We start from the raw sequence: 72,089 nt of genomic DNA on the forward strand, positions 1-72,089 counted from the left end.
GGCCCCTAGACCCCCACCGCATGGCCAGGCCCTGCCTGTACCAGTCCTCAAAATGGCCCCAACCCACATGGCCATGCCCCACCAACACCCCAAAAAATCAAAAAATACACACAAATCACCACAATCCAATGCCATCCATGCCCTCCATGATGTTTACATTAAAGAGACCCCACAGAAAGACTCAGTCCATGCACCACTGAGTACCCCTGGGCAAAAGGCCCCAACAGCAGCCCAAAATTCGAAAAACACACAAAAATCACCACAATCCAATGCCATCCATGCCCTCCATGATGTTTACATTAAAGAGACCCCACAGAAAGACTCAGTCCATGCACCACTGAGTACCCCTGGGCAAAAGGCCCCAACAACAGCCAAAAAATCGAAAAACACACACAAATCACCACAATCCAATGCCATCCATGCCCTAAATGATGTTGAAATTCAACAAAACAGTTGTATCATGCACCCATAACTAACCCTGGTCCTACTGGATACTGTGGCTATCCACAATATATTTTATTTAATGTTCTGAAAAAGTTCCAAAATTGTAGTTGCAGCAACTGTAATGCCCCAAACAAACTTACTTGTGAAATTTCTAATCCAAAAGGGATCCAAAGAAAGTCAAAAAGGCCTCAAATCCAAATATCCAGCAGCATCCACAAAAAGTAATCCTTCCAGGTCAAAATCCAAATCAAAGTGACCAGGACATGAACAAAGCACTGGGAGGAGCCTGCTGGACAGGAACAGGAAGTTGGACACTGTGGGGCACTTCCTTCCTCCCACCCCCCAAAATGGACTCCTTGCAAAAAAAGTGCAGGCAAATGTCAACCTGACGAGTTATTCTGATAAAAAATCATTTTCAGAAGGTTTATGCTGACTGCTGGTGGATTTCTTGTGCGAAATTGTAAATTTTGCAATTTCGCAATTGCGAGATTGTCGCTGCCCGCCGCATCTACGTGTTCGCAAGTGTTTACTCCTGCGATGCGTGATCACGGGCCTTTATGACATACTCGCGTTGACAAACTCTCGCTGTGCAAGGTGTAAAGCCGCGATGACGTAATCGCGGTCGACAAACTTCCGCGGGATCCCGCAGCAAGATCCAAAATGGCGCAGCACACGCAAACATGGAGAAAAACAACACTTCAAACGCTGAATGACGGTAAGTGAACGCCGCGCGCCGCAAAATTGTATAGCATTCTATTTGGCAAGTGCGACCAAGCAAAAAAATCCGTTTCGTGCGAACTTGCGAATTTTCGGGAAATTCGCGAGAGTTCGCGGATTGGGAATTTGCCGAAAATCCGCAAAATCCGCGAGTGGAACGGATTTTACGCCCCACGCTTAATTAATCGTCACGTCAGCCAGAGACGCACTACAGAGCACCCCCGCCTCGTTTTGGGCCCGGACTTCACTGGCTTTGAACTGCTGCAGTTTCTTTACTTTCCAATGATGTTTGACGGTCTGGAGTCCGCCTCGGACATCGGGATGAGAGATGGTGGTAGTGAGGTTATTAACCTCACGTTGGGCGATGGGCATTGTCATAACAGCCCCCGCCGCAAATACTACTGGTCTCTGGGGCTGAGGTGGTATAGGGGACCTGAGGAGGCGCATTAAATTGGACTATAAAGCAGAAAATCACAACTTTGGTTTTTTTGGCATTTGCTTTTCCCTGCACCCCCGCACAACCATTCTGTATTTATTTCTCACCCACGCACCATCTTCCAGGATCCATAACCTTCAATTCTGGGACATGTAGTTTGCCTTCACCTACAGGACTCCACATCGGTGGGCAACCAATTAGCAGGGGGCGGAGCGGGCTTGTTACATCAATGTAAAGGAGGCAGGACTTACCATCAGCTTGCTGCAAAACCTCCTGGATGCTTGGGCGCTGAAGAAAGCTGTTGTTATGCCGAAATGCATTCGCCACTTCCAAAATAAAAGTGCTTCCAATGGTTTCCCCTCGGGTCTCTGCTCTTTTGTCAGAAGGAGTTTTCGTGAATTAATCGTCGCGTCAGCCAGAGACGCACTACAGAGTAGCCCCGCCTCGTTTTGGGCCCGGACTTCACTGGCTTTGAACTGCTGCACTTCCTTTACTTTCCAATGATGTTGGACAGTCTGGAGTCCGCCTCGGACATCGGGATGAGAGATGGTGGTAGTGAGGTTATTAACCTCACGTTGGGCGATGTGCATTGTCATAATAGCCCCCGCCGCAACGACTCCTGGTCTCTGGGGCTGAGGAGGTATAGGGGACCTGAGGAGGCGCTTTGAATTGGACTATAAAGCAGAAAATCACAACTTTGTTTTTTTTGGCACTTGCTTTTCCCTGCACCCCCGCTCAACCATTCGGAATTTATTTCTCCACCGCGCAGCATCTTCCAGGATCCATAACCTTGAATTATGGAACATGTAGTTTTCCTTCACCTACGGGACTCCACATTGGTGGGCAACCAATTAGCAGGGGGGTGGAGCGGGCTTGTTACATCAATGTAAAGGAGGTAGGACTTACCATCAGCTTGCTTTAAAACCTCCTGGATGCTTGGGCGCTGAAGAAGGCTGTAGTTATGCCGAAATGCATTTGCCACTTCCAAAATAAAAGTGCTTCCAATGGTTTCCCCTCCCGTCTCTGCTCTTTTGTCAGAAGGAGTTTGCGTGAATTAATCGTTGCGTCAGCCAGAGACGCACTACAGAGTACCCCCGCCTCGTTTTGGGCCCGGACTTCACTGACTTTGAACTGCTGCAGTTCCTTTACTTTCCAATGATGTTGGACGGTCTGCAGTCCGCCTTGGACATCGGGATGAGAGATGGTGGTAGTGAGGTTATTAACCTCACGTTGGGCGATGTGCATTGTCATAACAGCCCCCGTCGCAACGACTCCTTGGGCCCGATTCACAGAATGAACTTAAGACTAAATCCTAAACTTACTACAATTTGGTATCACAGAATGCACTTACTACTATTTGGTATTCACAGAATGCACTTACTACTTTCGGGATTCACAGAATGAACTTACTACTTTCGGGATTCACAGAATGAACTTACTACTTTCGGGATTCACAGAATAGACTTACGACTACTAACTTTACGCCCGCCGCCGGGCCATAATTTACGCCACCGGGCCGTATTTTACGGCACTTTGGCGGAATTAACGGCGTACTATCGTAAAATGCGATTACGGGCCGTAATTTACGATTACGGGCCGTAATTTACGATTACGGCCCGCATTTTATGATCACGGGCCGTAATTTACAATTGCTGGCCGTTGGTCATGTTAGCCAAGGGGAAACACCTGGCCAAGGTCCACCCATCCCCCAACATGGATCAGCTGACACACACCAGCCAATCCCAGCCCTGCAGCATGTATGAATGCAGAGCAGACACAAATAATCCCTTTTCAGGATGACACTGAACGTGTTTGTAGCACTACCCCTTGCCATGCGGCAAAACTACATGAGGAGGAGGAGGAGGAGAGCAGAGAGGATCTACAGGCAGAGGATCAACCTATTTGGAATGTCCAGCCAGGATGTAAGGGCCAGGTACCGTTTCCCACCTGAAGTCATCTTGGATATGGTATGTGAGTGGGAGCAGGAACTTGACTTTGTGACCTGCTGCTCACATGCAATACCAGCATACCTCAAGATCCTTTCTGCCCTCCACTTCTTTGCTACTGGGTCCTTCCAAAGGGTCACCAGTGACCATGTGGGCATTTCCCAGGCGAGCCAGTCGCGGTGCCTGCATCAGGTACTGAGATGCATCACTGATAGAGCCCCCAACTACATCAAAATGCCATATACTTTGGCCATGAGACAAAGGGCAGCAAGAGATTTTTATCTCCTTGCACAATTCCCACGTGTGCTGGGTGCAATTGATTGCACCCATGTGGCCCTTCAGCCACCCCGCCACCTTGCACACATCTTCTGCAACAGACACAGATGGTATTCCATCAATGTTCAAGCAGTCTGTGATGCCAGTGGAAGGTTCATCAATGTGCATGCAGTGTTCCCAGGCAGTACACATGACAGCTTCATATTCCGCATGTCACCTCTTGCTCGGCGTATGGCTGCTGGAGAATTTGGTAACATGTGGCTACTGGGTAAGTACCAAGCACTGAAAATGAGTGATATGCGTCATTGAAATGTCTGAATGCCACCAATAGTAACGATTGTACAATAAGAAACATAGCCCAACAGACACTGCATGTATGAACGTATAGATCATGTTCTGTGAAAGTCAAAGAGTGAAATGTTAACAACTGCCCTTTCTTACCTCATCAGGCGACGCTGGGTATGCACTCTCTCCACATCTCCTCACCCCTTACAGGCGTGCTAACACTGTACCTCAGCGTAGGTACAATAGGGCGAACATACGTACTCGAGCCATCATCGAGCGCACTTTTGGTCTGTTGAAGTCGCGATTCAGATGTCTCGACCGTACAGGGGGTGTGCTTCTGTACTCCGCAGTAGTCGAGTGCAAGATCATACTAGCCTGTTGTGTTTTGCACAACATTGCTCTAATGCATGGCTTACACATGCCTCTCGAACCTCGACTAGCTCTGAATGTGGGAGACCGGTGATCCAGCGGCCTATAGAAAATATATCATAAACAACGCTACCCAACTTCATAACCTATAAACAAAATTCTATACTAAATATGGACCCATTTATAAAACTGACATATTTTGGGCCTACTGAATCAGGTGGTCAGATTAAATCTATATACACATTATCTACAAACTATATACATTTTTATACATCTGCGAAAGGAATATTGTCATTAAAATAAAACTTATCCATTTAAATGACCACCATTGGCGACGTGATCTAGCTAATAGTAACCTACACTCCTGAATAACCAAGACCAGCTTGTTTGTCAAAAGTAAGATTTTATTTACTAAATTATGGTATATAAGTTGATAGTTTTATAAATGAATTTTATTAGCAATAAAGCAAGCATGATTGTAAAGAAATGTGAGAAAATACAATTTAAGTAAGTGAATCAAATTTAAAGTAAATATATAAAGTTTAACATTTCTAAAACCTAATTCCCTAACTGAGCTAAATAGATAGAATTTAAAGTAAAGTTCTTTGAGGATTCTTACGTGCTCCACGCAAAGTCCGTCAGCACTTCACCCTCATCGGAAAGTCAGAAAACAGCAGCCAGCCCATCCCTAGGGGCATGACTTTTTATACCTTTCTACGCTAACTAAACTACACAAAGGAAAGTTTTCAGAAATCTTCGACGTCCCATTGGCTGAGAGTGACAAGTGACATGTCACCCACTTTTCAAAACTTCCATTAAGTCACATTTCTTAGAGACCATTGTCCCTTCTGAGTGCAACCAGGAGCTTCCTTGTATTGCAACAATTGTATAAAGTCATTCTCGCAGCGTCCATTGACTTCCAATTGATTTCCGCGGATGCCAAGTTAAGGACTGACAAAATGTTCTTTTTCGACCTTGGCCATGTCCGACAGAATGACGATAGCACGTTAGTTTTTGCTTTGTGAACGCAGCTTTTGACGAATAATTTATTTCAGAATGGGCGTCTCAGCACTTTTGCAGAAGTAAAATTCAGCATATTGTAGTTCGGGCAGACAAGGCCCAAAAGCAGACAACTTAAGTTTTCTAATATAAAACAAACACAAGAAAAGTATTAATGTAAGAAATAATGTAGATTCTGTATCCACCCCAGGATTTACTAATTAATTAGCCCACCCGATTAATCAAAATGTTACCTAGCCATTGCAAACAAATAAAGCAGCGTTTATATCTACCAGTCTCCGTTATTCCATGAGACTTATATGCACCTAGAATAGTAGAAATGACATCACACAGACAAGGAAAAGCAAAACAAGCACATGCTTCTTTTAAGTTTGCAGCAGTTAGTAATGACAAAAACGAAAACAATAAATTATTTCATTATTTTGCACGAACAAAAAGATGCAACAATTATGCACGTTTATGAGCACACATGTTATTCCCCCCATGTGTAAAGTTTAATCTAAGTTGTATTAGCATAACAAATCACAAATCATTAATATTATTATTCATGTTATGGAAATGTGACTTCACGAGTTTAAACAAAATTTTGTTTTCTATCTCGCTCCATCAACTCCCTCATCTGGTGATTAACAAATCACCACACCAGCACTCAAAATTTTGATAATTTAAATTTCTAAGAAATCGATTCAAATTCATTTGTATCAGTAAACCTAAAAGTCTGTTTCTGCATAATCTTTGGAATTAGCATAACGCTCTCTATGTAACTCCTGTAATTCGATCTCTCTTTCTTCTTCTTTTCTGAGTTTATAGATCCTTTTCTTCTCTTTCAACTGTTTCTTTCTTTTATGTAACAAACAACCTATTTTGGTCAAAATAAAAATGAATACTATTATAATCAAAGGTGCCAGAATCTTGCCAAGAATTGAACTTCCAATATCATGAAACCAGTTTTTAATTGCTTGAAACCTTTTTGAAAGTTTCCCTGTAAAATCATCTTCTTCTAAAGGAATTATCTCTGAATGCATTTGTGTAATATTTTTAATATACATTTCAATATTCTTACTTTCATCAGGTATATATGTACAACAATGTTGTACATGTAAAATGCCACAGACTCCTCCCTCTTTTGCTAGGAGTATGTCTAATGCAAGGCGGTCTTGAATTACCATAGATCTAATTGCAATAACTTCAACATTCACTAATTGAAATCCATCAGCTGTGTCAGTTGATAATCTATCAACTATAGTGGACAATTTTCTGATTCTCCCTGCATTTAAGGTTATACCAACAAAAGGTATTACAGCTTGAAAAATATCTCCCAGAACTTCAGTAAAAGTTTCTCTTTTAACTCTATTTACATAATTATGAATTTTAAACAATCCTTCTGAATCTCTGTCAACATGAAACACTTTAGGAAAAACAATTCCCACATAACAAGTTCCATACCAGTGGTCTGGAAGGTTGTAGTAGGCTTTGTCACCACAAACAAAATAAATCCCAGGAAAGATAGGATCTTTTCCACCTTTAAATCCCCAACCTCCCAAAATCTGATAAGTATCTTCACAGTTACTTGCACCTACAAAATAATTATCAAAAAGTGTATTATCTCTTCTAATGCAAAGTTTTCCACTAACTGGTTTGTCTATGTGAATTGCAATATTTTCAAGCATTTTGCCATTTAATTTCTCATCCTCTTTCTGCCAGAAACTTGACTTAGTCTGCTTGACTAATTCATTCCTCTTATAAATTGCTCTTCTCTCCTCAACCATGTTCAAAAATTTCTTTCCTTCAGCACTTAATTTACATGTTAGATTATTCTTGTAAGCATACTCGTAAGTGAGTTCGTTAGTAACAAGGAAAAATTCTCTCATTTGTTTTGCTTTCTTATGCTTATTTAAAGCATTATCAATCTTAATATTTGCAAAAATTTCATCATAATTTGAATAGTAATATTCTAAACGTCCAGTTTGATAAAATAAACTAGTTAATACACTACATGTTACAGCATAAGTGAGAGGAAGCATATTATATGTTACTCCCTCAGAAACAGAAGCAGGTAACTTAACGCAGACGTAGCAGTCTTTTGCATCCATTACCTTAACATATTCACTCAATAGCTTTGTGAATGTATTACTTGAGAAATCACCAATTGATTTATCTTGATGAATGTTAGGCTGATGATCAATAACTTTTGTAGACGCACTATGTTTAGTTTGGCTAACCAGAGCTTTGCTTGTTATGTTAACTTTGTGTAATTCTCTATTCATTTCCAAAGGGATAATCACAGCTAGAACCAACCAGAGCAGAACTAAAATGAGCAGACACACCAGAGTCATCTTACAGCATCTTTTAAAAACAGAACACTTTGAAGTGCTCTCCTTAACATAAGGCATTCTTGGTTAATTTTAGCCTTAAAAAAATAAAAAATAAATTTTAAAATTCTAAATTTATATTTACACCCCCCTTTTAAAATATTTATTTATTTTTTTTTTTTTAAAACCCTAAACAAGATTTCTTCGACCTTATGTCATACATAAGTTTTCTTCAACTAAACAGTTTTTCTTCGACCTTGTGTCAACTAACAAATTTTCTTCAGCCTTTTGCCAATTTAATATTTCTGTACCTCAATCATTGTCACTAATTTCTTGGATTTCGTTTTCTTCTTCACTACTATCATATATGTCAATAACAGGTGGAATTACTAAGTAAGTCCACTCAGGAGACTTGTATTTTTGGTTTGGTCTTATTATTCTCTTCCCTTTTCTCGATATCACTTCAATTTTTCTTCCAACTCCAACTTCTTTTCCAGGACTCTTTTGACTACTGATTTCTTCAACTTGTTCTTTTGGCTTTTTGATCAATCTGACTCTCAATCTTCCACCTGGCCAGTAGTCTGCTTTTCTCACGTACTTCTTCTTTGGTTCAGAATTATTTGATTCTGACTTCCAAGTCCTTTTCTTTCTGTTTTCACTTTCACCTTCCACGTCACTTTCTTCAGTTTCGTAGTCTGAAATCTCAATTGACTCAGGAACTTCTCTATTCGGCAATTTCACTCCTTCAGGAACTTCACTTTGTCTTCCATCACTGGTACTCGGTAATTCGTCTTCCTCCTCTTCCTCAATTACCCCCAACTTCCCAGATTTCGGATTTCTGTTCCTTACTTCAGAGTTTGTTCTCTGCCTTTCGATACTCTCCTGGTCTGAAACTTCTTTTTGTTCTGCTTCTTTGTTTTCAATGGAGACAACCGAATCTTCAGTTATCTTTCCTTTTAACAGATTCTCTTCACCTTCAGAATCTATTTCAATTATTTCCAAGTCTTTTCTTGTCAAACTTCCATTCACTGGCACAGTTTCCAGATGTCGACTTTCTTGTCGATCTTCAGAATCTGGAATTATTTCACCTTCTGTTTCGCCTTCTGCCTCAGAATCAGAATCGTCTGTGGTATCACTTTCAACATCAGAACTCTCAGGAGTTGGTACTGGAATAGTATGACTAGGATGAATCCAACGTTTCAATCCTCTGCACTTTACAGCATTAGTAGTGATCAAAATTATCTGCCTAGGTTTCTGCCATCTAGGAGCTAGACAATTCCTTCTCCGATGTACTTTCGTTCTGACCCAATCGCCAGGTCTCAGATCATGTGTCAAAACCTTTTCATCTGATTGAGCTTCAGTTCCCACCTGATTAGACACAGAAGTTACCATATCAGATAACCTTTTACAGTAATCCAAAATAGCACTGTCATTTATGCTCAACAGTTTACCTACAGGTACAAAAGCTTGCCTCATAACTCTTCCCATTAAAATTTCATGAGGACTCAAACCTGTCTTTTTATCTGGTGTACTTCTTAATGACATCAAAACAAGTGGAAGAGCATCAGTCCATTTTATACCTGTTTCAAGACACATTTTTCCAATTCTGTTTTTAAATGTTCCATTTATTTGTTCAACCACTCCTGATGCCTCTGGTCTGTATGCACAGTGTATTTTCTGCTCAATGCTCAAAGCTTCGCAAATTAACTTCATCAGTTTGTTATCAAAATGGCTTCCTCCATCACTCTCAATAGTGACTGGAAAACCGTACCTTGGGATGATTTCTCTGAGCATTAGTTTTGCTACTGTAATTGAATCACAATGTCGTGTAGGGAAAGCCTCTACCCATCTTGAAAATAAGCACACAATTACAAGTACATATTTCAAACAATTGTGTAAGGGCATTTCAATGAAATCCATTTGTAATCTGGTAAAGGGACCACCCTCTCGACCAATTATTCCTGTCCCCACCACTGATTTTCTGTTTGGATTCATTTGTTGGCATGACAAACACCTTTGACAAAAAGATTCAGCAATAGTTCTAAACTTGGTATTGAACCATGTTTCTCTGAAAAGTCTAACCATAGAATCTCTTCCCAGATGTGCTGGACCATGATATAATCTGGCCATGTCAGCAATCAAGCAATTTGGTAAGACTACTCTGCCATCTTTGTAAACCCACACTCCATCTTCTTCACGTGGTCTACAGTCTGATCTTAACCATAAGTCTTTTTCTTCATCTTCTGCTTCATTTTGTAAATCTCTAATCTCATGCCATGTTTCTACAACAGTTGTTAGCATTAATGAATTTGAATCAGTTTCTTTACTCCTCTCCCGATTGTATGAATAATTTTTCCTTGCGCAGTATTTAGCTGTTTCATCTGCGAAGGCATTTCCCTTGGAAATATAATCAGTTCCTCTAGTGTGCGCTGCACACTTAACAATGGCGATTTCTTTTGGCAATTGTATTGCTTCAATTAATCTCCTAATGAAAACTGCATTTTTAATTGGTGATCCTGCTGATGTCATGTATCCTCTCTGTGACCAGAGTTGTCCATAATCATGCACAACTCCGTACCCATACTGACTATCAGTAATGATGGTAACTCTTATATCCTTTGATATTTCACATGCACGAATTAAAGCAATCAATTCAGCCACTTGTGCTGAACGAACTCCTTCAAGACATGATGCTTCTTCAACATCTACGACTGTACAAACTGAATATGAAGCTTTTAAGACACCTCCTTCGGATCTTAAGCATGACCCATCTACAAAGTAGACAAAATCCGATTCAGACAAAGGTCTGTCTTTGATGTCTTTTCTTGGTTTAGTGCAGAATTCCATGACATCTAAACATTCATGTTCTGTTTCAATGTCATCAACAATTTCAGAATCAGGCAATAATGTAGAAGGATTCAGATTTAAACATCTTGAAATCGAAACATTATCTGCTCCTAATATGATTTTCTCATACTTTGTCAATCTACTACTTGTTAGATGTTGAGTCTTACCTCTTGTCAGTAATATTTCAACTGAATGAGGCACAAAAACTTTCACAGGAAATCCCATAATGATCCCCTCACTTTGTTCGAGGCTGATACTTGTAGCTGCAACTGCTTTCAAACAACCTGGTAATGCTTTAGCAATTGGATCAAGAACTGCAGAGAAGTATGCAATAGGTTTCTTTAAATTTCCATGTCTCTGAATTAACACAGATAATGCACATCCTTCTCTCTCACTGCAATACAGTTCGAAATCTTTCTCATAATTTGGCATACCTAAAGCAGGAGCTTGGCATAAGCTCTTTTTCAGGTTCTCAAAAGAGTCCATCTCAGCATCATTGAGAATAATTGGATCTTTTACATCTGACTTTGTCAGTCTTTGTAGTGGTTTTGCAATTACTGAAAATCCACTTATCCATTGTCGACAGTAACCAACCATTCCCAAGAACATTCTTACCTGTCTTTGTGTTCTTGGTGGTAACATTGCTTGAATCATTTTTATTCTTTCTATTGTTACTTGTCTTTTTCCTTTTGCAATTCTGTGACCAAGATATTTTACTTCTTGTTTGCAAAACTGTAGTTTTGTTGGGGACACTTTATGTCCTTCTTCTGCAAGGCGATTTAACAGAATTATTGTGTCTGTTACACAATTTTCTCTTGTCTTTGCAGCTATTAACAAATCATCAATATACTGCACTAGCGTAGACCTACCAGGTAAGTCTAGATCTTCTAATGATCTTTTTAACAGTTCGTTAAAAATTGAAGGACTTTCTGTATAGCCCTGAGGGATTCTTGACCATCCGAGGGTCTTACCTTGGAATCTGAAAGCAAAGATTTCATAACTGTCTGGATGTAAGGGAACAGTAAAGAATGCATTGCAAAGGTCAATGACTGTATACCATTCAGCATCATGTGGAATCTGAAATAGAATTACTGCTGGATTTGGAACCACAGGACAACATGGAACGACTATTTGATTAATCTTTCTCAAATCTTGTACGATTCTAAATGTTCCGTTAGACTTTTTAACTCCCATAATTGGTGAATTACAAGAGCTACTCTCCATTTCTTTTAATACACCTTGCTTGATTAATTTTTCAATTATAGGTGTAATACCTTCAATTGTTTCTGTTTTCATTTTATATTGTGGAGTGTTTGGAAATTCTATTCCCTGTTTCAAGGTAATTTTTACTGGATCTACGTTTTTCATTAGACCCATCTCATTTCCAGTAAAATCCCATATTTCAGATTTCACTGTTTCTTTGAGTTCTTCAGGTAAATCTTTTTCTTCAAATGCAGGAAACAATTTTGTTTCTTCTGCTTCCATCATCATCATTGTCATTCTGTATAAACCATCTTCCTCCATTGTTTGTAATTCAACTCCATCAGGAGAACAATATATTCTACAATTCATTTTACATAGGATGTCTCTGCCCAATAGATTTACTGGACTACTATTACAAACCACAAATCTGTGTTTATCTCTGTAGTTTCCAATTTCAACTGGTACTGGATCAGTTAAGTCAGTTTTAATTTGTTGATTACTTACTCCGACAACTTGGATGGTATCCCCAGAGAGAGGTAGGTTTTCAATTTCCACTGATCTAACAGTAGAACGGGTAGCACCAGTGTCCACTAGAAAAGTGATGTCTACATCATTAACTTTCCCGTTTACAAAAGGACCAGACTGGTCAACCTCAAGAGTGGCTCCAACAACACACTCTTCCTCCTCTCTCGGGCACCGTCAACAATAATCATCAGAATCGCTATCTTGACTTTCTGCTAATAAAAATTGTTGTGAAGCATTTTGCATTTGAACCCTTTGCTGCTTTTGCTGTTTTTGTGGTTTTATTACCTGTTCACTTCCCTGAAATCCCACGTTTGGATTATATTTTTGAACTCCCCCACAATTCGGAAAAGGTGGTTGTGGCAATTGGTCTTGACGATTATTCACCTGTTGTTGTTGCTGTTGCTGTAACTGTCGTTGAATATTTAATTCGTTTAACCCCTGTTGCATCTGTAGCTGTCGCTGCAGGTCAACACCATTCTGCATCTGTGGATTCAATAAGGTATTCTTTAAGTTTTTAGGAGGATGAGGACACTCGTCTCTCCAATGTCCAATTTCGCCACAATTAAAACAAGGTAATCTTTGTTTCAACTCCTCAATCTTTGGGCTAAATTTCTTTGGGAAATTATTACTTTTAAACTTTCCTTGTATCTGGTTTGTATTTCCAGTTTGAACAAAATTAGTGTTCTTATTTCCCATGCTGGCAATCTGTTGCTCAGCCACCTTTACCTGAGCCCACATGGCTTTCTCCTTCAGCTTCTTCTGTTTTACTTCTATTTCATCACTGCAATACTTAGCCTTTCTTAGAATATCATCTACAGATAGTGATTGCCATCCGACAATACTATTTCTGATCATTTCTCCAATTTCAGGTTTTAGTCCATAAACAAATCTATAGACAAAATGGCTCATGTCTTTTTCATCTAATTTTTCATAACCACTGTATTGTTTAAAAATTAACAGTAGTCTTTCATAAAAAGAATGAACTGATTCTTTTGTTTCCTGTTCTGTTCTTTCTATTTTAACCCAATCGACTTCTTTGGGTGGAATTTTGTTTTTCATCCAAACAATTACTTTTTCATAAAAATCCATTACAAGTGGATTTGGAGCACCTGTTTCTTTGATTCGCTCAGGTTCTGTTTTTGGCCAACTAATCGATATTTTACATTCTGTCCAAAGATCAGATGGAACGACAATATCAAAAAATCCATCTAAATCAATCCACAGAACTTTTGACACTTTGATAAATCTATCGACTTGCCTGTACCACTCAACTGGTTTCTCCCTCAATTTTGGAAAGTCATTTGTAAATAACAGAATGTCCTGTCTTGACCAAGGGACATGAACATATCCTCCACCTGCAATTTCTCTCATTGGAAATTGTTTTGACAATTTTTCCAATCTTTCATCTTCCTTCTTTTTCGTCCATTTTACTCTCCATTTGTTCAGTTCTCCTAGCTTTTTGATATAGACAATCAAATCTTTAATATGAACTATTCTTCCCATTGAGTTTAAACTCTCGATGTCACTTTCTGAAAAGTCTAATCTGTAATGTTTCGCAAAATTCTTTTGTTTACTCACATCGATTTCAAGTTCTGCTGCTAGATCCTCTAGTTGATCATATTTGTTTTTCGTTTTCCACTGTATGCTTTTACAAATGAACAGTAGTTCATCATCTCGATAGTAATTTAAACTATCTGGACCAATTGTTCCAATTATTAATTCTTCGATATTCGCTTTTAATTTGGCCACATCTAGTTTTGGTGTGGTTACCCTGACTTCAGGACTCCCTATATCTGATATAGCACCCATTGGTGTTTTTGGAGATAAATCCTCATTAAATGTTAAATCAGGCATTCTCGATTTAGAAGAGTTTATTTCAGATAAGTCTGAATAAAATTTTTCAGCAGCCTTTTGAATTTCTGTATTTAAAGGAATAGTTAATCCAGTTTTGTTTGTTTCCTTTTGATCAAATACGGGCTGAACAGGACCAATTGTTACTGGAACTGTCACAGCTTCCATGCCTTTTGTCATTCTTTTTATTAATTCTTCTTTAGATCTTAAATATTCATTATAATCAACATCTTCAACATTTCTTGCCTCTCTTGTATAATCTTTTGGAGGTTCTCTTGCTCTTGGAGCCATTGTAAAATGTCTACCTTCATTTCGAGCATTCTCGAATTCTGGTCTTCTAGGAGTTTCAATGATTTCACAATTATTAGGATAAAGTTTAGGAGCTTCATTAATTGGAGGTGCACTCGGTGAAGTTTCAGTAGAAACCACCGGAGTAGACCATGATCTAGGAGGTCTCAAAGGCTGATTCTTTCTAGCAGTTGTATATATTTCTTCCATAACTGCATCCTCAGATTCACTTTCCATAGATTTCCCTGTAGGAGTACCCATTACCATTTCATGAATTAAATATAATCCTTCACTCATGTTTCCCTGTCTCCACATTCGCAATCTATCTTCATGAGTTTCTCTTCTCCAAGGTGGATTTTTAGAAGGTCTTTTAATTCCACTAGCTTCTCTTTGTAACTGATACATTTCGTCTTCCCACTCAACTAAAGCTTCAAATTGAGTTGGTCTCGGTTTCGGAACAAGAGCATTCATTTTCTCTCGTAAATTTCTTAAGACTTTTACATTAAATGAACCATCATCAGGCCAAGTTAAAACACCGTCGTTTTTAGTATAGCGTTTCCAACTATCGAACCATAAGACAGTATGATATCCATATTCACCTTCCATATACGCTGCAGGTGTTTTATACTTATGAAGTAGTTTACCACCTCGCGTTTCGATTTTCTTGTCAGGTGAAAATAAATTCTTAAACTTCTGAAATAATGTTGGCTTTTTCTCAACATGTTTAAAATGATAACTCATTTTTAGGAGTTAAATCTAATTCACAAAATCGTTCGTAAAATATTTCCGGGATGTTCCGAAAAACAACCAATCCGTGCGCGAAACACACCAACAAGCCAATGACAGTTGAGCTACGTCACTTTTCTGCTCAACCAATAAATTTGGAGTTTTTCCGAAGGACCAATCAGCTCACAGGCCGTCAGAGACTCAAGAGCCAATCAGAATATAGCTTGTGACGTAGGTCGTCCAATCCCAGCGCGGCTCTGTGACGTACACAGCAGCTGCGGTTTCTCGTTTCTCACTCCTGGAGCTTACCCCTCCTTCACAAAATCTTTTCACAGCGCCATTTTAAGAACACTTTTCAGTGTTAATTAATTCTTAACAATGACTATAAAGACAACATCTGTTCGTTTCACTATTTAGGATAGTTTACATACATTCAAGTATCCACACTTCGGAATAGACGGCGCTATTCACACTAAGGATAATATTCAATTGTTAGTAGAGTAACTTTACCCCACCCTTCTAACACGTATAATTATGAACTCGCTTTGCTCTGAACCCACCGCGAAGTGAAAGTTCTAAGAGTTCCACTTGAACATAAAATACAATTCAAACTCGCACTTTCACACTGAAATTTCCCTAATTTCAAACACACATGAAATCCATACAGGACTCTCACCTGTTTATAGAAATCATGCACCGTTAGCAAAATAACGACGTTATCCGTACAGGGCTCTCACCTGTTTATAGATATGAAACATGTACCCGTACAGGACTCTAACCTGTTTATAGATAATCATGCACCGACGCTAATTTACCCTTCACTCAAGCTCGGATATAACTAATACTCTCATCACAGTGAGTTTTATGGAAGGCGCTTTGTCCCTATTCTCATGCTGTTTTAATTTCTTAGAAAACCCTCACTATACAAGATTCACACCTAGCCCTAAAACTGTGTTGCTCGGCGACAACACTATGGTACACGGCGATACCTCTTGTGATACTCGGCGATATCACTACAAACAGAACAGATGGCTTGCGTGACTAATTTCTCGCCACACAATCTATACCGGTATAGCTTACAGATAGCACGAAAAACGAACTCAACATGTGTTAAAACATCGATCCTATTTCCATACCATAATATTTTAGTAACCCTTAGCAATCACCATATTACCTTGGTTACTCTTAGCAACCATCAATTTCTGCTACCAGAGAATTGATCCAGCGGCCTATAGAAAATATATCATAAACAACGCTACCCAACTTCATAACCTATAAACAAAATTCTATACTAAATATGGACCCATTTATAAAACTGACATATTTTGGGCCTACTGAATCAGGTGGTCAGATTAAATCTATATACACATTATCTACAAACTATATACATTTTTATACATCTGCGAAAGGAATATTGTCATTAAAATAAAACTTATCCATTTAAATGACCACCATTGGCGACGTGATCTAGCTAATAGTAACCTACACTCCTGAATAACCAAGACCAGCTTGTTTGTCAAAAGTAAGATTTTATTTACTAAATTATGGTATATAAGTTGATAGTTTTATAAATGAATTTTATTAGCAATAAAGCAAGCATGATTGTAAAGAAATGTGAGAAAATACAATTTAAGTAAGTGAATCAAATTTAAAGTAAATATATAAAGTTTAACATTTCTAAAACCTAATTCCCTAACTGAGCTAAATAGATAGAATTTAAAGTAAAGTTCTTTGAGGATTCTTACGTGCTCCACGCAAAGTCCGTCAGCACTTCACCCTCATCGGAAAGTCAGAAAACAGCAGCCAGCCCATCCCTAGGGGCATGACTTTTTATACCTTTCTACGCTAACTAAACTACACAAAGGAAAGTTTTCAGAAATCTTCGACGTCCCATTGGCTGAGAGTGACAAGTGACATGTCACCCACTTTTCAAAACTTCCATTAAGTCACATTTCTTAGAGACCATTGTCCCTTCTGAGTGCAACCAGGAGCTTCCTTGTATTGCAACAATTGTATAAAGTCATTCTCGCAGCGTCCATTGACTTCCAATTGATTTCCGCGGATGCCAAGTTAAGGACTGACAAAATGTTCTTTTTCGACCTTGGCCATGTCCGACAGAATGACGATAGCACGTTAGTTTTTGCTTTGTGAACGCAGCTTTTGACGAATAATTTATTTCAGAATGGGCGTCTCAGCACTTTTGCAGAAGTAAAATTCAGCATATTGTAGTTCGGGCAGACAAGGCCCAAAAGCAGACAACTTAAGTTTTCTAATATAAAACAAACACAAGAAAAGTATTAATGTAAGAAATAATGTAGATTCTGTATCCACCCCAGGATTTACTAATTAATTAGCCCACCCGATTAATCAAAATGTTACCTAGCCATTGCAAACAAATAAAGCAGCGTTTATATCTACCAGTCTCCGTTATTCCATGAGACTTATATGCACCTAGAATAGTAGAAATGACATCACACAGACAAGGAAAAGCAAAACAAGCACATGCTTCTTTTAAGTTTGCAGCAGTTAGTAATGACAAAAACGAAAACAATAAATTATTTCATTATTTTGCACGAACAAAAAGATGCAACAATTATGCACGTTTATGAGCACACATGTTATTCCCCCCATGTGTAAAGTTTAATCTAAGTTGTATTAGCATGACAAATCACAAATCATTAATATTATTATTCATGTTATGGAAATGTGACTTCACGAGTTTAAACAAAATTTTGTTTTCTATCTCGCTCCATCACCGGGCTATTGCACATGACCGACGTCAGGGCATGCAAGCCCGTGATCAGCTCGTTGCCACGTATTTCGCATGAGCAACCTGTAGTGTCACGGACTACGTGGTTTACTGTCTGTTGTCAATGATGAAATGTGGACAGACACAACAATGTCCATAAATCCCACCCTGAGATGACTTTGCAAACCACACTAACTGCATGCAAATCACAGCTGCTGACAGAAGTCAAAAGGTGGATTGTGCCTCAGGTCATGTGCCCATGTCAGCGAGCAGCATAGTGGACATCCCTTAAACAAACTAATCACGCTGATGACAAACAATACATGTCCTGAGAGACATACCTGGACCTCATAAGGATGGGTCACCAAATGACAAAAGGTTGCATACTCAGGCCTATGACCACTACAGGATTGACTCCCCCACAAATGATGGGCCCAGAATGTGAGTGATGATGTCATGGGAGAATCATGCACCATGGGTCAGATTTACAATAGGAGTCGCATCTCTGCATATCAGCAGGGATGCCCCAGTAATTGTGCCTCACAGCAGACATCCCTTGCGCCATCATGGATGTGCCGCATTTACAAAGCTGTGCGCTGTGGGCCAAGTATAGACAGAAGCGTGAAGCATATGCTGTCATAAAGGTGAAGCACCACTGGAGTTGGGTCGCAAGCGCAATGCAGCTCCAGCAAGGCAAGCAGTGAGCCGATGCCTAACATGCTGCATCAATTCTTAGGCCTCCTACAAGCAGGCGCAGGGTTGTGACGCAGCATGGCCATGAAAATGACTGAGTGTAATTTTGTACATTTCACGCTGCCACTGTTCGGAGGCGTCTGTGTGCTGGAAGGCCCCCCTTTGCAGGAATGCACAACTGCGGTGCAGGGCCTTACAATATGACACATTTCACAGATGCGTCACGTTGAAGATACCCCACAGCATGGAGGTGGCATAGCGCTGCTGCGCCACTAAAGTTACGCTACTGTGGCGCAATTGGTGCACACAGGGCTCGTATAGCTGCCCCCATATGTATCTGATGACATATCCCCACTTCTCCACACCAATGTTACATAACACTTCATTCAACTCTGATACTGAGTACTCAATATGAACTACATGTCCCATAATGCAAAGTATGAGAATAGGAAAGTGGGATGGATGTTGTCAGCCCCCTACCCCTGTCAGTGCATAAATGACTTGAAATGATCTGTTCCCCCTTTTGAGACATATTCATGAATCACACCTGCATTGTCATTTCAATTTCCCCTACATCAGATCAACAGGATGGCAGTGGATTTGTTTACTGAATGTGGATGGTCCAGGATGAATACAAAATGGCTGCAAAATACTTCCTGTGATATATTTCCTGTCTCCCACTACCTGAATAACATTTCCTGTATGATATAATGTGTTCCGGGTCATTTTCGGAAGTTACGGCGCAAAATTGTAGTTTCCGGGTTCGCATCGTAATGCGCGTGCGCGTAAACGACGCCCCGGAACCGGAAACTACGATTTCGGGCCGTAAATTACGAAAATAAACTAGAACACATCATTTCATACAGGCAAGGTAATACATGAAGTGGGAGACAGGAAATACATCACAGGACGTAGTTGGCAGCCATTTTGTGGTCATTCTGAGTCATCCTCTATCACTGATCAGATCCTCAGGTATCCCGCTGCTCTCATCTGACCTATTTCCCCATAATGGCTGAGGAATATGAGGAGAGAGCCCCCCCTTTCACAGACAGGGAATTGGACATCTTGGTGGAGGGGGTGCTGGAGAAATTCCCTCAGCTATATGGGGACCCTGAACATCAGCTGAGCACTGCAGCCCGGAGCAGGCTATGGGCCAACATCGCCGAGTGTTGCAGTGCAGTGGGAGTGGCCACCAGGAGGGCTAGGGCGTGCCGCAAGCGCTGGGAGGACCTGAAGCGGTGGGCCCATAACAAGGCTACGGAGCTGGCTGGCCTGTCCTCCCAGCACCATGTACATCGTCCTCGCCTCTCACCACTGTACAGCTTGGCCGACCCTCCATGCTCAGCTGGAGGAGCACGAGCAGCATGGACCTAGTAAGTGCATCATATGCAATATGAGTCTGGGAGTATGATGTGAGTGAAACAGTGCTGTGCCATTGTGTGTCCCATGCCTCCATTAGCCAATTCCATGTCCAAGCAGCAGTCACCAGGTTTCAAGAGGCACGCTGTGGCATATGGACTATACAGGCCAGAGTGCATTTTGGGAGTTGTAGTTTTCTCATGACAACTGGGTAAATGAGCCACACTCATGCATCCATATTGAATTCTGCTCTGCCAGCACCACTACAATTGAACCAAGTCAATCATAACGGATGTGTGCATTGGATGAGTGATGGTACAGAGACTGTCCAGTCTGCACATGGCAGGCCATAGGGGATTGGATGTTGTGATTAGCATTGCACCTGTAGCGTTGTGTTCCAATTGAGACAGATCATCATGTGCCTTGGAGTCAAGACAGATTTTGAGATCCTTGCATCACTCACAAGTTTTCATAGGTTGGCAAGGTGTGTCCACTGACAGACGTCTCACCCTCAGTGTCCTGTATGACATTTTACATGTACAGGTAGCTGTCACAACCGCCCACCACTGTTCAGCGGTGTACTGCACTACCTTGTAAGTCAAGTAAGCCACTATGTGGCACTGGATTGCCCGAAGATGTGTGGGGACATCAAAAGTCTAGACACACAATGTAGCTAGAGGAGTACTCCAGACCCCACGTGGATGTGTGACCCACATTTGTCTTGTCCCATACAATGCTGCAAAGCAGATGACACTTGTCCAGACGTTAAATAGCTGCAAATCCATATCAATGGCCAATATCTATTATATCTGGACTCTTCATGTTCTCCTCTAGTGGACTTGTAGTTGAACTGGCACATGCAGCAGTGACACGACACACAGATCACAACAATGCCAAGGTTGAGGTTTGGATAATGCAGTTGCGCAAGCCACAATAATACACATGAGATGTCCATGTCAAACTCAAATCAGTCAATGACAGTGTGCATACATGTAATGTAAGTGCGTGGACAGAATGGGGGTTGGGAACATACTGCCTCACAGTCCCAGCACGGTGTGTCCCTTTGCATCTTGGTAAATGCAGTACACAGTTCAAACTTACTTTGGAATAATCTGGAGTCAGACACCAAATTTGCTGCTGACTTTGCTGTATATCTCTAGACACGTGTTCCTGGAATGAGCGCTTCATCAGTAGAGAGCTGCAGTTTCAGAGAGCAAAGTAAATCATCTGGGTTTGCTGTGTGCCTGTGAGTGTTACTGTGACCTGAGAGGAACTTGTCAGCATTCCCAGCAAACACAGATGATTCAGGAGTTAGTTAGTACTGTAAACAGAATTTACCCGGATGCAAAGGGGCAAACTGTGCTGGGACTGTGAGGCAGTGTGCTCCCAACCACCATTAAGTCCATAAGGACTGATGGGCAGATCAACAAGGCACTTGCGCCTCTTTGCACCGCCATTGGGTCACTTTAGTGACGCAGCGGCGGAGCACACAAAGCGCCATGCTGCTGGATTATTACAACGTGACGCATACGGTGCAGGATCGCGTCCTAAAAGTGGCTGAGTGAAACTACAAGATTTCACTCAGTCACTATTAGGGCCAAGCGGAGTCAAATCTACGCACCTGCTTGAAGCAGGTGTAAGGATTGCCACAGCATGTTAGCGATCGTGCACCCCCGAGCCTTGCTGGAGGCGGGTTCGCACTTGCCACGCCACTCCAGCAAAGCCCGGCTATTCCACCGGGGATGCATCACACATCTGCCCACCCAAGCGCCACGGTGTGCCGCTTTGTACATGTGGTCCATCAGGGGTGACGCACGGATGGGCTGATGTGTTGCAACTCATCAGACACACCTCTGCTGATTAGCGGAGATGCGCATGAAGTTGTAAATCGGCCCCTGATAACTGTACAGTGTGATTAGAGGCAAACAAATTCGGACCTAGGCTATTCTATGTATGTGTAGCGTCATGCATGGAACAACCACCACATCAGGATTTTGCTCACACTTCTGCAGGCACGGTTGGTGAGGCAGGAGATCCACAGGAACAAGTCCGGAGAAGGAGACCATCAGTTCGGCGGCGGCTAAACCCTCTTTCCACCAGCGATGAAGGAGAGGAGGAGGAGGAGAAGGAGGAGGAGGAGGAGGGGCCCTCGACATCTGCAGGCCAGGGGGTTTCACCCACCCGGGATGAGGAAGAACACGACACTGGTACTATGTCCCGGGTGGAGGCTGTGGACATTGAAGGGGGGTGAAGGACCAGACACCTCGGACCATGATGTGGGGGATAGCCACTCACCCGCACATACATCACCAGTGGGTCCCGAAGAGGTGTCCCCGGGGCAGGCCAACGTTCAATCTGGGCCTGCCATCTGCCCCTCCCTACCTCTAGAGTCCCCCATGCCATCGGGGGCTCCAGCTCAATCCCGTGATACCTGTCCTCCTCCTCGTAGCCGCCAAGCCGAACCCATCCGCTCCGGACCTGAGGCACCACATCCCTTCTGTGTCCCTTCCCCCCAGTGCCGGTGCTGTTCCTCCCATGGCAGTGCCAGGGGGCTTGAGTTGGATGGTCGAGGGTCAACCTGACTTGTCCGCTCGCATCTTGCTACAGGTGTGTCTGAAGATACGCTCGTTACAAGCGCACCTAGTCCAATCTATGGACAACCTCGGCACCCAAGTCCAGTCCCTGAACACGGACCTAGTCCGATCTATGGACAACCTCGGCACCCAAGTCCAGTCCCTGAACACAGCCATTACGTCTTTCATCTCCCAAGTGCTTTCCCATACCACCGTCAATGTGTCCCCCTGTCCGTTGCCCCACACTGTTTCCCCCCATACTTCTCGTGTGTCACGTTCCCGTGTGGTGCCTGTTCCTGCATCAGGCAGCCGTGTGGATGTGTCCGACCCTGAGGATATAGACATTGTGGTCCTGGAGGATGACCAGAAAGACACTTGACTGTTGGACTGAGACATTGTTTTGGACGTAGATATCTTTTTCCCCTTGTGAATAGACTGGTTCCCATGACGCTACCTGACGTATTATATTTGTTTTGCCCCACCCAAATCCAAGTTCCATTCTCCTTCTGCATTAAGATCATCATTTGTTTTCCTTTCTCCCTTCCAAACGGACAGTTTGTTTGTGTTCCTACATAAATAACTTTGCAGATTTATACTTTGTCTGACTAGTTTGACTTCATTTTGAATGTCTAATCCCAAATATAGACACATATTCAGTAAGTCATATGCTATGCACATTACAACGTGTTGCTATGATGTGTTACACTTGTACCTGTCTCACACACACACACACACATGCCTACATCGTCAGAAGGGACATGGTACACAACAGGATATTACTTTAGTAGATATTTATTGTCAAAATACTCCTAAGGAGCCCAAAACAAATTGGCCATTTCAATGGCGGTCATGTTTGTGTTTCCGCAATAGTGGGGGGGAGGAACGCGGTGAGGGGTGAGGTTGAGGTTGTCGCCTTCATGTCTGTGGGTGTTGTCCAGGCTGATCAAGAGGTGCAGCTGTCAATGGTGTCTGCACATTAGGTGTCTGTGGCTGGACAAGGGCTAGTTGTTCAGGTGGTTGAAGTGACTGTGCAGAGGTTGGTGGTGTTTGGGCAGGTAGTGGGGGTGGTGGGAGTGACAGTCCAGTGGTTGGTTGTGTTTGGGCAGGTAGTGGGGGTGGTGGGAGTGACAGTCCAGTGGTTGGTGGTGTTTGGCCAGGTAGTGGGGCTGGTGGGCGTGCCTGTTCAGGGTGCGGGTGTGTTTGGGTACCTTGGCTGTGGTGCTGTGCAGTTGGTGTTACAGGTGTGGGGATGTGCTGTCCTACAGGCCGACATGATTGTTCCCCTCCCTGCGTTGGCCGTGAAGGTAGACTTTGGATCACTCTCACCATGCCCTCCATCATCTTCATGGCCAAGGCATGGTGTCTTGCACTCTCTTCCCTTTGGATGGATATCAGGTCTTCCCACAGGTGGTGGAGAGAATGGCAGGGATAAACTGCGTAGGGAAGAGTGGGTAGGGGAACCACCATGTCGGTCCCGGACGTGAGGGCTGTGAGTGAGTGATGTCTGTGTGTGGATGTGTGGGAGCCGTGGCTGGTTTGATGTATGCCGTGTTATTGATGGTTTGAGAGGAGGCAGACGGGCGTTGCTTGTTAGAGGATGTGAGGCCGGGACGTCAGTATTGTCTTCCCCGGAGTCAATAGAAATGTACTCATCATCCTCCTCAAAGTCATCGTCCTCTTGATCTTGATCCTCCTCCTCTTGGGCATGAGTTGCAGCCGACATTGCTGCCTGGAGGATCAGAGGATTCTCCCCTCGGATTTCCCGTCGGCCAGCACTGGTTGTCGGTCTGTCAGCCTCTCCCTCAGCATCATCTGAAACACAGAGGTTGCAACTGTATTGGTGATTGACCAGGTATTACATGTGCAGCAACACCAGGGTTGTATTTACTGCACTTTTTATCAGCAGATGAGGATCATGTGATCAGGTTAGGGTACCACCACAAAGGGCCGCTCACGCCATAGCCCTGAGGTGTTACACGGAGTTCTACATGATACTAGCAAACTCACCAGCTCCAGCCCCAACTCTCTGTTCCTTTGCGTTCCCTCCTGGTGTATCCTGCTGCACCTGTCTCCTCATAGTTGTTGTAGACATAGCTGTAGAGGGTAGAAACAACATTCTCAACAATCTGCCTCACCAAATGACAGACATGCATATGTGTCACTTCTGGTCTGTATTTCACTTTGTAATCAACAACTGTTGATTCCATGTAGAAGGGGATCTCGATCTCTGTAATGGCTTTGTAATCTAAGCTGTTGACAGTCCTCATGCCCGTTTTACCTGAGGGACAGGTGCGCGACAGTTTCACAGCTGCAGCCAGGATGTCATGCATCCCCCAGGATGGTGTCCGCTGCAGCAGTCTCATCCTGTCAGCACCTGTGATGAGAAATACATGTCCATATTTTAGTACAACAGATTGTAGCTATGAGATCAAATTACATTCTCATTAGCCATTTGTGGATAATCAAGGACGATGTGCAGCATGTGTAGCTCATTGACTTAACATGTGGGCACCTGCTCACAAGCAGCATTTGCAAGCTTACAGCCATGCAGCACTGACATCAATAAGATGACACATCAACTGACGAACTTGTATGAGAAGGTTACTGATTTCACCCTTACCATTGTGACTGACTTTTTTCATGGGTGTAATATTGTCTGTTGACAAGTCAGAAAGGAGTTCATGTGTGAGATGTGCAGTTGTCAGGGGCCTGATGTTGCCCATTTGTGCTTCCCTACCCATGAGGTCACACAGCTCATTTTTGAATGAGAGAACACAGATTACTAATGTCCATCCTTTGAGTGTTCTCTGTTCCCATGCTCCATTTCCAACATCATGGTACTACTTACATGACAACAGATGGTGTCTTGTGCAGCAGACATCCGAACCTCATATTTCATACACTCACCCATACATGTGAATGTGGTAGAAGGGAGGCAAGCAGAAGACAACATTTGGTTTAGATCACACATTGCAGATGAGGTGAGAAGCTTTGAATCTTCCCACCAGCACTGGATTATCCTGTTGCCCTTCAGCCAAATCATTGTGCAGGTGTAACTGCATGAAGATTCACCTTAGCAGCCCCTACACCCATCTCACAGGTACACAACTGGCACCAGTGTGTGCCTCAGCCATACCAATTTCATATTGATTTGACCATGTTAATTTTGCTAGGGATTTAGCATATCATTGAATTGCAAGCCTGTTGTGATGTGGACGTTTCTTATGACACATTGTTCTATTGTATGTCCATTGTGCACACACTTGGCATACATTTTGTGTCTCTATCTCATTTGCCACCAGGGTCTGATTGGCCATGTGTTCAAATGCCCTATGTGAGCATATTGTGTTGCAGGATAACAGTGTTGTACTACACATACGGTGGAGGAGAAAGGCACAATTAATATGCATTCAGCAAGCTTGACTTACCGTGGCCCTGCACCGGAGCAGTAGGTGGTCCCTGGACAGATGTCAAGTCCAACCTAGTAGCAGAAGTCAGTGGGCGTCTGGGGTTCTGGGAGGACCACATTGTACCTACAATGATAAGTTTGTTTAGCAACTTTACATTCCTGCTGCCACATGTGATGCATTCAATTTCTGGCACAGGACGGGCACAAGCAGTCATGGTCACCACCGTTGCAGAAGTGTGTCATACATTATGTAATGAGTGATCCCACATAAAACTTAGATTGGGCCCACTACCTTGATGCTACCTATGTCACAATGACATGCCTACAAATCCAGAGGTAAAGTCCACTATCGTGTTTTGTTGATGTCCGGAAATTATCCATCCAATGTACGCAGTACATGATCAGCTGTGTGGACTGTGCTGAATAAAGTATGTATGAAAGATTAGAAGTTGGACAGTGTATGCATTGTCAATACTACAGAGACTGATATCTCACTGTTTGGTCTTCATTTCCGTATCGGTGCAAATACTATTTCTTGATTAGGTCTGCAAACACTATTACAATATGGTGTGTACACCCTTTTGAATTGTTGTGGCCCTCGATTACAGGATTGCTTTCCCCGTTCTGGGTCTGTTGGTGTAATACATGTTGTGGACCACATTTACAAAGGTATGATGAGCCAAGACATTTTATGATTTGTCTTTCGCTGTTCACAAATGTCATATGTTAAAGGTGCATGTCCATTGACAACTCCAATTGTAATGCAGCAAATGTAGCATAAATGAATGACTTATATAGCTGGGCACTATTTGTCCCTCTGTCGTCTTCTGACGATGTATGCATTTTGACCATCTCCTGTCCACTTTGACTTACCAGTTTGTGTGGGTGACATGCCTTCCTCGGTACGTGGCCGATTCCTCCTATGCAATGCGGTGACCTCTGCTACTGCAGTTACCTGTGCTCTGGCTGGATGTGTCAATGGGTGAGAAGAGAGAAAAGTTGACAAATGGGAAATGTGCTTGTGTAACATTTCGGGGATTTGCCCATATCTCTGTGTGATAACAGTATTGCGCGGAACTGTCGCAGACGGGGCAGGTAGGAGCAGTGGTGTGTTGGGGATGTAATGGCGTGGCAGAGTGGAAATTGGACAACAGGATATGTGTTGGACATATTTATATCAGAGGATACTCTCACCATCTGCTTTGTGATTTAGGCTGGCAGAGGGTGATGTACTTTTTGGCGATTTTGTGGCAGGTTTACAACCCCCTAGAAAAAGAATTTACACTGTTGTTGCATCACTTCTGTGACACAACGGTGGTGTACAACAGACAACACATTTAGGATTATTTGCAACGTGACGCTACTATGGTGAATCGTCAAGTTGTGAGGCCCTGCGCAACGTCAGCTTGGAGGTAGGCAGGGTGTGCACGCCTTTGGGATATGCCGCGTCCAAGTGAGTCAGTGTAATCTACATGATTTCACAGTATCACTTATCAGAGGCCGCTGCGACGCAACCTTATGCCTGCTTGAAGCAGACGTAAGGAGTGGCACAGCACGTTAAGTATGGGCAGTGCATGGACATTGTTGGAGTTGCAACGCTCTTGCGACACAACTTCAGCAAAGCCCCACCTAGACATCATCAGATTCAACACACATCTGTCTATCCCTGCACCACAGTGCACCACCATATGTACACAACACATCCATGTTTGCGCAAGAGTTGAATTGCATGTCACATTGGTACTGGCGCTTCCCTGCTAAAGTTTGTCTTTAGCTAATTTATTTATTTAACTTAATTTTAAATTTCCATTTGTCATTGCACATTTTCAGTCAATATGTACAGTTATTGAATTAGCTGGGTTGTGTATGTATGGCATCAGTACTGTGCACATGTTTTTAATAGGGAGGGGGGTATTATCCTTTTCTGATGCAAAGGATTCTGGGACTTGTGCTGCTACGTAGTGGGTGACACATGAGTCTCTGACTAACCATACATTTATATGCACTTTGGACAATTTCCATGATCACTATGACAGTGTAACACAGACAATCTCTTCATGCACTTTTTCTTTTCATTCCACTTACCTGGTACCACGTAGCGGACGTCACTAACAGGCAGCCCATGGACCAAGTCGGGGTGTATAGTTGTTAGGATATCCTCCTCCAGTGGGGTGAGCCGGATGCGGGGTCCAGGGCATGCAGCAGGGAGGACTCTGCTCAGTTCTATCCTGGAGTATTTTTCCTTGACCCGCTGCTTTTCGTCCTGACACTTTTTTTTAATGTCCTGTACAATTCGCCTCTCCACTCCCAGGGCTGAGACAGCAGTGGCTATCTGCTGCCATAGTTCTTGCTTCTGTGCCCCACTGGTGCAGTATGCTTGGTGCCCATGTAGGCGCTTGTGGTGCCTTACTATGTATTCCACCAGCATGGTGGTCTCCTCTGCAGTGAAATTATTTTTTCTTCGCATCTCCATGTTCACTGGCACTGGAAGCGTTGTAGTAACAGTCTCTCTGTGGCCAAACCTGTTCCTTCACTGTGTGCTGCTTTTATGTGTTTTTTGGTACTGGTCAATTAGTGTTAATTGGCTTTAGCTGGAGCGTGGTGGGGGATGGTAGGCAGTGGCAGCATACACCATGGCAAAATGGAGCTGTTGGCTGGGATTGGCTGGTGTGTGTCAGCTGATCCATGCTGGGGGATGGGTGGACCTTGGCCAGGTGTTTCCCCTTGACTAACATGACCAACCGCCCGCAATCGTAAATTATGGCCCGTAATCGTAAATTACGGCCCGTAATCATAAATTACGGCCCGTAATCGCATTTTGCGATAGTACACCGTTAATTCCGCCAAAGTGCCGTAAAATACGGCCCGGTGGCGTAAATTACGGCCCGGCGGCGGACGTAAAGTTAGTAGTCGTAAGTCTATTCTGTGAAACCCGAAAGTAGTAAGTTAATTCTGTGAATCCCGAAAGTAGTAAGTTCATTCTGTGTAACCCGAAAGTAGTAAGTGCATTCTGTGAATAGCAAATAGTAGTAAGTGCATTCTGTGAATACCAAATTGTAGTAAGTTTAGAATTTAGTCTTAAGTTCATTCTGTGAATCGGGCCCTATGTCTCTGGGGCTGAGGGGGTATAGGGGACCTGAGGAGACACTTTGAATTGGACTATAAAGCAGAAAATCACAACTTTGTTGATTTTTGGCACATACTTTTCCCTGCACCCCCGCACAACCATTCTGTATTTATTTCTCCCTCGCGCACCATCTTCCAGGATCCATAACCTTGAATTCTGGGACTGTAGTTTTCCTTCACCTACGGGACTCCACATTGGTGGGCAACCCATTAGCAGGGGGCGGAGCGGGCTTGTTACATCAATGTAAAGGAGGCAGGACTTACCATCAGCTTGCTGCAAAACCTCCTGGATGCTTGGGCGCTGAAGAAGGCTGTAGTTATGCCGAAATGCATTCGCCACTTCCAAAATAAAAGTGCTTCCAATGGTTTCCCCTCGGGTCTCTGCGCATTTGTCAGAAAGAGTTTTTGTGAATTAATCGTCGCGTCAGCCAGAGACTCACTACAGAGTACCCCCGCCTTGTTTTGGGCCCGGACTTCACTGGCTTTGAACTGCTGCAGTTCCTTTACTTTCCAATGATGTTTGACGGTCTGGAGTCCGCCTCGGACATCGGGATGAGAGATGGTAGTAGTGAGGTTATTAACCTCACGTTGGGCGATGTGCATTGTCATAACAGCCACCGCCGCAACGACTCCTGGTCTCTGGGGCTGAGGCGGTATAGGGGACCTGAGGAGGCGATTTGAATTGGACTATAAAGCAGAAAATCACAACTTTGGTTTTTTTGACACTTGATTTTCCCTGCACCCCCGCACAACCATTCTGTATTTATTTCACCCCCGCGCACCATCTTCCAGGATCCATAACCTTGAATTCTGGGACTGTAGTTTTCCTTCACCTATGGGACTCCACATTGGTGGGCAATCCATTAGCAGGGGGTGGAGCGGGCGTGTTACATCAATGTAAAGGAGGCAGGACTTACCATCAGCTTGCTGCAAAACCTCCTGGATGCTTGGGCGCTGAAGAAGGCTGTAGTTATGCCGAAATGCATTCGCCACTTCCAAAATAAAAGTGCTTCCAATGGTCTCCCCTCGAGTCTCTGCGCATTTGTCAGAAGGAGTTTTTGTGAATTAATCGTCGCGTCAGCCAGAGACGCACTACAGAGTACCCCCGCCTCGTTTTGGGCCCGGACTTCACTGGCTTTGAACTGCTGCAGTTCCTTTACTTTCCAATGATGTTTGACGGTCTGGAGTCTGCCTCGGACATCGGGATGAGAGATGGTAGTAGTGAGGTTATTAACCTCACGTTGGGCGATGTGCATTGTCATAACAGCCCCCGCCGCAACGACTCCTGGTCTCTGGGGCTGAGGCGGTATAGGGGACCTGAGGAGGCGCTTTGAATTGGACTATAAGGCAGAAAATCACAACTTTGTTTTTTTTGGCACTTGCTTTTCCCTGCACCCCCGCACAACCATTCGGTATTTATTTCTCCCCCGCGCACCATCTTCCAGGATCCATAACCTTGAATTCTGGGACATGTAGTTTTCCTTCACCTACGGGTCTCCACATTGGTGGGCAACCAATTAGCAGGGGGCGGAGCGGGCTTGTTACATCAATGTAAAGGAGGCAGGACTTACCATCAGCTAGCTGCAAAACCTCCTGGATGCTTGGGCGCTGAAGAAGGCTGTAGTTATGCCGAAATGCATTTGCCACTTCCAAAATAAAAGTGCTTCCAATGGTTTCCCCTTGGGTCTCTGCTCTTTTGTCAGAAGGAGGTTGCGTGAATTAATCGTCGCGTCAGCCAGAGACGCACTGCAGAGTACCCCCGCCTCCTTTTGGGCCCGGACTTCACTGGCTTTGAACTGCTGCAGTTCCTTTACTTTCCAATGATGTTGGACGGTTTGAAGTCCGCCTCGGACATCGGGATGAGAGATGGTGGTAGTGAGGTTATTAACCTCACGTTGGGCGATGTGCATTGTCATAACAGCCCCCGCCGCAACGACTCCTGGTCTCTGGGGCTGAGGCGGTATAGGGGACCTGAGGAGGCGCTTTGAATTGGACTATAAACAGAAAATCACTACTTTGGTTTTTTTGGCACTTGCTTTTCCCTGCACCCCGGCACAACCATTCGGTATTTATTTCTCCCCCGCGCACCATCTTGCAGGATCCATATCCTTGAATTCTGGGACATGTAGTTTTCCTTCACCTACGGGACTGCACATTGGTGGGCAACCAATTAGCAGGGGGCAGAGCAGGCTTGTTACAGCAATGTAAAGGAGGCAGGACTTACCATCAGCTTGCTCCAAAACCTCCTGGATGCTTGGGCACTGAAGAAGGCTGTAGTTATGCCGAAATGCATTCGCCACTTCCAAAATAAAAGTGCTTCCAATGGTTTCCCCTCGGGTCTCTGCTCTTTTGTCAGAAGGAGTTTTCGTCAATATATATATATATATATATTCACTGAAAAAACCATAGGTTATAGACCATATATAGTTAGGAATTAGCATTTACAAAACCTTATTTTACTCACACAAAACCATTGAAATTCCATATATAGTTAGTTGTACTAACTATATATCGCGCACCCGCAATCCACTGCTGATGATGTCACATATTACATCATTCATGACATGGTCAGTGACATCACTGATGACATCACTGATGACATCTCAAATGACATCACTGATGACATCACTGATGACATCTCATTTGACATTACTCATGACATCATTCATGTGATGATACGATGAACCTCTTCAGACTCTAATAGAACCTTAGATACACTCAGTGTAAACAGACACTCACAGACTGTCACTCATCCATGGAGTTACTCACACACCTAATCAGTCTTGCAAAGAATCAATCACACCTCCATTTCCTCAACTACATAGTTAAACACACCTTACTTATTGAAACATATAATAACACATATTTACTCTGTTATACAATCCCTGATACAAGTTCACAATAATGTAGCACTGAGATATCCATTCACTCACCAATACACTCATGCACACAGTAAACCGCCCATACAGCTGTTTCCACATGCACTTTTGTACCCATACATCTAGTGAATCAACTGCTCACACATCTATGCACAGAGTCAGACACCTCCCAGACACCCACACACACACTCAGTCTCCCATACAAATACTTGGCCAACTAATCAATAACCCATATAGTTAGTCATATAGCTAATGATCAACACATGCATCAGATTACAAAACAACAGACACAATGGTGCACAATTTAAAACAGTTTAGTCACTAACCCATGCACTCAGTGAGACACATTTAATCACTCACTTATACAGTCAGTCATGCACCTACTAAATACATCATCCAGACACTTATACATCCACTCATTCTTCAATATTTAAGACATATTTTAACTTTACAGAAACATACAGTCACTGGATGTTGTCATCAGTGATGTCATCAGTGATGTCATTTGAGATGTCATCAGTGATGTCATCAGTGATGTCACTGACCATGTCATGAATGATGTAATATGTGACATCATCAGCAGTGGATTGCGGGTGCGCGATATATAGTTAGTACAACTAACTATATATGGAATTTCAATGGTTTTGTGTGAGTAAAATAAGGTTTTGTAAATGCTAATTCCTAACTATATATGGTCTATAACCTATGGTTTTTTCAGTGAATTTTCAAGGTTTTGTAAATGCTAATTCCTAACTATATATGGTCTATAACCTATGTTTTTTTCAGTGAATTTCATAGGTTTTTTAATAGCAAATCTTTATAAAAATAATACATTTTAAATCGAATTTTATATTTTATAATTTTTTTATTTTTTTTTTATATTATTTTTGGTGCGCTCCCGGGGCACGGACAGGTGAACGCACGGGTAAGCGCAATCTTGTGGCGCGCCCCGGGGCGCGTACTGATGCGCGTCCCGGAAGCGTTATTGCCGCGAACGAAAACAACATCGTGACGTATCGCATAGCCGCCACGCCTTGCGTCAAAAGACACGTATCGCGTAGCCGCGAGATGCGTCTTATGACGCACCGCGTAAGCGCACCCGGAAGCGCATACGATCGCGCAACGTAAGCGCCCCGATGCGCTTACGATACACGCCCGGGACGCGCCCCGGGGCGCGTAGCGTAAGCGCGTCAAACCATGTGACTTTAAAATAACACTTTTCATTGGTTCAGAACTTTTTTTTTTCCAAATTGTGTGAAACCCACCCATTTCTCTCACTATTGCTTTGTACTTGGAGAGAGCAAGAGCTGTTCTGTCTACTCTGTTTATCTCCTACTTTTCTGATCTCCAGCAATGGCTGCAAGAGAGTCATCCAGCAGTGATTCAGATGGATTTTTAGATGAGGACCCTCCTCAGCAAAAGAAAAAAACCCATTTCATCTGGAAATTTTACGACATCCCTGAAGGACAGAAAAAAGTCAACGCTCCCAAAGTAACCTGCAAAATATGTGGGAGTAGTTTATCCAGAGGCAATCCTCTGAAAAAATATAGTTTTGGAAATGCTAATTTGATCAGGCATGTGAAAAGAAGACACCCTAACAACTTTGCCAGGGAGAGTGTCAGAGAGCTGGCACGGAATGTACCCACAGATGGCGGCAGCACCTCCACTGGTGGAGCAACACCTTCGGGACCACCCCGTGGAAGAATGGTCCCTAACATTCAGCCGGTGTTTGCAGGCATCAAATTTTTGTGCACGGAGTGTGACGAACTGCTCTGCTATGGGGAGCAGAGTGTTGAACTCATTGCCCTAAAGAAACAGCAACACCGCTGCTCTTCCAGTCCCTAAATTTTCAAATTTTTTTGCTCCTGTTGAGCAGTTTTGGAATCCTTGTTTTTGTTTTTCCCTTGACAAAAATCCAAAAAAAATATAAAATTGTTTTAAAAAGTCTAAAAAAAATATAAAACAACAAAAACAAAAAAAATATATAAAACAACAAAATCAAAAAAAAAGTTCTTTTCAGAACTACCTCCAATTTATAAAAAGAAGCTTTTTTTTTTTTTAAAAGTCTGTCATTTTTTATCTCCATGGTACGCTCCCCCGTACGCTCCCCGGTGCGCGTACCGGGCGCTCCCCCCCGTGAAAATCGATTTTTTTTTTTCACCCGCGGGAGCCTTTTATGGCCCCCACATCAAAAGTAGGGGGTCAGGGGGGTGTACCCTGCCCCCTTTTGCTCATTTCCCCCCTTTGATTCTTGCCACCTCTTGTGTCTCAATCCTACCGAGACACAAGATGGCGGCCGCTGCGGACTGTTTCGAATGTTTACAGACACCCGAGAACCAATCAGCTTGCCGTGCGCAAGTCGCGTGGCGCGCCTGGAGCGCTCCCCGGTACGCGTACCGGGCGCGGCTCTAGATATATATCTTTTTTTAAACCTAATTTACTCAAAATTCACAGGACCACATATCTGAGACCTAGCAAAGGCACATCGGGCAAACAATATCTACAATTTTGCCAAGTTTCGTGGAAATCCATTCAGCCGTTCGAGCTAAAAGTGAGGCCAACCGCCCTATGGAAAATTGCATGGCAAAAACACGTTTTGGGACCCCCCTTTTTTCTCGGCCCCCCCTTGACACCCCCCCCAAATTTTCAGGGGCTGCTCAGAAACAAAATGTTCCATTTTCCTGAAAATTTCTGCCAATTCCGTCCACAAACGCCAAAGTTATTAGACATAGAATTTTCAAAAATCCCATAGAGAAAAAATCCTAACTATATATACCTACTGGCGACCGCCAGTAGGTAATATATATATATATATATATATATATATATATATATATATATATATATATATATACATATACATTAATATATATATATATATATATATTCACAGAAAAAACCATAGGTTATAGACCATATATAGTTAGGAATTAGCATTTACAAAACCTTGAAAATTCACTGAAAAAACCATAGGTTATAGACCATATATAGTTAGGAATTAGCATTTAGAAAACCTTATTTTACTCACACAAAACCATTGAAATTCCATATATAGTTAGTTGCACTAACTATATATCGCGCACCCGCAATCCACTGCTGATGATGTCACATATTACATCATTCATGACATGGTCAGTGACATCACTGATGACATCACTGATGACATCTCAAATGACATCACTGATGACATCACTGATGACATCTCATTTGACATCATTCTTGTGCTAATACGATAAACCTCTTCAGACTCTAATATAACCTTAGATACACTCAGTGTATACAGACACTCACACACTGTCACTCATCCATGGAGTTACTCACACACCTAGTCAGTCATGCAAAGAAACAATCTCACCTCCATTTCCTCAACTATACAGTTATACACACCTTACTTATTCAAACATATACTAACACATATTTACTCTCTTATACAATCCCTGATACAAGTTCACAATGATCCATACAGCCACTCACACATTCAGTGGCTCTCATGCACAGTTATTTATATATGCCAACTCTCACATGTACTGTGTTTTACATATGTACTTACTATGACATGTAGCATTGAGATATCCATTCACTCATCAATACACTCATGCACACAGTCAACCGCCCATGTAGCTTTTTCCACATGCACTCTTGAACTCATACACCTAGTGAATCAACTGCTCACACATCTATGCACAGAGTCACACACCTCCCAGCCACCCCCACACAAACTCAATCTCCCATAGAAATACTTGGGCAACCAATTAATAACACATATAGCCTCTCGTATAGCTAATGATCAACACATGCAGCAGTTTACATCACAACAGACATAATGATGCACAAATTAAGACAGTTTAGTCACTAACCCATGCATTCAGTGAGACACATTTAATCACTCACTCATACAGTCAGTCACGCACCTACTAAATCCTTCATCCAGACACTTATACATCCACTCATTCTTCAATATCTAAGACATATTTTAACTTTACAGAAACATACAGTCACTGGATGTTGTCATCAGTGATGTCATTTGAGATGTCATCAGTGATGTCATCAGTGATGTCACTGACCATGTCATGAATGATGTAATATGTGACATCATCAGCAGTGGATTGCGGGTGCGCGATATATAGTTAGTGCAACTAACTATATATGGAATTTCAATGGTTTTGTGTGAGTAAAATAAGGTTTTCTAAATGCTAATTCCTAACTATATATGGTCTATAACCTATGGTTTTTTCAGTGAATTTTCAAGGTTTTGTAAATGCTAATTCCTAACTATATATGGTCTATAACCTATGGTTTTTTCTGTGAATTTCATTGGTTTTTTAACAGCTAATATCTGTAGCTGTAAAATGTATTCTTCTTTAAATCCAAAAATATATTTTATATGTTTATGAATAATTTTTTTTTAAAATATTTTTTTTTCTTCGTTCCCGCTTCGCGAATCGGGAAGCTTCCCGTTAGCTGACCTTGATGCCGCGAAATAGACCGCGAGCCGGTAAACGTTTCTTTACCGCAAGTGCCGCGTTAGAAAACAACATCGTGACGCCTCCCGTCCGCATGACGTTCCACGTTGTCGCGTGATACGTCATATGACGTGCTACGTTAGCGAACTGGTACGCGAAGCGAGTGCCAAAGCGCAGGTTTCTGGAAGCAAACCGGGAGGCCCTGCAAAGCGCTTAACGTAAACACAGCAAGTCATGTGACTTGGTAATAACACTTTTCATTGGTTCATTTCACTTTTGGTTTCCTAATGATGTAAGACTAGGTCATATAATCTAAAATGAACACTTTTGATTGGTTGAGAACTCTTGTTTTTCCCAAATGATGAAAATCCCTCCTTCTTTCCTCACTCTGACTTTCATCATTGTGAGAGAAAGACCCTTTGTGATCACTGAGCAATGGCTTCTTTAGTAGCTTCAGCTGGTGCTTCCCCACCACCTCCACCACCTCCAAGGAAGAGAGGACCACCTGCTCAAGTTGTAATTCAACAAGAAGAAGAAGAAGAGGAACAGGAGGACGAGCACGAAGAGAGGCAGTTTTTGCCTGAGCAGCCCAAGACGTCTCACCGGAAAGAAAACTTCATTTGGCAATTTTTTAAAATTCCCAAAGGTCAGAAAAAAGTAAATGCAAGATACGTAACTTGCCTTATATGTCAAGATAGACTGTCCAGAGGGACCGACAAAAAATACAGTTTCGGAAACTACACAATGCATCGCCATATGACTAGGTGGCATCCTAACAACTACAGTGCTGCACAGTTTCGGAACGACCTAGATAATCTCCCTATTATGGCCAGAAGATCTGTTGTACCGGAAGTAACGGGACCAGAGGGCAGGGAGATGGTGCCAAATATACAAATGAGATTTGGTGAAGTAAAACACACCTGCGTATTTTGCGATGGATTCATTTCCTACGGAGAAAGAAGCATCACTCTGATCAACAGAGCTATTGACTATCATATGCAAGTTTGTCCGAAACGCCCAAAATAATAAATACTTCTTTTTTTTGTTTTGTTGCTCCTGTTGAGCCCTTTACAATGAATCGTTTTCATTGCCCCCTCCAAGAAAAACCCAAAAAAATATAAAACTGTTCCGAAAAATTCAAAAACATTAAAAAAATGTTCAGAAAAATAAAAAAAAAAGTTCTTTTCAGAACTACCTCCCCGTTATTAAAAAATTGGTACAATATTTGGAACTGTGCCAACCTCTATTTCTCTTAGTTCGCTTCCTAGTTCGCTCGCTGGTACGCGAACTGGAAGCGAACCAAAAACAGTAAGTATAAGGGAAGGAAACACACACTTATGTTAAAAGAAAGACAGCTATAGGGGAGTAAACTAGAGATACTATTACCCATAATCCACTACTGATGATGTCACATATTACATCATTCATGACATGCTCAGTGACATCATCAGCAGAGGATTGCGGGTTTTTTGGCAACATGCCTTATCCACGGTTTAATAACGCTGCCTTTTGCTTTATATAAGTTTTCAAATTGTATGAAATATATACCAATAGGTCTTTATGAACCTTTAGGTAGTGCTTTTGTTCATGAGGTCTGGTCGCTTCCATACACATACAGATGTTTCAAAGATGATCAAGAAGTTTATCTGAATGGAGAGGAATGCACTGAGACGCCAGATCATTCACTAATGTGTAGGCACATACAGTTACACGATTCATGCAACAAACACCGACCAAATATGGCTTGCGTGTTGCAAGGCACGCCAGTTCCTGCTATCATCCCCACGTTCAAGTTGTTGGAAAATGGTAGTTATTTGATGCTCAATAATGAAGATTGTTCTGAGTTAATTAAAAGTATTCCTTTTATCGTAACAGTAAGTGAACGGGTTATTTGCTGCAGAAATGTTCTATTTCCTCCCACACATGAACATAGGGAGTTTTCAATCTGGCCACAAATACCAACCTTGGGACACGTTTCAACGGCATGACAAGAATAAGAGCTCTTTTGTCTCAGAGAGAGGTGGCCTTGAGTTCGGCCCGTGAAACTTTCGTACTTCACATAGCGAACACCCGTACACAGGTTTGCCTTTCAATTTCAGCAACATGTTTCCGACTATCTTTAACGCATCCTCCACAAAATCCCTGGCACACTTTTTTAAAGTTGTTACCAGTGGTCTCGTGACTTCATTTGAGAAAATCTTTGGAGTCATCCCTGCTCCCTTTCATTCCATTTTCTCCACTCTGGTTCGTGGATTGCATTTTTACTTGCATTACCAGCGGACGCTCTTGTGCTTTTTTACATTTTTAAATATGGATGTCCCTCCTATGCAACCTCCGACCCTGCAGCTGCTGACACTGTTCCGCAATCGCATGCTAGAATATTATGGCACAATGCCGTTGGCGATATTAAGCACGGCATATGGATTATCTTTTCGGTTCTCCTACTTCACCTGTGTCCAGCCTGTATTTCACTGCCTGACCTGTGATTTCGATTGGGCCATTGATTTGTGTCTCTGCGGACCGGTTTCTCCTGACGTCGACTTTAATCAGCTGATGACTCCTATCATTACTCACGAGTTGGTTTGTCCTGGCGAAAGGATTATGGCTGTGGCATTGATGCATGGACTACTTGGTCCCTGGAATTTACTGGCGGCAGCACAGTCTTTCTTGGAACACAGCTTTCTTGAAAACCCACCGAGCTGTCCTCTGATGGTGATAGAGGATCCGGTGCTGGGAGAGCACGTATGTTCTTTTCCGCTTTTAAATTGGATGGCTGAACTGTTTTCGGATGAAGACGGTGACTTCCTGTTGGAGGCTGTTGCAGCTTATTTTGCATACACACTTATGTCATAGACCTTTTTCATGTTTCATATGCTGAGTACTAGCATTTCATTGACAATTCATTGACTTAATTGTCAAGTTTTTATTATTTACCTTGCCTATTGGCTTAAGACTCGATAAAGTACTTGGCTGTTTTATTTTTCTTTAGCATTGAATTTTCCTAGTTTTTAATGCTTTACCTTGCGGACCGTCCACATATAAACTTGCAATCTGCTCTCATGAGATGGCACTTCTATTATCTTATTCAGTTCGTTTCCGGATCATGGGGAGGTGTCATCTAGGTCCTGGATATCTTTACACCGTGTTAAGTTAGCATGGGCTCATTACCGGTTTAAACGCCATTTTTCCTTTTTTGCAACTTCTGCACACGACATTTAGTTGTTGCTTTAGCTTTCCACCTAGTAGTTCATCGTGGTTTACATGAGAATAATATGTTATTGGTCTACTATCTGCTTTACTTGTTAAACTATATCTGTACAGCGAGTGCTAAAGTTTCAAGAACAACACGATACAGAATTGTTATGAGGTCTGATCTCCACGACTTCATACTCATAACATAAGTGCAACTTCTGCCAATTCTGGGCATGAGGCGGGTTTTATATTGCTTTGCCGAACACACATACACAACAGTTGATGCGGTTCACATGAAGAGAGAGCTGGTGTATGCTGATGTGATTCCTTCAAATCTAAGACACTAAAGTATGGGCACGCCCTAAACCAACACAAAGAGACCTTCTTAGCAAATAATATAATATGTGTATTAGGGAGGGTGAGATATAAGCAGCCGCGGGCCGTGGAGGGAGTTACGGTGAGGCAGGGAGGCGGGGAGGGGGAGAAGCAGGGTGGAGCCCTCTCTACCTTGCCCCTCCCCCTCCCCGCCTCCCTGCCCCACCGTAACTCCCTCCACGGCCCGCGGCTGCTTATAAGTGTTGCTAACTCTTATTCATTTACAGCATGTTAACATACTGTCACCATTCGCTTTTTATGTACTAGTAACTATGCTGGTAATTTTGCTACTGATAATATGTGTACTTGTATTCTCCACCCTGCTTCTCCCCCTCCCCGCCTCCCTGCCTCACCGTAACTCCCTCCACGGCCCGCGGCTGCTTATAAGTGTTGCTAACTCTTATTCATTTACAGCATGTTAACATACTATCACCATTCACTTTTTATGTACTAGTAACTATGCTGGTAATTTTGCTACTGATAATATGTGTACTTTTATTATCTAAGGTACTACGCCTGAGAAGACGGCATTAGTAAATAAACATTTCAAATACACATGTGTTCTTCTTAACTCCATGTTCTGGTTTCTAAGAAATATATAACGACCGACTGTTCATGAGTTCCACGTATCCTGAGGTACTATAAGTTCATATTCTGGATTGTCTAAACATTGAGAGTTTGTTATATCCAATGTGACACTGTACCTAGCTTGCTAAATAGTTTTTGATTACTAACGTGAGTTTTGGGACACCCTAATTCGCCGAGGTTCCAATCCTCTGTCCACAGTTCTGTGTGAGAACAGAAACCCTGCGACAGGGGCACCCCCGACCCTTGCTGGAGCTTCATCACACTTGCGATACAACTCCAGCAATGCGCCACCTTTACGGCACAGATACATCACGCATCTGTGCTGTTTTTGCCCCGTGATGCGCCGCATTGTAAATGCAGCACACCATAGGTGACGGAACAGCGGCACAGAATGACTAACACATCCCTGGTGATGCGCCAGTCATCATAAATCTATCCCTATGCTTCTTATCTTGTTAGAGATGAACCGCCATATGTATCATCAAAGTTATTTGCATTTCCTAAATAGCGAACTTTAAGGAATAAATAGCGATTCTTTACCATTCCTAGTTTGCGATGAGCTATTTGCTAATTAGCCGAATGTAGCCCAATGAAGCCCAATGTAGCCCAATGTAGCCCAAAGATGGCCGCCAGACACACAAAAAAACAAATGTAGCCCAAATATCAGCCAGATGTAGCCCAACTATAGCCCAGTGACAGAATGACCAATCAGCTTCGCAAACCTCCGTTACGCGAAGCGGAGCGCTGTTACAGATATATATCTTTTTTTGAACGTTAATTTCTCAAAATCCACTGGAGCACATATATTGAGACCTAGCAAAGGCACATCGGGCTACCAGTCCCTAATATTTTGCCAAGTTTCGTGCAAATCCATTCAGCCGTTCGATTATTATTTTTATTATTTTTTTTTGCCCCGCGGGGCCCTTTTAAAACCTCCACATCAAACCTAGGGGGTCAGCGAGGATCTACTATGCCCCCTTATAGTTATTTCCCCCTTTGTTTTGACCTCCTCTTGTCTCTCGATCCTACCGAGAGACAAGATGGCGGCCGCTACGGACTGTTTGGAATGTTGACAGACGCCGGAGAACCAATCAGCTTCGCTTCACAAAGCTCCGTTGCGCGAAAAGTCCGCGAACCAGAGCGCTAACCGGTCCGCTGTTACAGATATATATCTTTTTTTAAACGTTAATTTCTCAAAATCCACTGGAGCACATATATTGAGACCTACAAAAGGCACATCGGGCTACCAGTCCCTACAATTTTGCCAAGTTTCGTGCAAATCCATTCAGCCGTTCGGGCTAAAAGTGAGGCCAACCGCCCTATGGAAAACTCAATGTTAAAAACACGTTTTGGGACCCCCCTTTTTTCTCGGCCCCCACTGGACGAACCCCCCCCCAAATTTTCAAGGGCTGCTCAGAAACAAAATGTGCCATTTTCCTGAAAATTTCAGCCGATTCCGTCCACAAACGCCAAAGTTATTAGACATAGAATTTTCAAAAAACCCATAGAGAAAAAATCCTAACTATATATACCTACTGGCGACCGCCAGTAGGTAATATATATATATATATATATATATATATATATATATATATATATATATATATAATATATATATATCCACAAAGGTTGCCCCTGTTGAGAAGGCCACTACCGAGAAACTTCTTCCAACGAGGGCCCCAGTCAAAGCAGCTCACACAAAACATTCAAACTTCTTTACTCTGCTCAGCGCGTTTTGGGCCTGCGCCCTTGCTCACGAGCCTCGGGGACTGCACAACTGGCAATGATGGGTTTCATTCACCTGCTTCATTTTCAACATAGTCCCGCCCCTGTGGAATTGCAGAGCTGGTCAGGTAGGTTAAGTCTTCCCACTCATTTTGAATAACTCCGTTTCTCGTAGACACACACGAATCTGAGTGTCTGGATCCACTGCTGTGCAGCGGGCCTTCTCTCGACCGGACAAGGCCGCTAATTTATCCACAAAAGGTTGCCCCTGTTGAGAAGGCCGCTACGGAGAAACTTCTTCCAACGAGGGCCCCAGTCAAAGCAGCTCACTCAAAACATTCAAACTTCTTTACGCGGCTCAACGCGTTTCGGGCCTGTGCCCTTGCTCACGAGCCTCACAGACTGCACAACTGGCAATGATGGGTTTCATTCACCTGCTTTATTTTCAATATAGTCCAGCCCCTGTGGGCGTGTACTTGCACCATGTTTGGCTTTACACAACAGTGCATCCTGATATTTGCAGTGAAGCCAGCATTGTTACCCCAGTCTGTTAGTGCCGATGGGCCATAAAATTACATTAATCCACAGTGGGTGAATGAAATTGCAGAGCTGGTCAGTTAGGTTAGGTCTTCCCACTCATTTTGAATAACTCCATTCCTCGCAGACACACACAAATCTGAGTGCTTGGATCCGCTGCTGTGAGGCGGGCCTTCTTGCGACCGGACAGGCCGCTAATTAATTCACAAAAGGTTGCCCTTGTTGAGAAGGCCGCTACGGAGAAAGTTCTTCCAACGACTGCCCCAGTCAAAGCAGCTCACTCAAAACATTCAAACTTCTTTACGCGGCTAAACGCGTTTCGGGCGTGCGCCCTGGCTCACGAGCCTCACGAACTGCACAACTGGCAATGATGGGTTTCATTCACCTGCTTTATTTTCAACATAGTCCCGCCCCTGTGGGCATGTTCTTGCGCCATGTTTGACATTACACAACGGTGCATCCTGGTATTTGCAGTGAAGCCAGCATTGTTACCCCTGTCTGTTAGTGCCGATAGTCCATAAAATTACATTAATCCCCAGTGGGTGAATGAAATTGTAGAGCTGGTCAGCTAGGTTAAGTCTTCCCACTCGTTTTGAATAACTCCGTTCTTCGTAGACACACATGAATCTGAGTGCCTGGACCCGCTGCTGTGCGCCGGGCCTTCTCGAAACCGGACTGTAGATTAATGTAATTTTATGGACCAAGGAGGGCACTAGCCCCAGTGATTCTATGCCGATTTACCTGAATACAATTCTCACTGCTTAACACGAAGATAGGTGTGGCGGTCGGTGATTACATAGAGGAGCGAGTACGAGGTCCTTGCCAGGGTTGCTGTTCCAGTGATTGGGGCGGACAGGATTTTGTCTGTTATATATATATATGTATGTATGTATGTGTGTATATTAGCTACTGCCAGTCGGGAATGGTTCCCGGGGCTGAAAATGCTAACATAAGGGGTCTCACACCATGTTTGAGGAATAGGGGTGTTAGTGACACAAGTTATGCACCCAACGTTGATTTTTTTAATTGTTTGCAATATTTGCAACGATGATGTGACCGCCAGCATGGCCCCCGGTGTACCATTGCATCACCACTAATATTGGTGAAATATAAAAAGTATATTAGTGAATCATTAAAACACATTTTTATAGAGATATTGAGATTTGAATAAATGTTTTCATAGTTATTTATATAGTGAGTTATCTACTGTGATGTTTAGAATTAATTATATAGTTATAATTTTTTAATGTGGTGGTGTCTATTGAATTCCTGATTTTGCTTTCCTCTTTTGCCACGTTACCGCAGGGTTCGCAATGACCAACTTCATCGAGATCTACGGTGTCACCATGAAAAACAGAAAATAGGTTTTAGAATTGGTGGTTTTAGAAACTCACCAGAAAAACATGAGTTTGAAGTGTACAGTAATAAATCCCTAGTGTGAAAAGTACTGGTATATATGTGCATATATATGTTTTCACTTTATGGAAAAGGTGCGATCGTCGCATTTAACAATGACGTCGCAATGTTCTGAATAACCACAAAAATGGAAAATCGGTCTGAAAGATGGTTTTTAAAGAAACCGAGTACCAAAACATGAGTTTAAACATGCTTTGAAAGAAGTAAGTACATAGTAATATGTGTAAGGCAGTTTTCAAAATGGACTTTTTAACATAATATTTTTGGATGTGTTGGTGGTCATTGAATGTCTGCTTTTGTTTTCCGTTTTCACGACGTGTCCGCGGGTATCGCAATGTCGTCGTAAATAGAAAAAAACAATGCTTATTAATGCACTGAAGAAAATACAAGCTTATAAAAGTTAAACATTATAGAGTTATAGTAGATAGAAACTACAATTTAAAAACTTTAACATTTCAATAAAAATATCATAGGTTACATGGATGTTATTGCTCGGAAATAGAATTTGAAAAACCTTAGAAATTCACAGAAAAAAATAAACCTTACAGGGGCGTTATAGTTAGGAAATAGAATTTACAAAACCTTAGAAATTCACTGAAAAAAAGAAAGGTTACAGGGACATTATAGTTAGGCTGACATTTCACTTGTACAAAAGCAGAGAAATTCAGCAGTTATAGTTAGCTGAGCTAACGATAACTCATGCCCCCTCAAAGTACTGCTTATTACCTCACATCTTGTATTGTATTGTATTGTAATTGCATTTATAAAGTGCTCACTACCCCTGACGAGGCGTCAAAGCATTTTTTAGGTGAGTAGCATGCTACTCCGGAACTCATAAAGGATTCATGTAGAGTTAGTACAGTGAAATATGAAAGTCATTTGAGTGGTGGATAGGTTAGTCAGTTATTTGAATTCAGAAGGATAGTGGAGGGATAGAAGAGGGAAAAAGTTAGTATTTATATAGCGCTTGTTACCCATAATGGGGTGTAAGCACTTTCTTGGCAAGTAGCACGCTACTCCGGAACCCATAAGGATTAGTGGTTAATAAGTATAGTGAAATATGAAAGTCATTTGAGTGGTGGATATTAATCAGTTATTTGGATTGAGAAGGATAGCGGAGGGATAGAAGAGGGAAAAAAGATGTGCATTTATGTAGTGCTTGTTACCCCTAATGGGGTGTTGAAGCACTTTCTTGGTGAGTAGCACGCTACTCCAGAACCCATAAGGATTAGTGGTGAATTAGTATAGTGAAATTTGAAAGTAATTTGAGTGGTGGATAATAATCAGTTATTTGGATTGAGAAGGATAGTGGAAGGATAGAAGAGGGAACAGCATTGCATTATATGGAGCTGGTTAACCCTGATGGGGTGTTGAAGCGCTTCTTTTTTTCGCACGTTGCACGCTACTCCGGAACCCATTAAAGGATTAGTGTTGACTTAGTATAGTGAAATATGAAAGTAATTTGAGTATTAGATGTTAGTCAGTTATCTGGATTAAGAAGGGTAGCAGATGAATAGAAGCGCGACAAAGATTTGCATATATATAGGGCTTGTTACCCCTAATGGGGTGTTGAAGTTCTTTTCTGTCGGATAGTACTCTACTCAGGACCCGATGAAGGATAAGTGGTGAATTAGTATAGTGAAATATGAAATTTGAGATATGGGCATGTTAGTCTGTTATTTCAATTGAAAAGGATAGTGGAGGGATAGAAGATTGAAGGTTTTAGACTTTTTTTGTTTTTTTTGTTTTTTTGGAGGTCACAGCTGTAGTGGATGGGTTGGATGAGTAAAAAGGGGTGTGGAGGGGAAGAGTCAGAGGGAAGAGTTTAGAAAGGATGGTTTTGGGTGAGCAGTATAGTAAAAGAGGTTTCAGGTGGTGCAAGGAGGAATAGAGTAGGGGAGAGTCTAGAAAGGGCTATTTTGTGGATCATAGTAGTGGTATGTGGTTTGGGATGAATGAGAGAGTGGATACATTGATAGAGGTATTGGGTGAGAAATAGGGTGAGAAGTAGACTAGTGCATTGGAAAGAGTAGTAGAAAGAGGTTTGAGATGAGTCAAAGAGTTGAGGTAAAAGATGTTAACACTGGGCGGAAAACTATGCTACGATTTCTGAGTGTGCGTAGTTTGTGCAACTACGCGCTACGTGAATCGCACGTAGCACAGTGCAAAAATGCGCAGCCTAGCGTAGCGCGCATTTTTTGCTCGCTCGCGGTCCTCAACGTCAAGTTGGTGACTGCGAGCAAGCAAAATCAACATCCCGGCGTGATTTTCAACGCAGGGAGGTCAGGTTTCTCATTGCAAGTGGTCTTGTATGCTCGTGACCGCTCGCGATGAGAAACTACCAGTCCGCGTTGAGAAGGCTGCTGCTCGAGTACAAATCTACTCGAGCAGAAGAAAACGACCGCTTGCACTGTGCATGATACCGTTTGGAATGATTGCAAAGTGCGGACAAGCATCCGGCACTGTGCAATCATTACGAACAGCATTTCCCTACCGCACTACGCAGTACGCGTATCTACGTGTAGCATGCGTAGTGCGAAGTGCACTTCACGTAGCTAGGCGTAGCGCAACTGCGTGAACTACGCCCAGGGTTAGAAGATATATTGAGAGAGGTCTAGGGTGAAAATAGGGTAGTGCATTGGATATGCTGATATAGAAGAAAGTAATAAATATATAGATCCATAAGTACATGGAAAGTTTATAGATGCATAAAGGAAGTAAGTATATGTAGATTAAAGATATTGATAGAGGTATAGAGTGAGAAATAGGGTAGTGCTTATAATATTTTTTTACGTAAGTAATAAAAATATTGATCCAAGTACATGGAAGGTATATAGAAGGATAAAGGTAGTAAGTATAAGTAGATTAAAGATGTATTCAATAAACTCTGGTTTTAAAGTGTTGGACTAAAACATTTATTGATTTATTTATTTAAATATAATTATTCTCCATGTTAATACAACGCAATACACATATATAGGTACATATCTATAGTTCAAATAAATGCTTAAATACAGAGGGATATGCTGTATATTTCTGTTTGCATATGGTGCTTATGTGGGCAAGAGCCAACTCTTTAGTAGTTTTGTATACATAAGGTGGTTGTCAGTGGATGTTATATTGGGGTAAAGAGTCCCATATTTTGGCTGCTTGAACAGAGAAGGATGTGCCACCCATGGTTTTTCTCTTTTATCTTGGGATTTTGAGGAGAGGTGCCACTCTAGAGCGGAGGTTCCCATGAGGAATGTGTTTGGTGATTTTATTCCTGATGAAGAGGGGTCCCATTCCATGTATGGCTTTGCGGGTGATAGAAAGAAGCTTGAACATGGATCGTCTGGCAACCGGTAACCAATGCAGGGCTTTAAAGGCAGGAGAGATGTGGTCTTGTGGTTTGATATGCAAAAATAGTCTGGCAGATGAGTTCTGAATCTGTTGTAGTCTTTTCATAGTCGTTAAAGGTGATCCATTGTAGAGGCTCTTGGCGTAATCAAGTTTGGACAGAACAAGGGAGATGGTAGCTTGGACCTTGTGTGGGGATCCAAATGGGGGAAGATTCGTCACAGAGTTTTTATAGTAATAAAGCTTGATCTTGCTAGTTTGTCCACTTGCGGGGAGGAAGCAAAAGACACACAATTGGGCATTCATTGATAACTTGGAGTCCATGGTCATTCCGAGTTTCTTACTTCATATGATCCCAGTCCATCAGGCCAGGCGGCAAGCGGGTCATAATGTTTCCAATCACCACACGTGAGTGTTTCCATTTTGGAAGCATTCAATTTGAGAAGCTTCAAGTCATTCATTGATCCACGGCTCTGAGACAACTGAAATTGGCGAGTTTCCAATGTCTTTGGGGCATTCCAGTTGAAGGAGTATTTGTGTGTTATCTGCATAGTTATAGCACATGAGTTGAAACTGATTGATCAGTACCGTTAATGACTTCATGTAGATGGTGAAAAGCATGGGCGAGATGATAGATCCTTGAGGGACCCCAGCTTTTGTGGAGTATGGTTTGGACGGGAAAGGTGGGGTAATGATGATATTAGTTCTGTTTCTAAGGTAGGATGTGATCCAGTCTAAAGCAGTCCCCTCTATGCTGGCTTCGTAGAGTCGGTGTATTAAGGTGTCAAGGTTAACTGTGTCAAAGGCAGCTGAGAGGTCCAAGAGGAAAAGTTCAGCAACCCTGTTGCAGTCAACTGTGTTCTTGAGGTCATCCCAGATTCTGTGCCTCTTCCTGGATGAAATCCTGTTTGGCAGTGTGAAAGTAAGGCATTCTCTTCAATGAATTATGACATCTGGGTAAACACTGTTCTTTCTATCAGTTTGGCCAGGAAAGGTCCACTAGTAATGGGTATATAGTTGCCAGGATTCAGCAGGTCCAAGTTTGTTTTCTTCACTAAAGGGCATTTGTATGACTTTTTGAGTTCTTCTGGAAATATTCCGGCAGTTGAGGAATCGCTGATGATTTTTCTTACTGGAGTGAGTGGCAGCAGAGGTTGTCAGAATAATACTCATGAAGGTTTGTTGTGGACATGGGTCAGAAGGGCTGCTGGCAAGCCTGCTTGCTTTTACCAGGCCATAAATTCATTTAGTGAAATGTGTTGGAAAGAATGGAGAGGCCGAGTTAGAGCATTGGATTCTTGTTTTGGAAAAGGGTTAGTACTTGTGCTTTGTCTCTGTTTTAAATATGAATCCAACGTGTCTGCTTTGTCTGTGTAATCTTTATCAGTGACTCATGACTTGATCAGTGACATCACTCATAGGTAGTATCTTTGTGATTCCATGCGTGCATTTGCCAAGGCCATACTTACAAAGTGTAAAACACATATATAGCCATATTTTAGATAAAGTGTAGCTATTTACAGGATAGTAATTTACCTTTCCCTTTTGTATTCATTTGTCGAAATAACTACATAAAAAATGCATTTTCCTTCTTCACAGCAACATTACATAAAATAGATAAATAGACATATTTTACAGAAAGTTTGAGTCTAGCTGTTTTGTAACATTATAGTTTAACTTTATTTTTACAACACATTTGTAAAATAAATACCTTTTTAACATCAGAACTCATGAATAGAACATATCTAACAAACAAAGAATTGTCATTGGTTTATGCAATTTTACAGCAAAGTTGGTGAAATGTAGCATATGTGACAAGACATTATCTCAGGACACAGCAAAAAAATATTCATGTGGTACAACAAGCATGTTGTACAACTTATACTTATACCACAAGAAGCAACTCAAAATTCTATAGAGAAAGAAAAGGAGAGGGATCATCAGCCTTCAGACCTCCAGCCCCTTCTCCTGACAACAAAGTTTCCAGCTTAATTGGAGAGAAGATGCAATGAAATGTCGCCATAACTAAATATTTTTTTGACTTTCTGCATGAACTAGAACACCATCGTAACAGCTGGGAAGCTGTCTGTGGATCTAATTTTCCAGAATGTGAAAAACTATAGTTGTCAATTTTTATTCGTCTTTTATTGCAGCAGTTCAAGCACTGTAAAAAATGTAAACAAATAAAAATGTATTAGGCAACGAAAAAAAGTTAAAATGGTGAAGTGGAAAAGTGACTTCTTAGATGCAACGACTGGCATTGAAAATATTTTTTAAGAGCAGTCAGTGGTTCCAGGGACCGCTGCCTACTCTTAAAAAATGTACAGAAACATTTCCTTTTTCTTTTTTTTTTAAAGCATCTAGTTTTGTTTTTTTATAAGGAAAACAGACTGCATTTTATTAAAAAAAACTCCTTTATTTAAAAAGCAGTCACAGACATTGTGGTTTGCTGATCCTTGCAGGCAACCATCCCTGGGAGTGCTAGACATTCCTAATGAAGTCACAAATTGGACCTGCCTCATGAACATTAATGAGGCAAGCAATATACAACCCCATTAGGAATCGCAAACAGTGTCTGAGACACTGATGTACACTCTTATTTACGAGTTGCAAATTGGTAGGGTAATACATCTGGCTCTACATCTTTAAGTAAACTCAAGACTCTCATTGTTCACATAACTAGCTGCAACTAGACACACCATATTTCACCATCTAAACATATGTAAACCTGTCATACAAGTTAAAAACCACATTGACAAGCACTTACTAATACATAGCTTACAAGTATTACTACTTTATAATTCATATACAGGCACAGCACATTTTCTTATGTTTTATTCATGATTACACTACTCTTATTTAATAATATAACTAAAAGTACTACAGTTTCAAGAATGCTAATAACATAGATCTGTCTGTTCTGCACATGAAGCTTAGACATTGAAAACATTGCAATTTCAATCAATCAATCATTACATTTATAAAGTGCGCTACATACCTGTGAGGGTCTCAAGGTGCTGGGGGGGGGCTACTGGTCGAAGAGCCAGGTCTTGAGGAGTCTTCTGAAGGCCAGTAGGTCCTGAGTCTGTCGTAGGTTGGTTGGGAGAGTGTTCCAGGTCTTGGCGGCGAAGTAGGAGAAGGATCTTCCACCGGCTGTGGTTTTCCGGATCCGAGGGACTGTGGCGAGGGCGAGGTTGGCTGAGCGGAGGCTTCGGGTGGGGGTGTTGAAGCTGAGTTGGTTGTTCAGGTAGGTGGGTCCGGTGTTGTGTAGTGCTTTGTGTGCATGGATGAGGAGTTTGAAGGTTATCCTCTTGTTGACGGGGAGCCAGTGCAGGCCTCTCAGGTGGGGTGTGATGTGGCTGCGGCGGGGCACGTTGAGGATCATTCGAGCCGAGACGTTCTGGATTCGTTGTAGTCGTCTCAGGAGCTTGTTTGTAGTTCCTGAGTAGAGGGCGTTCCCGTAGTCTAGTCTGCTGGTGATGAGGGCCTGGGTGACTATTTTTCTAGTGTCGGTGGGGATCCATTCGGAGGGCGTTGAAGCAGGACGCGGAGACGGCGTTGACTTGCCTGGTCATGGAGAGGGTGGAGTCGAGGATGACTCCCAGGTTGTGTGCGTGGTCTGTGGGTTCCGGGGCTGTGCCTAGCAATGTGGGCCACCAGGAGTCGTCCCAGGCTGATGGGGTGGGTCCCAATTGGGTCCTAATTTTTAAAGGCATTGCTAATGATAACTTTCAACAGTACTAACATCTTAACCAGTTAACCTCTTCAAGATACAACTTATCTGATATCTTTTTTTCACATCACTTTTAATGAAACTCCCATATACTTCTTCATATCTAAAGACATTTTTTAAATAATTAATTTGTTTTATCCACAACAGTGAACTGGGTTTGTAGATTACGATGTTGTTTTAGCTCTTTCTGGATTGTTTTGAGAGTGTTATATGTAAAAGAAAAAAGATCAAGAATGGTACACTACTCTCATAAAAAGCAACTATAAAATGGCAACCTCTTCCACTTACCACTCTATGGTCATGAGAAAGGCAGCAAATGAAATTATGTCTTTCATTTTAGACTACTGAAACTCCACTTGTGAATGGTTAGCGTCTGTTAACCCGTTCCATCTCTTTCAGAATGAGGTTCTTGTCTTCACATGTTTGTAATGTTTTTGGGATGATTCTTGAGTATTTGTAAAAGAAACAGGAGTCTAAACCGATATTTAGCTTCAGATTTTTAAAACGTAAATACTGCACAGCAGTTTAATACACAGTTGTGGATTGGAAATTAAAATTTGCCATTACTTAAATTGTCATAATGCTACAAGGGAACCCAAACGGTTGGCTGAGGACCATGGGGAATTATGCTTTAGAAGACAAGGGTCCTAAGCTTATCATGATAAGGGAAGTGAATAAAATATAGGCCGTAATAGGAAGCTATATTTATCCTCTGTCCAGCCGGACAGGGTACTAATTTTCAACAGATTCAAAAATATTTATATGAATAAGTGGAGGCCCAGTCCTGTACCTTACTTCAAGAACAACATACAACACATAGGAAAAAGGGTTTACACAGGCAAGAAAGAGCAATACTGGCCACTTTTACATCAGTGTCAAATTAAAGTTTTTGCCAGTCAGTACAAAACACAACTAGAGTACAGCACAATTGCTAGGTTGTGGAAGTACTGCTTATAGTCGACGTTTCGATCCCTTTACGCTCTGATTACATGGGATCATCATCAGGACAACATTTGAAAAAACATTTGCCTGTTTGTATTTAAAAATGCGACCGCCTGTTAAGGAGTAAGGAAGAAAAGGAGAAAGAAAATCAAAGCCATAGGCTAAGTTAGAAACCTTCAGCAAGTCAATATGTCCAACTAACATGTACATTTCACATTAACTCGGAATCGGCTTAACGTGTTTAAAACTTGGTGTATTTAGTGTGCGTCGTTAAGGGGGCTTCCATACCCGAGTGCGTCCGTGATAAGTGTCAAACACATCAGATCTTGACCCACCGCGTTTACTATAACTATTCCTTTTAAGTTCATTAACTCAAGCGTCCCAGGCTGAATAGATTCGAAAGCAGGCGCTCGTGTGCAATCATACCGTGTCCGGTGGTCGGGGGAGGCATAGCTGCTGCTGAGATTGCAGTCTGGATAGGCATTTCCACCGCGTTGCTTAAGGCAGCATGGTAATCGAAATGGAAAGGGGCCTAATGATGGCGGACATGATGGAGTGGATTCCCTTGCGGGGGCGGCCATTTTGGAGTGGGTCTGTTGCGCATCTATTGGTGGCGAGTGGGTGGAATTAATTACCGTGAATGTGATTAGTGAGGGAAGTGATCATTGTTTGGATGCGAACTAAAGTGAGAATGCCTTTTGTGACCATAATTTCGCCGATTTATGGTTTTTAAAAAAACATAACATTTCATTTTTGAGGTAAATTGAAAAACAAAAAACAAAAAACAAGAAACACTCTGCTTTCGTGTCAATCTTTGGAATGAACATAGTCTATGTGCCCGCTTTGATCATGGGACAAGGAGCAGGAAAGTTCATACGTATAGTAGGGTAGTCCAGTCTTCTGCTCGATTCAAACCATTCCTTATTGTATCGAATTCGATCATTGTTTTTAGTTCCTCTCGGTTGAGTATCTGGGCAATATCTCCGCCTCTGGGTGGTAGCTTGACCACTTTCAATTTTGTCCATTTTATGTCGTTTTCACTGTGCCCGGCTTCCTCGAAGTGATCAACCAAGGGAGCATTGGTTGTCTTGCAACGTACACGGCTCCTGTGCTGGCCAATGCGTGTTTTAGTCTTTTGTGTAGTCTGGCCAATGTACAATTTCGGGCAAGGGCATTGTATCGCATATATTACATTCGAAGAATTACAATTGGAAAATGCGCGTCTCTCAAACGTGGTGCTATTGTGAGTGAACAATCTGCCCTCCACCGTGTATTCACGTACATTACAGCATCCACATTTAACATGGCCCATCAGTGGTGGTAGTCCCCAGGCTGACTCAAGTGTGCTTCCTACTGGTGTTTTTGGTAATGCTGCTCTGACAAGGTGATCTTTTAAATTTTACTCTTGCGGAATGCAAAGAGAGGTTTGTCAATGTGTATTGACCCGGCGTTAACTGTTGGCCAATGTTTAGTGATTGACCTTTTAATTCTGTTCGAGACAGGGGAGAAAAACAATCGAGATCATTACTTAAGACTCCCAGGGAACCCCACAAAAGAACTCCAAAATACCATTGCTAAACTCACATCCCAAGCATGTACAGAAGGATTTTTGAGTAAAAAAGAATATAACTTTCTCAACATCAAATCCCCAAGACTACCAGTTATATATACATTACCCAAGATTCACAAAGATTAAATGAATCCACCAGGACGACCTATTGTTTCAACATGTGACTCTGTGCTTGAACCCCTGGGGGCCTACGTAGATTATTTTATCAAAGAATTTGTTCCCACAACAACATGCTATGTGAGAGATAGCATGTCAATGATTAATCTGGTGGAACATCTCGAATATGATCCCCTACTGGAAACATTATGTACATTAGATGTGGAATCACTGTACACAAACATTCCACAAACGGCAGCATTGTTGGTCATTCAGAAAATTATTGACACCCGCCCACGCCCACGCCCACACAAAGTCCCCACTTTGTTTATTCTCCAACTATTGGAATTGTGTCTAACAAGAAATTTCTTTTTCTTTGATAACACGTATTTCCAACAGATCAAGGGGACATCCATGGGGGTTATTTTTGCCCCCAACTTGGCCATATTGTTTATGGACCAGTTGGAAGTAGGTTCAATATTAATACCATCCAACCCCTTCTTCACAGGCATCAAAATATGGAGACGCTATATAGACAATATTTTCCTAATTTGGAGCCAGACCAGTGAAACACTAAGTTGTTTCCTACACTGGCTAAATAACAACTGCTGCGGTTTCACATTTACCTTAAGCTGGGACAAATCCTCTATATCCTTTCTGGATCTCACCATCTATCATTCAGAGAGTGAACTCCTTACAAGACTCTTTAGGAAGCCAACTGAGCGAAATATGCTTCTAGATTTCAAAAGTAACCACCCTGGGCACTGAGGGACTCCTTACCATACTCACAGTTCCTCAGGATTAGACGAAACTGCTCCTGCAAAACTGATTACTTCAGAGAGGCGACGGTCCTCTCTAATAAATTGAAAGACCGAGGCTACCCAAAGAAAATCGTCAAGCAGGCCCTCAAAAGGGTATGGTATTGCCCACGAGAGGTCTTACTGACGCCAAAAGATAAAAATCCAAATGACAGAATTGCATGCGTCACGACTTTCTCCCCTGTCTCGAACAGAATTAAAAGGTCAATCACTAAACATTGGCCAACAGTTAACGCCGGGTCAATACACATTGACAAACCTCTCTTTGCATTCCGCAAGAGTAAAAATTTAAAAGATCACCTTGTCAGAGCAGCATTACCAATAACACCAGTAGGAAGCACACTTGAGTCAGCCTGGGGACTACCACCACTGATGGGCCATGTTAAATGTGGATGCTGTAATGTATGTGAATACACAGTGGAGGGCAGATTGTTCACTCACAATAGCACCACGTTTGAGAGACGCGCATTTTCCAATTGTAATTCTTCGAATGTAATATATGCGATACAATGCCCTTGCCCGAAATTGTACATTGGCCAGACTACACAAAAGACTAAAACACGCATTGGCCAGCACAGGAGCCGTGTACGTTGCAAGACAACCAATGCTCCCTTGGTTGATCACTTTGAGGAAGCCGGGCACAGTGAAAACAACATAAAATGGACAATATTGAAAGTGGTCAAGCTACCACCCAGAGGCGGAGATATTGCCCAGATACTCAACCGAGAGGACCTAAAAACAATGATCGAATTCGATACAATAAGGAATGGTTTGAATCGAGCAGAAGACTGGACTACCCTACTATAAGTATGAACTTTCCTGCTCCTTGTCCCATGATCAAAGCGGGCACATGGACTATGTTCATTCCAAAGATTGACACGAAAGCAGAGTGTTTCTTGTTTTTTGTTTTTTGTTTTTCAATTTACCTCAAAAATGAAATGTTTTGTTTTTTTAAAAACCATAAATCGGCAAAATTATGGTCACAAAAGGCACTCTCACTTTAGTTCGCATCCAAACAATGATCACTCTCCTCACTAATCACATTCACGGTAATTAATTCCACCCACTCGCCACCAATAGATGCGCAACAGACCCACTCCAAAATGGCCGCCCCGCAAGGGAATCCACTCCATTATGTCCGCTATCATTAGGCCCCTTTCCATTTTAATTACCATGCTGCCTTAAGCAACGCGGTGGAAATGCCTATCCAGACTGCAATCTCAGCAGCGGATAGATAGGACATCGTTTCTTCTCCCACCAGAAACCAAGTTATTATGGATCAACTGAAATACTAAGGTAAGCCCATGCCGACGATGGCTAGGTTAAAAAGCAGCTACGGAGAGGCTTAACCTTTAAGCCCTCAACTTACTAGGTCTCCCTTGTCTCCCATCAACAGGCAAACCTCGTTAACACCGTCCTTCCCATTCCTAAGAATCCCGTCCTTCTTGTGGCCAGCATGCCACACGGGTAAGATAATTTCTACAGAACAGCGAAGAGAACGCGCAAATCTCTTCAAGTGGTTAAAAGCACTTTTGACCAATACCATTTTTCACTTATAACCCCAACCAGATACAGCTTCCTCATCTATGCAGACCTGTATTAGAAGCCAGACCCGGCGTGCGTGCAGGTACAAACTGTTACATCTCCTAAAGAAGATATACGAATATTTTAGAATTATAACTAATCATCCTGAATCCCGTAGGTATCACAGCCAGACCGAAGCCCTTGACTAATTTGTCAGCTTCTAGCAGCACCCCAATTCCCCCATTGTGAGACAAGGATCGGGAGTTAACCGCTTTAATCCCAGTAAGTGCGCTATGCCTCCCCCGACCACCGGACACGGTATGATTGCACACGAGCGCCTGCTTTCGAATCTATTCAGCCTGGGACGCTTGAGTTAATGAACTTAAAAGGAATAGCTATAGTAAACGCAGTGGGTCAAGATCTGATGTGTTTGACACTTATCACGGACGCACTCGGGTATGGAAGCCCCCTTAACGACGCACACTAAATACACCAAGTTTTAAACACGTTAAGCAGATTCCGAATTAATGTGAAATGTACATGTTAGTTGGACATATTGACTTGCTGAAGGTTTCTAAATTAGCCTATGGCTTTGATTTTCTTTCTCCTTTTCTTCCTTCCTCCTTAACAGGCGGTCGCATTTTTAAATACAAACAGGCAAATGTTTTTTCAAATGTTGTCCTGATGATGAACCCATGTAATCAGAGCGTAAAGGGATCGAAACGTCGACTATAAGCAGTACTTCCACAACCTAGCAATTGTGCTGTACTCTAGTTGTGTTTTGTACTGACTGGCAAAAACTTTAATTTGACACTGATGTAAAAGTGGCCAGTATTGCTCTTTCTTGCCTGTGTAAACCCTTTTTCCTATGTGTTGTATGTTGTTCTTGAAGTAAGGTACAGGACTGTGCCTCCACTTATTCATATAAATATTTTTGAATCTGTTGAAAATAAATACCCTGTCCGGCTGGACAGAGGATAAATATAGCTTCCTATTACGGCCTATATTTTATTCACTTCCCTTATCATGATAAGCTTAGGACCCTTGTCTTCTAAAGCATTACTTAAATTCTGTCATAAGCTCCTCAACAGTCTCTTTAACACCCTTCCCCCCAATGCATTCTTAGCTCAGTGTACCTAGCAACCCACTGGAACCAGTGGGTTACAAGTTCACAGCAAAGTCTTGAAGAACGTGCTTCTTCAAAAAGAGATACAGCAGATGTGGTTTACTCCACACATACTACCTCATTTTATTCAATTATATTCTGATAGCATCCTATTAAATATATCTATTTTTTTATTAAAAAACACCTCAATTTTAACTGCTTTTAATTTGGAAAACTACCTCATTCAGCTCCAGTCTTCCCCTGATTGCTATTGCTCCTTTACATCAAAATGCTTAGAGTGTGGATTGTGGACCACAGCTATATCTATTGGACTAAGGAGGCTGCAAAAAGAGAGGTACTGACAGGGACCTGATTTTACCAAATGTGGAGATTAGTTGGTTTGGCAAGAGAGACACAAAGTTTCATTAGATGACACACATTGACTGGGTAAGGCTGGATATCTTAATGAAGGATACATTTGCAGATGGGATATTGCTCTTCGCTCACACTGTCTTGGTGTACTCTAATATATGCCAAAGACAAAAATGGAGTGGTCAAATCAATTCTGACCACAGATTGACAAAGCCAGGAAACTTGCTAATAAAACTGTTTCTGCTTTCTTCAAAGACCAGAACATGGGCTCTATCCACAACAACAATTTATGTTTTGACATGCATGGAATGTATAGCAGTTCATTTTACTGACAAAGGGAACAGGTTAGTTTTAAGCATCCTGAAACGCTGCATACAGTCTGATATGTAGCTGTCTTATATACATTCTCAAAACAAAGTCTCTTCTCAGGGCCCCATAAGATCCCAAAATTGTGTTAATTTTCTTGTCAAATATATTTTTAAAGAATTCAATGACTTTGCGATGATTGTGATCATGTAGTGAAAACGCAAAACAAAAGCAGACATTCAACGACCACCAACATATTAAAAAAAATGTACTTTAAAGAATCATTCTAACTATTAACATACGCACATTACTAACTTAAAGAACTTGTTTCTACACATTTTTATGTAGTAAGTTTAAAAAAAATGTTTTTAAACTCTACTTCCTTTTTTAAGAGGTGTATAACACATATATGCACACATTTGACAGTATTTTTGGCACTAGGGGCTCACTGCACTGTTTAAAGTCATATCTGTATGGTGAGTTTGTACAAAAAACAATCTTTTGAAAAGATTTTCAATTTTTGCAAGTATTCCGAGTATGGCGAGGACATAGTTTTGTAGTAGCTTTTTTAAAAACTGTGTTTGAATCCTACTTCCTCTTCTCGCAACTACGCAGAGAGTCGTGATAACTTCGGTAACCGCGATGCTAAAGTTTTTTTTCATAATGTGTAAAACAGATATATGAATGAATTTACAGTATTTCAGACACAAGGGGTTTATTAGAGCACTAGCATATTTTTCAAGGAAGTTTGTATAAAATTCATCTTTAAAACCAATCTTTAGTTTTCGTGGTGATGCCGGATGTCGTGCATACTTCAATACCCGAGACGGTATCAAACATGGGGTCAGAGTAACTCCACTCTGATCCCTTATGTCACGTTCCCCCAAAAATGTCAGCCCCAGTGTTAGAAATGGGGATCTCTAGTTGGCAGCGGCTGGTGCCGAGGTCCCAATAGGGATCCTTCTTCCTAAGTCAGAGTAAGGGGACTACACCCTTTGATAACCCCTGCTCAACCCTGTGGTAATGTAGCACGAGCAGACACGCCTATCTCAGAGGCAGTGTGTGCAGCATTTATGACCATACACAATAACGCAGGAGAGACGCTACAAACGAACATCACAAGTAGTTATAGAAAAATAGTTATCTTTATATAGACTGAACACAAGGCTAAAAGCGCTCAAGGAGCCACAATGCACATAATTACAGATTCATTTCAAAAGCAATAAAGGCACTCAAAAAGGGTGTGGAATGAACTTAGGTTGTGGCCGGGGTCCACACGACCCGGTGATGCACAATGTACCTGAGATTTAAAGGGGTATGGCATGCAGCCTCACAAGGAAGCCGCAATGATGGCAGGTGGACTCGCGCAGCCACAGCTCCCAGCTGTAGCGGTCCTCAGCATGCACTCACAATAATCCTGGGGCGGGACTTAAAGGTCGGGCACCCAGTGGCACACGCAGGTGATAACTAGATCTTCGAAGTGGTGACAAATGCGGGCACTCACCAGCACAACTCCTCAGCTGCAGCGGCCCACAATAGCGATAGCGATGATTCTCGTAGGATGGCAAATGTGGGCACTCAGCAGCAAAGCTACTCAGCTGCAATGGCCCACAATAGCTATAGCGATGATTCTTGTAGGATTGAAAATGCGGGCACTCAGCGGCACAGCTCCTCAACTGCAGCGGCCCAAAATAGCGATAGCGATGATTCTTGTAGGAAGGCGAATGCGGGCACTCAGAGGCACAGCTCCTCTGCTGCAGCGGCCCACAATAGCTATAGCAATGATTCTCGTAGGATGGCAAATGCAGGCACTTAGCTGCACAGCTCCTCAGCTGCAACGGCCCACAATAGCGATGATTCTCGTAGGATGGCAAATGCGGGCACTCAGCGGCACAGCTCTTCAGCTGCAGCGGCTCACAATAGCAATATTGATGATGCTCGTAGGATGGAAAATGCCGGCATTGAGCGGTACAGCTCCTCAGCTGCAGCGGCCCACAATAGCGATAACGATGACTTTGGTAACACAGGCAAATGCGGGGTCTCAGCGGCAACAGCTCCTCAGCTGCGGCGGCCCTCGATAACGATAGCAATGACTTTGGTAACACAGGCAAACACGGGCTCTCAGTCACAACAGCTCCTCAGCTGCGGCGGCCCGCGATAGCAATAGCATTATCCAGCAGTAGAACCAGAGGCTCTGGATTTCTCAACAGAGGCCTCACCTGCAAGTAGAATCCCCTTCAAATAGGAATCCAGGCAGCTGATGAGTGAAGTCTAATGTCCCTGAGACTTCAGCAGGAGGCAAGCTCAAATCAGTCCCTTGGGTAGTTGCTTCAGCAAGATGGATGAAAGTTTCAAAGTCCTTTCCTTCTAGTTACACGGACAGAGGTTCATCTTGACATCCAGAAGTAGCACTCCGGGTAGGGGTTTCAGCACTGATACTTATACCCCAAAAAGCCTTTGTTCTCAACAGTCACAAAACCCCTGAACCCAGCTAGAACTAGTTTGGTGTCGTCCTAGAGCACTTTGTTTACAAGGCGGCATCCTGCCTTTCAGGAAGAGGGGGTCTGCCATCAGACGTACAGTGGGAGGTGGAGCCATCATTCACCTTGCTAAGCACAGCCCTGCTTCAGATCAAAGGCTCACCCCTCCTCATACTCCAACTGCAGATCTCTCTGTTCATTCTGCGCTCAGCCTGCCCTGTCCCTCCAAAACCAGCCAGCCAATACACATAACAGCAGAGCCCACTGGAAGGCTTAGGCAGGAAAATACCTACTTTTCAAAAGTGGCACTTTCAAACACAGAACACGAAAATAACCTTCACCACAAGATGCACTCTAATATCCTGAGCTTATTAAACTCTATTTTCCTATCATGTCCCTTGGGTCAATTTAGAATAGGGAGCATTAGTGCTGTAGCACTGAATGGCAGTGGCACAGCGCCCGGAGCACCTAACACCAGCAAACACAGAGGAGACAAAAGAGAAAAATGGAAGGGAGACCCAGACCAATGGTGTCAGGTCTAACACCCTAGAACCGTCCCTGATACATAAAATGGTGGGGAGAATTTTTGGTTGAGGTTCCGTCCAGCCAATAAGAGCATTCCAGTTGGCGCACTTTCGTGATGTACATCAAACACGTTGTGATGTAACCGCAAGCACCGCAAAACTGCTGAAACTTTTTGTTAAGTTAGCATTCAGCCAATCAGAGCATCCCCATTGGTTTGCGCTTTTCAGTTTACCGCAAACATGTTGCAATTCAACCACGATCACCTTGAAACCACTACAAAATATCCGTAGCCAGAGATATCACTATGTAGTTTGTATTTAATTTGTCAAGAACTACTGAACAGATTTGCATGAAATAACAAAAAGCACACTCTACATAACACCATCAACCTTTCTACTAAATTTGGTGTAATTCTGTTCAGCGGGTCGGCCGCTCTAGGCTGGACAACCTATCTCAAAGGGAATTAACATTACAAACACACCCCTATTTCTCGGTTCCCACTACACGCATCACCCCCAAACGTTCCGTGACAAACAGAACCTACATAGACACTTTTTAATTTTTTTTTATTGCGGATTGGTCAAACAAAGCTTTAACTTATAGGCAAGTCAAAAAAAGCTTTTCCTATGGAAACTAGGTCCTAACTATAACTAGCTACTGGCGACTGCCAGTATGTAATGTATATATATATATATATATATATATATATATATATATATATATATATATATATATATATATATATATACATGTATATGACTACCCTCTCCTTATATATGGAGGTACACTACATGGGATGGAAAATTGCATGGGTTTATCTGAATGTTGTCATCTTGGTGTATCTCTGGCTGTTCAGAGTGGCTCAACCCCTTAAACCTTGCTCGTGGTGTGGACGAGATTGACATCTGCCCTGTAGTGATACTGCAGCTACATCTGGAGAAGTAATTGCCCACTTCATATGCAGGGCTTTACTATTGTAATCTCATGATTGTTCTGTTCCATTGGGACCTTTATGGTTTCCCTATAATCGAACAGTGCATGGTTTATTTCCAAAGAACACAAGGGTTAAAGTGTTAATCTCCAGCACTTAAATGTAACAGGTTCAGATCCCCTTCCCCAATTCACCTGGGGTAGCAATTTTTTGTTAGCAATTGTAATGCACTCAGTTCTATTTTTCTTTTTTTGTTGTTTAAAAAATGGCTAAACATCACTACATCATCCATATTAACATCAAAAATTGCATAGAGAAGAATATCAATAGTAACATAAGGGCTGAGTTTAAAAAATCATACTTATGGCAGGAAATACAAAATAGAAGCGAGACTTAAAGCATCAATAGATATAAAGCTAGAACACGTATAGCTAAGGAAAATATGGCAAATATTGATAATCAAAATATAACCAAAGTCAAGGAGGCTGGGCAACTTCTTTGATATAGGGAATAGGAGCAAAAGATGTTTTAGCGATATAATCCAAAAATTGCATAATAGAAGACCATAATTGTAAACATTTCTTTGCAAGAGACTTAGGAAACACAAATGTTGTATCAAGTCTATGGTTATGACAAACAGAGTACCACCAAGCTAAGTATGAGAGTTTGGATGCGTCCTTCCAGTTGTTTGTTATCTGTCGAAAAGTAGCTGCCAAAAACAAGTCAATGATTTGTGTTTGTTCATGCTTTGTATTCCAACCGATGGAAAGGCTACCAAGAAAGATATGGGTAGGTGAAAGGGGGACATTGGTGTGAAATATGCTATTAATTTGTGACCAGACTTGTTTCCAGAAGTGAAATACATGCGGACAGGTAAATAGTAAATGTATTAAATCAGCATGTGCCAGGGAGCATGACAAGCAAGTGTCAGGAATCTCAGCATGCATTTTATGTAATGAATTCGTTGATAGGAGAAGTCTATTATATGTGAAGAAAAGAGTTAGCGTAGCATTTGCCGCTCTGGATGATTTTCTGATTTTCATCCAGATCCTATTCCAAAGGAAATAGAACAATGTGTATCCAGGTCAAATTACCAGGAAAGCTCTGTTTTTGTTTTGACTCTCTCAAATGAAGATTGTGGTAAGCGGGAATACATATTAGATGCTTTTGGTTTAATTTGAAGTAAGTTATACCATGTAGAATTTGGTGAAGGAGATGGAGTAACTAGGAAATTAAAATGGGAGTATGCCTCCAATATTATAATTTGTGTTGAAATGAGGGAGCCAACTGAAAAAGAGAACGTGCATTTGAAAATGTGATAAAGGTGCCCTTATTAAACAGTTGATGTACCTATATTATGCCTCTATCTCTCCATGTTTTCCAGTAAATAAGTTTATTATGGATACATATGAATTTATTATGCCATATAGCAGAACTAAGAAATGCATCAACATCATGTGGGGCAGAGTGGAGGAAAGTATTCAAAATTTTATATGAATGATTGATAGTTGGTGTGGAAAGTTTTTGTGGTTTACGTGTAAAAGACACAAACTGCTGAAAAGAAAAGGGGGATAGAAAATATCTCTCCAGATAAATTCATAACGGAGAATCTAGAGATGACTCAGACATCCATTTGGATAGCTGTGTTAATAGAAAGGATGTTTGATATTTAGGGAAGTCAGGGAGCTTAACACCTCATTCCGATTTTGGCGTGACAATTTTTGTAGTGTCATTCTAGATTTTTTCTTAAGCCATAGAAAAGATATAAACATGGAGTTTATTTTATGAAATAATCTTGTTGGTATGGGCATTTGGAGATTAGAAATAATATAGAGGACAATAGGAGTCAACATCATTTTGATAGTATCAAGTCGGCCCCACCATGAAAGATATAAGGGTGCCATTTATTTGTAAGGGTAGTCAGCTTCTCTATACACTTGTCAAAATTTAGGGATATTGAGGTTTTATTCGAAAAAAGGTGTTGAGGATTCCAGGTAAAGTTAGTGATCAAAAAGTCTTTCTTAAAAGTTTATTTGGTCAGGGGCAATATTTCACATTTTTAGTTATTTAATCTATAACCAGAAACCAATGTTTAGGAATGAACCTCAGTCAAAAAGGCTGGGAGGGTGAGGTGAGGCTGAGAAAGGAACATAAGTACATCATCTGCATAGGCTTCTAAATTACCCTCTAACCACGGCCGGAATTTCCCAGCGGTGTGGGAAAACTCCACAAGTGCGCAGATCGGACGTCTCCCAGCCATCCAACGCACATGCCCTCTGTGACGTCAGACGGCAGGGAGCCGTCCGATGCATACAAGGGGTAAATGTGTTGAGTATTTGAAATGAAGCCAGTATTAGATTGGTTTTGTCTTATTCTGGATAAGAAGGTATCTAAAGCTAGGTTGAAAAGAATGGAGATAAAGGACAGCCTTGCCTCACTACTCTATGGAGAGTAAAGTAAGGAGATGTGAGACCATTAGCAAAGATCGCAGCTTTGGGGTCTGAATTAAGCAAAGAAATCAAAAAAGTAATTTTTGGTCCAAACCATGTCAATGTATGAAAAATAAAAGGCCAGTACACTCTATCAAAAGCCTTTTCTGCGTCTAGGGGAAGAGCATGAAGAGGCTCTGTGTATTTTGACGATTTGGATATCATATCAAAAAACAAACAAATGTTGTCGGTAATAGAGCGTCCATTGAAGAAGCCTGTTTGTTCTTTACCCAATAAATGAGGGAGATGCGATTCAATTCGGAGGGCCAAAGTTTTCGAAAAAAATGTGTAATCTATATTAACTAGGGAAATGGGTCTGTAGTTTTTACAATAACATAAATCTTTGCCTTCTTTTGGAATGAGACATATCAGGGCCTCTAAAAAGGTTCCTGAGGAGTTGCCAGAGTCAGTGAAAGAAGAAATGAGATTATGTAATCTTGGAAGAAGTATTTGGGCAAAATGCAAGTAGAATTCAACAGTGAAAACATCTGGACATGGGGCTTTATCCTTTTTTAGGGTTTTGAGTGCATTAAGCATTTCTGTCTGCGTGTTATCAATTTTCAGGAGATCTAAATTTGTTAGAGGATTTGTATGTTTTGAAATAGAGGAAAGATAAAGAGAAATGTCCATATCTGGGGACGCTTTCTCTGGTGTATACAGTCCATAATAGAATTGAACAAATTCTTGTAGAATAGCAAAAATTTTGTGTTTTGGTGTATTATTATCATCTCTTATCTTATTTTGTTCGGTCTTAAGGTAATTCGCTAATAATTTGCCAGATTTGTTTTGTCCTCCATACAATTTCGCACTGGTCTTCAGTAAATATAAAGAAGCACTATCAGTAGTATCTTTGTTGAATTTAATGTTGCCATTTATAAGATCTGTAAGCCATTCTTTTGATTTAGGAGTGTAGTAGGAATGTTCCAATTTCTTTATCCTAGAAAGAAGTTCCATGTTCGATAAATGGGCTCCCTTTCACTTATTGGATATGTATCTGGTGATAAAATCTTGTGCAGAAGGTTTCAAAGCATCCCAGACTGTATGAATGGGAATGTTGTCTGTGTTGGTAATTAGAAAATATTCTTGAAAAAATGATATGAAAGAAGTGTTAAAATTAGGGTCTAAGAGCAGGGAATTCTTGAAACACCATATTGTGGGGTAATCCGATAGAGATAGAATATCTAGTTGAATTGAGACAGGAGCGTGATCGGAAATAAGTCGAAGACCTATGTACGGTGAGGGCAAAGATTATGAAACGTTGTGCGATATAAAGATGTAATCAATTCTTGACTAGGTTTGGTGGGGTGAAGAATAAAAGGTATATTACTGTGAAGCCAGATTACAAAGTCTCAATGCGTCTGTTAGGTTTATTTGCTTTACAGTCTGATGAAGGTTTTATGTGCTTTGTTTGGTATGAAGGAGACCCTGGATTTTTGATCGAGGAAAGGATCACTATCTGATTGCAATCACCAGCAACAATAACGTTTTTTGCAGCGTTCTGTGCAACCAGTCGGGAGATTTGGGACCAAAGGGAGGTGTCTCCACTGGTAGGGGATTACACAAAAAATAAAACATCAAAGCTCTCCCGATCATTAAATTAGTGAACATCTACCTTCCTCATCCGCATCTTATGAAAGAAGCTTAGCATGCAATACTTTATGACATAAAATTATGACTCCATTTCTTTTACCATCACCAGGTGAGAAGAAGACTTCACCAACCCAATTCTTCTTAAGTTATAAAGATTCAGCTTTCATAAGATGTGTTTCTTGCAACAAAACAATACTAGCATCTAATTTAGCTAAGTAAGCTAGTACTCATTGTCTCTTGATGGGGGAATTCAAGCCTTTAACATTCCACTTAACAATTTTTAAAGTCATAAGATAATAAAAAAAACGGAATAAATCATATACAAAACCAGCCTTAATGCAAATATTGTTAAGAGAAACATGTAGGACAAATATGTATACAGTGACATTGAAACTCAAAAGATTAGAATAAGGAGAAAGAGAGGAAAGAGAGATACAGCGTAGATAATAATAATGAATGCAGTGAAAGGGGGTAGAGAAGGGAAACAATGAAGATTTAGAAAAAGATAGAGTTAGCGTGAAAAGAACTAAAAGAACAAGCAGTGAAAATGCAATAGGTCTTTCCTTTGATTAAGTTAAAGCCATTAGCTTTGCTAATGGTATTGTATAGCAAAGCAAATGGATTTAACCTAATGAAAGGTGAGACCTATAGCATTTTTAATGCTTGTTTAACCCCTTGCATGCTGGTGACGAACCCCAGCCGTCACGCTCCGCGGTGCTCGTGTGCGGATGACGGCTGGGGTTCGTCACGGCCCCGCCCTGTTCGTTTGTTTACCGCACAGCGGCGGAAATGGGCCAGCATCGAAGGGGTTAATGATTTGTTTATTTACATCTCAGGGGGACATCAGATCGCAGCTGTGGGAACAACTCACCAAAGAGGCTTCTAAGGGGGCGGGGGAGCGGCGCTTCTGGGGGCCCCGGGTCAGGGAGGGGCCAAGGGGGCTGCAGGGTATGAATGTAAAACGCCATTGGCGATAATAATGTACCCAACGATGAGAATGGGGGTGCGACCACTCCCCTTTTACCCCTGCAGCACTCCTCCCTGGACAAACCAGAGGTGGGAGATGAGATAAACAGGTTAGGGGAGCATTGAATGTGGGAGAGGGGGGCAGCCAAGCCGTGTTTAGCCCTGGAGGGACAGAGACAAACAGTCAGTTAACTGATTATACAGCTAGTGTGGTGGCACTCAGAAAGTGAGGGTGAAATGGGGGGCAAGAAGAGGCACGTATCCCACCAGCTCCTGTGTCCTTATCTGTCCGCCCTTTTCTGTGCAGCTCTTAAAGCAATAGGGAGCTGCCTTGGGCGCAATGTTGGGACAGAAGAGTGTATTTATCAGTTTATAAAGAGCGCAAAAAACGCTGACGGGCCTCGGCGTGTATTCACCAGGCAGTATGAAGGAGAAAAAGGTTACCTTTGAAGTGGTTTTAAAAGTATCTTTCTTGAGGTGTTATTTAAAGCCCTTTTGGTTGCACGCAATTTAGGGGCATAGAGGCCACACCTTTAAATCCTGACAGCCAGACTCCTGCTTTCATCTTCAAAAAGACAATGACACGGGCACTATCGAACTGAGTATTTATAGCACCTAAAACAACAGAGCGTGTACTATGCGCTATATGAAGTCACTGCTTTTGTCTGTCTTTCGCCCGTAAAGCATTTCGTGGACTTTTAGGCGCTTCAATATAATAAAAAGTAGGGTTCTGTTTTCAAGCCCCCTGCCCCTCCTCCAATCATAACCTATCTGTGCAAGTAATAACAAGGTAATATTTGGAAACGGTAGTAAGGTGCAATTAATTTAGGTGGAGGTAAAGTGCTGCTGGTGCCTTTACCAACGGAAAACAGTGTGGGTAAGTGTCTGTTAGTAAATTACAGCCCTGTTCCCTAAGTAGGACGAAGTGCACCAAGTAAGTCCTCTGCCCAGCGCACATGCCCTGAATCTGCCTGCAGGAGGTGGGGGCAAGTGAGGGGGTGGGGGGCAGGAGGGGTCCGGACTGAGGGTGCCCATGAAAGAGGCACAAACCACGTAGAGATTTCTATGTCTGTGTGCATTCACAAGCATTGGGAGCAGCGTTTCCCACCTTTTCAACACAAGTAACAAAATGTAGCCTATACGCAAGACACCGTTCCTGCCCGGTTGGTCTGTCTGATGGAAGAATTTAATCTCAATTTTGTTGAGTTCTATTTGGCGCCTTTCACACTCTACATAATAGCTAGAATAATATTTGGGAGAGCGTTCTTTGTGTTTAGTTTTCATATTTTTTTATTGCTGTTATTTTCTTATATCCATATGCACACGTAATAAAACTTGTCCTTGATAATCAAGTACAGATGTCAGGCTGCACTATCTTTCATGGTGGCTCTAAACAGCCACCCGACTGCCATTAGAAACTCTGGAATTCATCGAGCTCAAGGCCACTCGAGCTGTCGATGTGCACCCCTTTGGTAAACTCTCCTGGTCGTCTCCTTCCCTGTACATCGTGACTCGTGAACGGCACCTCCGCCTCGGAGTTCTTTAACCCTTACAAATTCCATCACTGTTTAGCTTAGTCAGTGATAGGGGGCTGGGGGGCGTGCATATTTTCTACATTTTTGATAAACCGATCACTACATATAGTTAATTTTCAAATTCCAAAAATTAACAAGTTAAAACAATTTAGTGAAATGTTGACAAGAAAAACCAACACAGGCAGCAGACCCCCGACACAGGGCCTAACTGCTAAGCCAAAAATGCAATTATTTGGGGGTGCGACATCCCAAACACCCCCTCTCCCCCGACTCTAAGTCCCTGAATCCCACCGCTTTCCCTGTGCACCAAATGCGTGGAGTAAACAACTCCTGACTGCTTCCGGAGCACAGAGACTGTACTCGGGTGGCTGTGTACCATCTACGCTGTGAATAGGGCTTTCGTTTAGATCTTGGCCTCATAGAGCTGGATCCCATCCCTTTGTTGGCATAAAAGAATCAAATTTCAGCGAGCATCAGCCTCTAAATTTAAGAGAAGCACTGAATCCTTTATCTAAAACTTCAGGCATTTACTTTGACTTTGGTAGTGTTGTGGAAAAGTAGCATAAACTACAGCTTTGAGCAAAAAAGTAGAGCGGTCAGCATTTCAACGATAGCGTGGAATATCACTAAACATAACTTGTGTTTAGAATCATTAGAATCATGTTGAACATTTACATCTGCTGCTCTGAAAGGTTTCAGCTCACATGCAACCGGTAATCATTTTCCGAACATCACTTTAAAACAAGCTCCGATTCGGGAGCGGATTGTGTGCTGGCGAGTTCACACAACAAAAACAAATGGCAATAATAAAGCAAAAGACACCGCGCCTCAAGCGTATAGTAACAAGATAGCGTGTACGACAAATGAAAGGCGTGTCAGCCATTGTTGAACAAAAACATGGTAATAGCAAAAAAAAGTGCTTAGCAGCTAATTAAGAGACAATGTCTCCTGCCGCAAGTAAAAGATCCAATCTGGAGGCGGGCCAAAAGCGGACAGGGTGGCAAGCACGAGGGTTTAAAATGGCTCCGGTGCAATTGTCACACTGTGTTTTGCATAATCCATTTCGCAAAATGATGCGCACAAATAAAAATTGCAGGCGAAGCAGAGACACAACTTCTGGAACCATATTGATTCCAGGAAGCCCTCGCATGGCGAAAGCAGTGCATGTGCGCTGCTAATGATCCAGCGGCCTATAGGAAATATATCATAAACAACGTTACCCAATTTCATAACCTATAAACAAATTTCTACACTAATTCATGGACCCATTTATAAACATGACATATTTGGGCCTACTGAATCAGGTGGTCAGATTAAATCTATATACACCCTATTTACAAACTATATATAATTTTATACATCTGCGGAAAGAATGTTGTCATTATAATAATTCCTAACTTATTTAAACGACCACCATTGGCGATGGGATCTAGCTAATAGTAACCTGCACTTCTGAATAATCAAGACCAGCTTGTTTGTCAAAAGTAAGATTTTATTAACTAATTTATGGTATTTCAAAAAGTAATTTTATAATTGCAATTTTATTAGCATTAAAGTAAGCAAGTTTGAAAAGAATCATGAGAAAAATACAGTTTAAGCAAGTGAATCAAAGTTTAAGTAAGAATATTAAAGTTTAGCATTTCTAAAGCCTAAGTCCCCAGCTAAGCTATATAAATGGAAAATAAAGTAAAGTTCTTTGAGGATTCTTACGTGCTCCACGCAAAGTCCAGCAGCACTTCACCCTCATCGGAAAGTCAGAAAGCAGCAGCCAGCCCATCCCTAAGGGCATGACTTTTTATACCTTTTAAGCTAACTAATCTAAGTAAAGGAAAGTTTTTCAGAAAACCACGATGTCCCATTGGTTGAGAGTGACAAGTGACATGTCACCCACATTTCAAAACTTCCATTAGGTCACATTTCTTAAGGACCATTGTCTTTTCCAAACGTGACTAGGAGCTTCCTTGGTTTGCAACAATTGTAAATTAATGTTCTCGTAGCGTTCATTTCACTTCCGCGGGTGCCAAGTTAGGACTTGACAAAATTGTTCTTTTCCACCGGTTTATGACCTTGGCCACGTCCGACAAAATGATGACAGCACGTCAGATTTGCTCAGTGAATGCAGCTTTGACGAACACTTTTTCAGAATGGGCTTCTCGTGATTTTTGCAGAAGTAAAATTCAGCTTTTTAGCAAACTCGAGCAAACTAGGCCCAAAAGCAGACAACTTATGCTTTCTAGTATAAAACAAACACAAGAAAAGTATTAATGTAAGAAATAATGTTGATTCTGTAACCACCCTTCGTTTTCTAAATGATTAACCCTCCCAATTAGTCTAATGTTACCTAGCATTTGCAAACAAATAAAGCAGCATTTTATATCTACCAGTCTTCATGAAATCCATGTAATCTTATGTGCACCTAGAATAGTAGAAATGACACCACATAGACAAGGAAAGCAAAATAAGCACATGCCTCTTTTAGGTTTGCTGCAGTTAGTAATGACAAAAACGAAAACAACGAATTATTTTATTATTTTGCACGAACAAAAAGATGCAACACTTATGCACGTTTATGAGCACACATGTTAGTCCCCCCATGTGTAAAGTTTAATCTAGATTGTATTAGTACAACACATCACAAATCATTAATTTTATTATTCATGTTATGGAAATGTGACTTCGCGAGTTTAAACAGAATTCTGTTTTCTATCTCGCTCCATCAACTCCCTCATCTGGTGATTAACAAATCACCACACCAACACCCAAAATTTGGTAATTTAAACTTCCGAGAAAATGATTCAAATTCATTTAAGTCAGTAATCCTAAAAACCTGTCTCTGCATAATCTTTGGAATTAGCATAACGCTCTCTATGCACCTCCTGTAATTCAATCTCCCTTTCTTCTTCCTTTCTAAGTTTATAGATCCTTTTCTTTTCTTTCAACTGTTTCTTTCTCTTATGCAACAAACAACCTATTTTCGTCAAAATAAAAATGAATATTATTATAATCAAAGGTGCCAAAATCTTGCCAAGAATTGAACTACCAATATCATGAAACCAATTTTTAATTGCTTGGAATCTTTTTGAAAGTTTTCCTGTAAAATCATCTTCTTCTAAAGGAATTATCTCTGAATGCATTTGTGTAATGTTCTTAATGTACATCTCAATATTCTTACTTTCATCAGGTATATATGTGCAACAATGTTGTACATGCAATATGCCACAGACTCCTCCCTCTTTTGCTAGAAGTATATCTAAAGCAAGGCGATCTTGGATTACCATTGATCTGATTGCAAATACTTCAACATTCACTAATTGAAATCCATCAGCTGTGTCAGTTGATAATCTATCAACAATTGTGGACAATTTTCTAATTCTCCCTGCATTTAGGGTTATACCAACAAAAGGTATCACTGCTTGAAAAATGTCTCCCAGAACTTCTG

This window comes from Lissotriton helveticus, chromosome 12, assembly GCF_964261635.1.
Source record: "Lissotriton helveticus chromosome 12, aLisHel1.1, whole genome shotgun sequence".
Lineage (NCBI taxonomy): Eukaryota > Metazoa > Chordata > Amphibia > Caudata > Salamandridae > Lissotriton > Lissotriton helveticus.